At 48.1% G+C, this 71,509-nt stretch overlaps 2 protein-coding genes and 1 pseudogene across 2 annotated transcripts in view; 2 read left to right on the forward strand and 1 right to left on the reverse strand.

The window, feature by feature from the left end:
- The first annotated feature begins 10,072 nt into the window (after positions 1–10,072).
- On the forward strand, positions 10,073–20,898 carry LOC137145573 (verrucotoxin subunit beta-like; annotated as a pseudogene).
- Positions 20,899–20,944: 46 nt separating this feature from the next.
- Positions 20,945–38,068, forward strand: LOC137145574 (uncharacterized). Its single transcript, XM_067536419.1, has 6 exons — positions 20,945–20,983; positions 21,099–21,986; positions 22,161–22,562; positions 36,908–37,057; positions 37,573–37,655; positions 37,990–38,068. The coding sequence occupies exons 1-6, from the start codon at positions 20,945–20,947 to the stop codon at positions 38,066–38,068; spliced, it is 1,641 nt and encodes a 546-aa protein (XP_067392520.1).
- A 24,050-nt stretch (positions 38,069–62,118) lies between these two features.
- Positions 62,119–71,509, reverse strand: part of LOC137145575 (uncharacterized) — a 10,761-nt gene continuing 1,370 nt past the window's right edge. The window contains exon 2 of the mRNA XM_067536420.1: positions 62,119–65,855. Within this exon, the coding sequence (XP_067392521.1) occupies positions 62,119–65,855 (3,737 nt within the window). The remainder of the gene's footprint in view (positions 65,856–71,509) is intronic.

Below are 71,509 nucleotides of genomic sequence, written 5' to 3' on the forward strand. Positions count from 1 at the left end.
CCTGTTTTGTTCAACATCTTCATCAATAATCTGGAGGATGGGGTAGATTGCACCCTCAGCAAGTTTGCAGATGACACTAAGCTAGGGGGAGTGGAAGATACCCTGGAGGGCAGAAGATACCCTGGAGGGCAGGGGTAGGATACAGAGTGACCTAGACAAATTGGAGGATTGGGCCAAAAGAAATCTGATGAGGTTCAACAAGGACAAGTGCTGAGTCCTGCACATAGGAAGAATCCCATGCACAGCTACAGACTGGGGACCGACGAGTTAGGCAGCAGTTCTGCAGAAGAGGACCTGGGGGTTACAGTGGACAAGAAGCTGGATATGAGTCAGCAGTGTGCCCTGTTTGCCAAGAAGGCTAAAGGCATATTGGGCTGTATTAGTAGGGGCATTGCCAGCAGATTGAGAAAAGTGATTATTCCCCTCTATTCGGCACTGGTGAGGCCACATTTGGAGTACTGTGTCCAGTTTTGGGCCTCCCACTACAAAAAGGATGTGGAGAAGTTGGAGAGAGTCCAGCGGAGGGCAACAAAAATGATTAGGGGCTGGAGCACAAGACTTATGAGGAGAGGCTGAGGGAATTAGGCTTGTTTAGTCTGCAGAAGAGAAGAATGAGGGGTGATTTGATAGCAGCCTTTAACTACCCGAAAGAGGGTTCCAGGGAGGATGGAGCTAGGCTGTTCTCAATGGTAGTAGATGACAGAACAAGGAGCAATGGTCTCAAGTTGCAGTGGGGGAGGTCTAGGTTGGATATTAGGAAAAAGTTTTTCACTAGGAGGGTGGTGAAGCACTGGAATGGGTTACCTAGAGAGGTGGTGGAATCTCCATCTTCAGAGGCTGCGACTTGACAAAGCCCTGCCTGGGATGATATAGCTGAGGTTAGTCCTGCTCTGAGCAGGGGGTTGGACTAGATACCTCCTGAGGTCCCTTCCAACTCTATGATTCTATGATTCTAATAACTTTCTAACTTTCTAACCAAAGGGCCTGGTACACATGTCACAGATGGTCTAAGCTTACTTGGTCCTTCCTCAATGCGGGGGTGGTGGACTAGATGACCTCTCGAGATACCTTCCAACTTGACATTTCTATGTGTCTATGAGAGGACATATCAATGGTAATACAATGACTGGAAATACGATACTGCCACTCACCCACCGATCCACCGACACTGCACAAGGGACTATGTTTGCTGACTGCCTCCACCCACGGCTGGGCCTCTTGTTTTTTCTTGTGCCCAGTATCCACCTCAGCCCACGTTTTCCCTCTTTGTGCCTGGGCTCAGTGGTTTATGTGCTGGTGCCTCGGTGTCCAGGTTTGTAGAGGTACTTTGGCATTGCACCACTCAGCATTGTGAGGCCTGAGTGACTTAGATGGCTAAGTCCCATTTTCAGAAATGACCTAGGCACTTTTGACCAGAATTTCAAAGGTGTTTAGGTGACTCCAGATGCAGACAGGCACCTAGATGGCCTTTCATAAGTGTCTTTGCACCTAACCTCTTAACACTCCAAAACGACTCTAAGGAAGCTACAGGGAAGCAGCGGACACTATGGCAACTCAGTCTCACTGCCCCAGGTGGTAAGAGGGAAGGGTGTATGCACAACCCAATGGACATGCCTAGTCAAAAGTTTCTGGGCTCGTCCACATGAGTCACACACCCCTACAGTGGGTCTGTGTGGACAAACACTAAAAGAAGAATTCTCCTTGAGCCTCCCATAGATAAGTTTATGGCCCTGTGTGCTCCCACAGAAGCATCCAGGAGTGGTAGTAGAAGGGAGAATCCCTTCACTTGTTTGTAAAGGAAATATGAATTTTAACTGGGTTTGTCATGTTTGGTACCATTGTGTTAGCGGGAGAAACGACTTTCAGATGAAACCCAGCTCGACCCATTTCCGACAACAAAGTATTCTCCAAACTTCCACCAACTGGCAGACGTGAAGCTGAGGGGGCAGCGAGACTCCACTGCCACACGTCCAAGGGTGACACCACTGAAATCATGATTCTGTAGATTTTTTATGAGTCAAATCACATTTACCTTACCTTTCTATCACCAACTTTCCCATGGAATTACACATGCTCTCAGACTAAAAACAGCTAATGAGAGTCTGGGATGCATAAACAGGGGAAACTCAAGTAGGAGTAGAGAAACTAGGTTACTTACCAGTAACTGATGTTCTTCGAGATGTGTTGCTCATGTCCATTCCACTATAGGTGAGTGCACACCACCGTGCATGGTTCCCAGAACTTTTTTCCCCTTAGCAGATCCCGTAGGGCCGGCTCTGGTGCCTCCTGGAGTCCCGTGCGCATGCCAGGGTATATGAGACACTGCCGGCCCTACGCCCCCTCAGTCCCTTCTTTCCGCCCATGACGGTTGCCATTCCCCGTTGTTTGAACTCTTTGTTATTCGGAGTATTTTAGATAGTTTTATGTAGTTAAGTTAAGTGTAGTTAGATAATAAGTCCCTGAGGGACTTAGGGTGGCCGGGCCATGCCCCGGTCACCTAGATTTAAGCTGTGTGCCTCCTGTGGGAAGGCTTTCCCACTCAGCGACCCTCACGATCGGTGCCTTAAGTGCCTGAGGGAAGAGCACAGGAAAGATAAAGGACAGATCTGCAGGGCTTTTAAACCGCAGACTCAGAAGGACGGAGAGATCCAGTTAAAAGCCCTGCTCACAGTATCACTCACGTCGCTGCCCTCGCTGAGCCCTGCTTTGCTCACTGCAGCGTATCGGAACTGGTACTCGGTGTCTGGATTGCTCCTTGTTTGTTAAAATCTTCACCAGGTCCCCTTCCTCTGCTCCGCCATCCCGGATAGCGGGCAAGGCTCTTGCTAGCTCTTTTTGGAAGGTCTGTCTGTGTTGTTTGCACAGATCTCTGAATTGCTGGATTTTTCTCTTGATCTCAGGGAAGGCCGTAACAGCTCTGTCCCTCACCATGTCGTTGCACCGGACGTCGCACTCCGTCAGGTGCTCCATGGCACTTTGAGCATCGTTAATCAGCACCGAGCTGATCTCGCGCACTAGCTGAGTGGCTCTGGAATCCAGCAGGCTCAGTGGGTACAGCCAGACTCGCACCGGTACGGCATTTTCATCAGAGACTCCAAGTTGCTTAGGGAGAGTGGAGTAAACTTCCATGGCATCTTGATAAGTAACCGGGTTGTTCTCAAGAACAAAATCGCCATAAAATTTGCAACTAAAATTTTCAGTTTTTATCTCTTTCTTGTTCCTCTTCTCCCCAGACCCCTCTGCTCCTCCAAAAACCTTTGGTATCCTTTCTAGCATCAGTTTCATGTTTCCCTCTCTCTCTCCCACACTCTCTGATGAAGGGACCTCCCAATCAAACATAAAGAAAGCCTGAGCCCCGTACAGCACAGCTGTGACAACATGTGAGGCCCGTGCCATGGTCAAACACAGCAGGATTACAGATGTTCTCAGGCCACAACTGGCTCATGGTCAGCTGCTCAAACCTATGTGTCACTGAATAATGGAGAACCACTCGAGCATGATGTTTTGATTTCTTGGTATCATTTAAAAATGCTGCAGATTCACCTACTTCCACCATCCCCCCCAGGACACTGGCCTTCAGGTACGCAGACAGACTGAGGGCAGAGGCCTTGTCTTCAATGGTGTCAGAGGCAATGATCTGGATTTCAGCATTGTGCTTTGGCATTGTCTCCACGTCTCTCTTAAGGGCCTCGAAGCCCCACAAAGTGATACCTGGACAATTCCACAGGAGCACAGAGTCAATGATCACTGAAGGGGATAAGAAATTGTTCCAATGTAATGTAATAAGTTGTGCCATATTAAAGACACACCATGAGCAAAAGCATATCAGCACTGAGGGCTCAAATCGCTGTGCGCTGTCATCTGACCCTCTGTTAGAATCTCTGTCTGTCCATCTCATAGATTCGTAGACTGTAATGCCAGAAGGGACCAGGTGCTGCTCCCCACGAAGGACGGGTCGATCAGATTCTGTACAGACAATCAGAAGCTAAATACGATCACCATGTCTGATGCCTACCCCACGCCTACGACAGACGAGATTCAAGACAAGTTGGGGGGAGGGTCGTTACCTCGCTACTATGGATCTCACCAAAGGCTACTGGCAGGTGCCTTTAAACCCAGACAGAAATCTGCCTTCATCACCCCAGTAGGGCTCTTTGAGTTCTTGGTCTTACTTTTCGGCCTTCAGGGGGCAGCTGCCACCTTCCAGTGCCTGGTGGATCAGTGACTGAGGGGAGGGAGGACTTTGCCCTGGCGAGCAATTCGGACAGAAGGGATTTTTTTTTTTTGGCTGGTTTTTGTTCGCACCTATTTAGCTCAAATGACTGAATAAACAGTCAGGAGTAGGGTTAAAGCTTTAACTCCCAATCTCCTTCAGTTCAGGGGTAAGAGAGCTCCCAATCCACATCTCCAAATCCTTCAGAAAAAGACCACTAGCATCAGACTTGACATTCCAGATATTCCTCAGATAAAAACAAAAAATAAAGCAGAAAGGTCCCCCCGCACACACATTTTTGAAGAGGAAATACAACTACAAGTCACCAGACCTTGTTCTCCATCACAAGGAAGCAAAAAGAAAGGGGGAGGGGAGGCACCAGTCCAAATATTTTTTCATACTACATATAATCTTTAAAAATGGGGGTGCTTAGCTTCATCACCTCAACCGATCACACCGCTCAGGATAGAACTCAACCGAGGAGCAGCCCTGGGGTAACCAGGACCCAAACTAAACCAGAGATTTGATTGGTCAAAATCAGCTCTGTGAACTGCACCCAGAAATGAAGTGGACACTGGGGCAGATGACAGAGCAGTGGTGTCACATGACATGTGTGAGGACACCCCCCTCCCCAGGTTAGCAGCTGCATTCTGCACCAAGTGACATTTCTTAGAGTGCTGGAGGAGTATCACATGCAGAGCACACTGTAACAATTTAGTCTGGAGATTACTAGAATCCTTAATCAGAGACACCCCCTCCTTTCCAACACCCCCAAGATGGAACAGGTCAGTCTATGTTTTCTCATACGTTGCAGCTTTTTGTTGCTCGGAAAAAAAATAATACCTGTAAAACTCACTCCGAATAGCTTTCATGTAGGATTTTGCCAACCAAATACTTTTACTCCCTCCAACCCAAACCCTGACACATACAGAAACTGAAATCTGTTTCCATCCGGTAGAAGCACTAATCAGAGGTAGAAGAAGCCAGAAAACCCAGAGCTAGTCTGAGAAATCCCCAGCAGCCCAGGAGACAGCACAGAAGTCAGAGCGACCTGCAGGCTCGGAGGGAAGAACAGAGAGACATTCTGCAAGCTGAGCTGGCAGCACCAGGTACTGTGTGGTCTGTGTGTGTCTGAAGTCTGGCTACAGAGTTTGACCAGAGAATTCATGGTGTTGACAATTGTCACTGGAAGTTTTAAGTTACTGTACAGAGTAAATGCAGTTAACAGGCTAATTTCTCCTTAGCAGTGTCTGTAGGGATAAAATGCCCACTGACCTTGCTTCCAGCCAGGAACCAGAGAGTACTTGATGGTTAAAAGCTTAACTAGAGAGTGTCTCTTTATTTTTAAATACAACAACATGGATTTGTTAGATTCTCACTGAGTTTAGTTCCCTTAGTCACACATTCTACAGAATGAACCCTGGCTGAGTGCAGCTACTGTCAATGCAAAGACAAGGAGAAAAGGTAAAGGAAGGTCTGGAAACGCTGTATCCCGGCATGTCCTTTGGGAGTGCTGCCCAGTCTTTTCCTAATACTCTCAGCTCAGCATATATAACCTAAAACAGACCTCAGACTTTGGTGGGAAGGGCTACATCTCTGTGATCTAAGGAAGCTGTGAACTGGAGGTGGAGCTGGGTTGTGTGTAGCGGCTGTGTAAGCTGAGGGTGGGGACTCTGTCAAGGCTTCTACCAGGCAGGAGACAGAAGGGGGATCCAGAGCTCCCCGTCACCTTGGTCAGTAGGGGCGTCGGCCGCCCTGGCATCTCCCCAGGCAGTGGATGCAGCACTGCCTCCCTCTGCTGGGTAAAGTGCTGGGGTCCAGGATTTTATGCAGGAAAGTTACCGAATCTAGGCCTGGCCTCAGAGGTTAAACAGCACTGGGCTGTGAAATGTAGCAGTAAGAATAGTCACAACTCAGGGGAATGTTAAACAGCAACTACTGCAGTTAGACATGTTAAAAATCAGCAGCTCTGGATAATGTGCATCAAGGAGTCTTAAGACAGCTGGCTGAGGAACTCACTGGGCTCTTAATACTGAACTCCGGTAACTCTAGGAATACTGGGCGAGCTCCAGGAGACTGAAAGAAAGCTAATGGTGTGTCAATATATAAAAAGGGCAAATGGGACAACCCAGATATCTATAGCCTAATCCAGGACATGATTAATAAAGAATTAAACAAAGATAATATCATTAAAGCCAATCAACAGTGGTTTACAGAAAACAGATCCTCTCAAACTAAATGGATATATTTTTTGTAGAGGTTACAAGTTTGGCTGCTACAGGTAACAGTGATGATGTAATAGACTTAGACTTCTGTACGGCATTGGATTTGGTACCACATGACATTTTGATTAAAAACGCAGGAATACAAGATGAACACAGAATATGCTAAATGGATTAACAACTGGCTAACTAATAGGTCTCCAAATGAAACTGTAAATGGGAAATCATCTTCAAGAAGGTGCACTTCTAGTGGGATACCACCAGGATAGGTTCTTGGCCTTCAGATATATACAAATTGTATCAATGACTGTACTATTTGTGGACTGGGAAGTGGGCGAGTGCAAGCCCGCCCACTGCTAAAGGCCCCTCCCCCTTAATGGGAGGAGTCACTGGACCCAGGACACAACTAAGTTCGTGGGGCAACTAATGAAAAAAGGAGCGGGCGTGGGGGTCACAGGTGTAAACTCAAGGCGCTGTGGCCTTCCTCAGACCTGGGCCCGAGGAAGGGCTGCGACGCCACTGCTGAACCGATCAGGGCACTGCTGGCCACAGACCCTGGGATCGGAGGGGCAGGGCAAAAATCTTGCAGGAAAGCTGTTTGGAGTGAATGTCTGTGATTCTGTGTAGTCCTGTGGTCCTGGGCTGAGGAGCCAGCTGAAGTTTCTCTATCGTTGGTTCATGAATGGCTGAAAAGTGTTCATTGAACTGAGCTGGGTGTGGCCCCTGCCTGTGAATGGCTGTGTAAGAGCAATACCTGTCAGAGGTTTGTGACTTTTTTCAGCATCGCACTGTGGAAGGGAGCCCAAGCTGGTCAGACAGAGGGCTCAATGGTATCCCAGCTGCCAGGCGGTACCCCAGGGGTTCTGCAACACTATCACAATAATATACATGGTCAATTTTCAGAACGGAGAGAGGCAAATAGTGGTGTCCCCCTGGGGTCTGTACTGGGACCAGTTCTGTTCAACATACTCATAAATGATCTGGGAAAAGGGATAAACAGTGAGGTGGCAAAACTGGCAGATGATACAAAACTACTCAAGATAGTTAAGTCCAAAGCAGACGGCGAAGAGATACAAAGAGATCTCACAAAACTGGGTGACTGGGCAAAAAATTGGCAGATGACATTCAATGTTGATAAACGCAAAGTAACGCACATTGGAAAACAGAATCCCAGATATACATATAAAATACTGGGGTCTAAATTAGCCATTACCACTCAAGCAACAGATCTTGGAGTCATTGTGGACAGTTCTCTGAAAACAACCACTCAATGTGCAGCGGAAGTCAAAAAACCTAACAAGATGTTGGGAATCATTAAGAGAGGAATATATAATGAGACAGAAAATATCGTATTGCCTCTTTATAAATCCATGGTATGACCACATCTTGAATACTGCATGCACGTGGGTTGTCCCCACTCAAAAAAGATATATTGAAATTGGAAAAAGTACAGAAGAGGGCAACAAAAATGATGAGGTGCATGGAACAGCTTCTGTATAAGGAGAGATTAATAAAACTGGGACTTTTTAGCTTGGAAAAAAGACAACTGGGGCGATATGATAGAGGTCTATAAAATCATGACTGGTGTGGAGAAAGTATATAAGGAAGTGCTATTTACTCCTTCTCATAACATAAAAAATAGGGGTCACCAAATAAAATTAATATGCAGTGGGTTTAAAAGGAACAAAAGGAAATATTTCTTCACACAACGCACAGTCAACCTGTGGAACTCCTTTTCAGAAAATGTTGTGAAGGCCAAGACTATAATAGGGTTCAAAAAAGAACTAGATAAGTTCATGGAGGATAGGTCTATCAATGACAATTAGTCAGAATGGGCAGGGATTCAAAACCATGCTCTGAAGTGTCCCTAGCCTCTGTCTACCAGAAGCAGAGAGTGGGCGACAGGGGATGGATCACTGGATGATTGCCTGTTCTTTTCATTCCATCTGAAGCACCTGGCATTGGCCACTGTTGGCAGACAGGACACTGGGCTCGATGGACCATTGGTCTGACCCAGCATGGGCATTCTTGTGTTCTTATGCTATATTCTTTCTCAGTGGAAACCCTGACTGAATGAAGGCAGGAAGACGTACCACCTCCTGCCTACCCTAGGGTTAATCCCTCTGGGCATAGCTGGCCAGGGTGGGGCAGGGAGATGGTTCCAGTCTTCATGCCTTCTTGGGCAACCTTGTTTTAGAGAGTTTCGGAGATCACAGATTCATGTGACTCCAGCCATATGGCTCCGGGGAAGCAGTTTAGAGAAGGAGAAATGGTTGTTCTTCTTATGTTTCATCTACTCAATTTAGATGATTATTATTCAGCGTGTAATACGTATATTGTGATAGTGCCTAGAGGCCAACCAGGTCAGGGCCCCATTGTGCTAGGTGCTGTACAAACTTATATGATTCTTGCATCTACATTCTGCACTAACAGAAACGTTAATGGCCATGCGAGGATCCCAGCTCCAGCATTAGTAGGGCCCTACATTAGAACAGCCATACTGGATCGTGAAAAACACGTCACTGACTAGGAAAACTTGTCTCCCTCATGAAATCTGGTCTTTTGTGTACTTTCACCCTGTACTAATCAGCGTTACACAAACTGGGGGTCCTGACCCAAAAAGGGGGTCACAAGACTATTGGGGAGGGGGGTATTTCTGTGCTGACTTCTGAGCTGCGCGGCCAGACAGTGGGGGCTGCCAGCTGGTCGCTCAGCTCTGAAGGCAACGCCACCACCAGCAGCAGCACACAGGTAAGGGCGGCATGGTATGGAGGGAGTCAGCACTTTTGCAGGGGGGGCATCATGGGCTTTACATGGTTATATTTTGCTGTTTTTCAATATATATTCATGCTTTGTTACAACATCATGACATTTAAGATTTAAATACTGGAAACTGTGAAATTCAAGGTTTTTAAATGCTAGGACCAGGACATTTACTAAAATGAAGCGTGACTGTGGCAGGGCCATGAACATTAGGCATCCATCTTGGATGGTCGTATTCTAACTCACCTTGGGAAGCAAGAGGGACAAAGCTGGTGCTGCTGGAGAACTAAGGAACGGCAGCCGAGATCTACAATGGAATGTGAGTCGTAGCAGACGATGAGGCCTTCAGAAAACATGACGACAGTGAAGCAGCTGGTGTGCCGAGACCACTGCCCATCTTGCTGACCAGTGTTGTCTCAGGGTTTCCTTGTGCTCCCCAGTGTGTCTGTCTCTGTCTGATGTCTCTTGTCCTATACTTAGATTGTCAGCTTCATGGGGCAGGTTAGTTTTGTGTTTGTACAATACTTAGCCCAGTGGGGTCCCGGTCCATTAATGGGGCCCCTGTGCCCTGCAACAACACAAATAGTAATAAGAAAAAGATGGGATTAAATAGAGAAAATGCAGCATGTCCATAGAACCCTTTTCCGTGCTCCTTTGAGCTCCATTATGATGCACTTGAGTGTGTCCCTGAAATGATGCAATGTCATCCTCACAAATCTGTGTGTTACTGTGATGCACCAGAGCACCTGGTCAGGAAAGGTTTGACATCGGCAACCAAAGAGCCGTGTTTGAATCTGGTCCCGGATGGGCTTCAGTTTAACTCCTATTATTTCCTGCAGGTGAGATACAGAGGAAAGCATTTGCACATTCAACCATGGCTGCGTCAGATGGTACAGTTGTGATGCCTGCTCTGGGCCGCCCTTTCCAGCTGGGGATGCTGTATGACTGCCGCAATGAAACCCTCATTCCAGGTAATGCTGGTAGCCCCTGAACTGGGGAGGGAAAGAAGGAAAGGGACACTCCCTGAACCACTTTATAGCAGAGAGTGAGCTGAGTACAACTGGCCCAGAAATGCTTATGGAAACAGCCCAGCACATAACACAGGGGTCACGGTGTGGGGTTTTTGGATGGGGCAAGATGTATGTGCATTGGGATCGTGGCCCTTCTGACATGCAAGAAAAGAGCTGTGTACAAATGAAATGTTTGATTTCCCAGTTTAATAGAACTCCCACCAGTCCAGCACTGGAGTACAGCCCTATCTCACAGCATCACATACATGTTGGGCTGGAAGGGACATCATGAGATCATCCAACCCAACCCCTGTGCTGAGGCAGGACCAAGTAAACCTAGCCCATCCCTGACAAGTGTTTGTCCAACCTGTTCTTAAACACCTGCAATGACAGGGATTCCACAACCTCCTTGGAAGCCTGTTCCAGATCTTAACTACCCTTGTAGGAAGAAAGTTTTCCCTAATATTTAACTCCCTGACCCTTCCTGGCTGCAGATTAAGTTCATTACTTCTTGTCCTGCCTTCAGTGGACATGGAGAACACGTGATCACTGTCCTTTTTATAGCAGTCCTGAACATATTGGAAGATGGTTCTCAGGTCTCCACCTCAGTCTTCTTTTCTCAAAACTAAACATGCCCAGTTTTTTTAACTTTTCCTCCTAAGTCAGGTTTCTCAATTTTTATCATTTTTGTTGCTCTCCTCTGGACTTTTTCCACCTTGTCCATGTCTTTCTTAAAGTGTGGTGCCCAAAACTGGACACAGTTCTCCAGCCGAGGCCTCACCAGTGCAGAGTAGAACAGGCAATTGCCTCCTGCGTCTTACAGACAAGACTCCTGTAAATACATCCAAGAATGATAGGGACCTTTTTTGCAGCTGCATCGCACAGCTGGCTCATATTCAATGTGTGATTCACACTAACCCCCAGACCCTTTGCAGCAGCTCCACCACCTCGCCAGTTATTCCCCATTGTGTAGTTGTGCATCTGATTTTTCTTTCCTAACTGCAGTTCTCTGTATGTGTCTCTATTGAATTTCATCTTTTTGATTTCAGACCAAATCACCAATTTGTCGAGGTCACTTTGAATTCTAATACTATTCTCCAAAGTGCTTGCAGCTCCGCCCAGATTTTCACATTCTGGGGTCCAATCAAGACTGGTGCAGCGTTGAGTCCCCTCTTACCCTCTTCAGTGCCTTACAGCTTTGCTATTGTAGCTCCGTGCCCAGGACACTCACCGTCAGTCACAAGCAGGCGCTCTGTCTGTGCATTGAGCAGCACTGGGCCAATGCTTTGGGTCCAAGAGCCTGCCTAAAATATCACAGATTTCCACTGGTCTCTCCCAGCACTGGGTAACAAGTGGCCAGGTGACTCTACTCCACTCTCTTCCCAGCCCCAAATGAGAGGAAAGGCTGAATCTGAAGATGTTGTGTAGGAAGATGTAGGAAGACACAGGCTGGATGTGAGAGACCAGGAAAAGGACTGAGCCAAAGGTGACACCAAGCCTGTGGGTCCAAACAACCAGAAGGATGGAAGTGCTGCTCACAGCAAATGTAAAAAGCATAAGGCAGTGCTTCCCAAACTGTGGGTTGCAACCTTGAGAGGAATCACAAAAGGCTCCCAACTGGTCTTACAGTATCTCCCCCACCTGGAGAGCTTTCTTCAACGTTTTCACTGCTGACTCAGGGTCCTGTAGGTTCCTTCTTCCTTGCAGTATCTACAGATACAGGCTGGTGCAACCACTAGGCAAATTAGGTGGTCGCCTAGAGCTGCAAAATTTGGGGGGTGGCAAAAACGGGAATGAACTGTTACTATGAACTGAGAATTAAAGCCCAGGGAGCAGAGCGATGTGCTAAGGGTGCTCGCACAGTGAAGTGCCTGGGCTCCAGTGGCCACGGGCCCTGCTGTGTTCAGTGCTCAGCACCCGCTGTGGAGAAAGCCAGGCTCCTCCCCCTGCATCACCGCCCCAGGGATAAATGCATCATGAGGCAAACAACTGGACCTCTCCCCACCTGCATCCCAGCACTGGACCCCCCACGTCCCCGCCCTGGCTCCCCCCAAATGCCAGCCCCGTGTACCCTCTAGCTCCATCTACCCCTCTGCATCCCCTGCAGCACCCCCATCCTGCTTGACTGTCCTGTGGCACCTCTGGCCCCCGCAAAGGCCTGTTCCCCCCCCAGCAAAGGGCATGTGGATCAGCTGAATCTCAATCGTGCAGCAGGGGTGGCAATACTTTTTTGCCTCCGTCTTCACACACAAGGTCAGCTCCCAGACTACTGCACTGGGCAGCACAGAACGGGGAGGAGGTGAGCAGCCCTCAGTGCTGAAAGAACAGGTTCAGGACTAGTTAGAAAGGCTGGACATGCACAAGTCCATGGGGCTGGATGCAATGTATCCGAGGGTGCTGGGGGAGTTGGCTGATATGATTGCAAAGCCATTGACTGTTATCTTTGAAAACTCGTGGTGATTGGGGGAGGTCTCGGATGATTGGAAAAAGGCAAATATAGTGCCCATCTTCAAAAAAGGGAAGAAGAAGGAACCAGGGAACTGCAGACCAGCCAGCCTGACCTCAATCCATGGAAAAATAATGGAGCAGGTCCTCAAATAATCCATTTTGAGGCACTTGGAAGAGAGGAAGATGATCAGGAACAGTCAGCATGGATTCACCAAGGGCAAGTCATGCCTGACCAACCTGATTGCTTTCTATGAAGAGGTGACTGGCTCTGTGGATGTAGGGAAGGCGGTGGATGTGATATACCTTGACTTTAGCAAAGCTTTTGATACTGTCTCGCACAGTATTCTTATCAGCAAGTTAAAGAAGTATGGGTTGGATGAATGGACTATAAAATGGATAGAGAACTGGCTAGATTATCGGGCTGAACAGGTAGTGATCAATGGCTTCATGTCTAGCTGGCAGCCGGTCACAAGCGGAGTTCCCCAGGGGTCAGTCCTAGGGCGTGTTTTGTTCAACATCTTTATTAATGATCTGGAAGATGGGGTAGATTGCACCCTCAGCAAGTTTGCGGACGACACTAAGCTGGGGGGAGTGGTAGATACCCTGGAGGGTAGGGATAGGATACAGAGTGACCTAAACAAACTGGAGGATTGGGCCAAAAGAAATCTAATGAGGTTCAACAAGGTCAAGTGCAGAGTCATGCACTTAGGACGGAAGAATCCCATGCACAGCCACAGACTGGGGACCTACTGGCTAGGCAGCAGCTCTGCAGAAAACGACTGGAAGGTTACAGTGGACAAGAAGCTGGAGATGAGTCAACAGTGTGTACTTTTTGACAAAAAGGCTAATGGCATATTGTCTGCATTAGTAGGAGTATTGCCAACAGATCGAGGGAAGTAATTATTCCCCTCTATTCAGCATTGGTGAGGCCACATCTGGAGTATTGTGTCCATTTTTGGGCCTCCCAGTACAGGAAGGATGTGGAAAAATTGGAGAGAGTCCAGCAATGGGCAACAAAAATGATTAGGGGTCTGGGGCACAAGACTTATGAGGCGAGGCTGAAGGAACTAGGCTTGATTAGTCTGCAGGACAGAAGAGTGGGGGGATTTGATAGCAGCCTTTAACTACCTGAAGAGGAATTCCAGGGAGGATGGAGCTAGGCTTTTCTCAATGGTAGTAGATGCCAGAACAAGGGGCAATGTCTCAAGTTGCAGTGGGGAAGGTCTAGCTGGGATATTAGGAAAAACGTTTTTCACTAGGAGGGTGGTGAAGCACTGGAATGGGTTACCTAGGGAGGTGGTGGAATCTCCATCTTTAGAGGTTTTTAAGATTCGGCTTGACAAAGCTCTGGCTGGGATGATTAATTGGGATTAGTCCTGCTGTGAGCAGGGGGTTGGACTAGATGAGCCAATGGGGTCCCTTCCAACGCTAATCTCCTATGTCTCTATGATTCATTTATTGCGCATTGTCTGTATGACAGACAGCAATCCCATGCACTACTGAGCACCATATTGTATCATGTATCACTGGGGGCCCAGGGACATGGTTAGCACAACTCCTCCAGCCATCACAATCACTGGGGAAGGTGATTAGCTTACACTGTTCATAACCCTTAGAGAAAGCAAAGCACAGGCACTGGCCTTTAGGCAGACTGGCTTCCTGGGCATAGCCCACTGTAGCTATGCAGACTTAAAACCCCAGTCGGGAGGGAGATGCAGGTGTCCCCCAAACGGAGGCAATGACTGAACGCCAAAATCCGTAATTGGGGTCCCTGCAGGGATCACAGTAGGGGAATACAGGTGCAATTCACTGAAACTGACAGTCTGCACTAAGGAAATATTTGGAAAAGTTCTCACATTTCTCACGGTGAGAAGTGTAGAACAATGAGACTGTACAATCAGTATCATAGTATTCTGCTTTGTCACATAAAATCAATCCAATCTGTAATTGTAAATGCAGAATTTTTATTCACACTAATGCACAATGTTAATTTTCAAAAGTTAATGGGGGCGGAGGGAGCGCAAGGCTGAAGGTTCTCCTAGGGTGACGAATACTTTTGCACCAGCCCTGTGCAGCCATAGCATAGTCTTTCCTGGGCTTCCCCCTTCACTTCAACTTACTGCTCTTTTTATCCTGGGCCCACCTGATTCACCCAAGGCGTGGCTTTTCCTGTAATTAGGGCTGACTTAGCCCCAGACTCTCCAGGCCATGGGGCAAGCCACCTTGTGACAGGAGCCCTGTGCAAGTTTGGTGAATGCACAATGATTAATCCGGACCTGGTTATCCACCCAGCGTTTTCACAGTAGATTGTTAAAAGGGAGTGTTCATGTGTGCAAAGCCAACCTGAATGCTAAGTATCTGGGGCGGGGAGGTTGTGTTAACACAAGGTTAGCCCAAGGGGATCATGGCATGAAAAATTTTGGAAAACACTAGTGTAAGGGATATGGTGACAGGGAAGATTAAGAGCTCATTTCTGCCATGATGACCTTAAGATGACACCTGGACACACATGAGGAGATGTCAAAGATAGGATAAAATTTTAGCCAGGACAGAAGGAGATAAGTCCAGAGTAAACAGGCAGATTTTTTGTAGTAAAAACTGTTTTTGAGTAACATCACCGATTTTTAGGGTGTAAGGGGAGAAAAGGAGGGGCCCCAAAGAAGGAATATTGCAGCACCTCCACCAAAATCTGGAGCGGGGAGGACACACTGAATGAAAGGCTAAAGGAAATGATGAACAAAGTAGGAAGAGAAACCAGAAGAGAAAGCAGTAAAACAATAAGATAACAGGATTTCAAGAAGAGCACGGTCAGCAGTGTTGGTAGAAGATAACAAGTCAAAGAGGATGAGGATGAAGCAGAGGCTGAGCTTTGGCAGGAAGAAGTCATTAAAGACTATCGTGAGAGCGGTTTCAGTGGGGTGCAGGGACAGAAACTTGACTGGAGAGGTTCTAGGTTGCAGCTGGAGAAAAGGAATTCCAGACAGTGGTTGTAGACATCACATTAAATGAAGCTGAAGATCAAAGAAAGATTGGGTGATAGTTGAAGAGGCAGGTGGGGTCAAGGATGGGTTTTATTATAGGAGTGTAGGCTGGCGACTCGGCCCAGCAGGGGTGTTGCTGCCCTTCCTCGGGCCCAAGCTCTGAGAAAGGTCCCAGCACCGGGCTCCAAGGGGAAAGTTAGCAGGTTCGCATGAGTCTTCAGCACCCGGCCCCCAAGCGGGACAGAGCTGGCAAGGAGTCTGCAAGCACAATGCTTGGTATCCTCTGCGGCAGCACGCCCAGAGGAGACAAGCAGTCCCAGGGTGGCTAGGGAAGGAGGGACGGGGATGCAGGCCCACCCGACTCCACTGCGTCCCAGCCCAGGGCCCTACCAGTGGCAAAGGGATTCTGTCACTGTCTCAGAGGGGCTCCCACCTCAACCGGCTGACACTGGTGCAATCACAAGCTCAGCCAAAATGTATTCGGCCGCCCCGGGCTACTTCCTCCCACCCTGAACCTGGGTACCTGGAGCCAGGGGTCTTCCTCCGTGTCGCTGGGGTAGACAGCCAGCGGGAGTCCCACTAGTCCCTCGCCGTTGGCCGGCGACAGGTCTGGGAACTCCTCAGGGCACTCAGCAGATGGCAGCTCCTCCAGCTCACAGGGTTCCGGCAGCTCCGGCAGGTGCCAGACGACAGGCACCTCCTCTAGGTCGTGCCTGGCCTCGGGAGGTCCCTCCCAGTCAGCAGCCTCCGGTAGCTCTTCCCAGTCCTGGCAGGCCCTTGAGGCTCCAGTTGGTGGGGTGTTTGCTCTGCCAGATACACTTGGCTGGATGAGAGCAGGAGCAGGGACAGTGGGGCGTGGGGCCGCATTGCACTAGGCACAATACAAACACACAGCAGCAGATGGTCTGTGTCTCAAAGACAGGACAGACACCGGATGAGGTAAGGGGTATAACACAGCAGCAGAGTGAGCAATGTGATGGCATCAGACATCAGATTAGCTCCACAGTTATTCACCCCCCCATGTTGGGAGAGTAGATCTTGAGATAGGAGAGAGGGTCAAATGGACCAAGTGTGGAAGAGAGTGTGGAGTAGAGAATATCAATGGCAAAGACAATGGAGGAGAGGGAAGACTGGGCAGGGAGGAGGGGACTTGGAGCAGAGAAGTTGTGGATGTTGATGGATTTGGAAGTCATGGAGAGACTGGGCAGTGGGGGGGAGGAAACGAGATAAATTTTGCAATTCTGAAGGAGACAAGGAAGTTGTCAGGCAGGAAATTCAATGATGGAGACAAAATACGAGCCCTGATCTAGGGATGTAGGTTAAATAAGGAAGTGAATGTGCTTAACAAATACAGGTCTATGCAAAATTCCGAAATATACAATCCTGTTACATTTTCCTTTCTCTGTCTCTGACTGGAGCATTTCTCTGCATGTCTGCATATTTACAATTAGGAGCATCTGATTAACCCCCCCCGCACACACACACACTTGTTGCTACATGTTTTTAGGGCCTCTAGGTTCTAGCATCAGAGAACATCAAAATAAATACTTCCTCTCAGTTGCCCTATCAGAGCAACTCCCCTTTCAGGGCGTGTTTGCGGAAAAAGAGGCATAGCTGAAGTTTTGCCGAACTCTGGCTATCACTGGCTGCTCTAATTTACACTGGGGGTTGAGGTGCCCCTGGTAGTTCCCAAAATAGAGGAGCCACAAATATGGTATAAGAATCTTCGTCCCTTTCTCCCCTCTTCCCTCTTGGGTGAGCCTAGTTCAACTGGACCCAGGAATCTGAAATGGACTAATTATTTAAAGGTCAATGGCTTAAAGGATTTTGATTTTCAAGTTTTCCAACCAAAAAAATAAATTCATTCAACTTGCTTGGTCTCAATCCAAAGTAAAGTTCAGCAATGGAGATAAAAGGGGTTATAACTAAGTGAGGTTTTAACCTTAGCTGGGGCATTTGCTAACAAGAATTCTGTAGCTCTAAACAGAGATGACCTGAGTGAAGGAACTCTTCCCAAGAGCAGCAAAACCTGAATCTTCCAAGAACAGAAATCAAAGCCCAAGGCAATGGAAACTGTAAGAAGGCTGTTGAGGGTATAGTTTCAGCGTTAGAGTACCTACCAAAGGGATCTCACTAAACTGGGTGGTTGGGCAACAAAATGGCCGATGAAATGCAATATTGATAAAGGCAAAGTAATGCACTTTGGAAAACATAATCCCAACTGTATATACAAAATGATAGGGTCTAAATTGGCCATTATCATGCAAGAAAAATCTTGGTGTTGTGGATAGTTCTCTGTAAACATCCACTCAATGTGCAGTGGCAGTCAAAAAAGTTAATATTATGTTAGGAATCATTAGGAAAAGGATAGGTAAAACAGAAATGATAATACCACTATATAAATCCATGGTATGCCCACAGCTTGAATACTGCATGCAGCACGAATTGCCCCATCTCTAAAAAGATATATTAGAATTGAAAAAGTACACAGAGGGCAACAAAAATACTTAGGGATATGGAACATCTTCCATATGAGGAGAGATTAAAAGAACGGGAATTGTTCAATTTAGAAAAGAGACGACTAAAGGGGAATATGACAGAGATCTGTAACATCATGACTGGTGTGGAAAAAGTAAATAAAGAAGTGTTATTTACTCCTTCACATAACACAAGACTTAGTGGCACCCAATGAAATTAATAGGCAGCAGGTTTAACACAAACAAAAGGAAGTATTTCTTCACACAACGCACTGTCAAACAGTGGAATTCACTGCCGTGGAATTCATATGCCATAGCATAACTGGGTTCAAAACAAGAATTAGGTAAGTTCCAGTAGGATAGGCTCATCAATGGCTATTAGCCAAGATGGTCATAGAAGCAACCTCATGCTTTGGGTGCACCAAAATTTCCAACTTCCAGAAGCTGGGAATGGACAACAGGAGACGGGTTACTTATTATTTGCACTGTTCTCTTCATTCCCTCTGAAGCATCTGGCACCAGCCACTGTCAGAGACAGGATACTGGGCGAGATGGACCATTGGTGTGACCCAGTGTGGCTGATCTTATGTTCTTAATTCTACTTTCTGTATTTATTATCTGCATTTGAATTCCAGATAAAGTCCTTGAGAACAAATATGTCACCATATCAGATTCTTCTCTCTTCTGTCACTAACCATATGTCTACCTGTGATTTTCCAGGGTTCACTTTATGGGACCTGGAGACACTTCAAAACAATGTGGATACAAAACCACAACCAAAGACTGAATTTGAGATCATTGCATCTGACACCATTGAAGACAAGACCTCTGCTCTCAATGTCACAGCATCGCTGAAGGCCAGTTTTCTGGGGGGATTGGTTAAAGTAGATGGATCTGCCAAAAACTTAAATGACACCAAGAACTCTCAACATCAGGCCCGAGTTACTCTGCAGTATTCAACAACAACAAAGTTTGAGCAGCTGACCATGAAACATTTAGGGCAGCAGAATGTCTCTTACCCTGAAGTATTTGACCAAGGCACGGCCACCCATGTGGTCACGGCTGTGCTGTACGGGGCTCAGGCTTTCTTTGTGTTTGATAGGGAACTTTCTTCTTCTGAGAACGTCCAAGAGATACAGGGAAATCTCCAGGTTATGATTAAAAAGATACCCCTGGTCTCCATCGAAGGGGAAGGAGCTCTCAAAATGGATGAAAAGGAAAAAGCACAAACTGAAAAATTTAGTTGTAAGTTTTATGGTGATTTTGCTCTTCAGAATAATCCAACTACTTACCAAGATGCCATAAAAATATATTCCACCCTCCCAAAGCTGCTGGGTGACAAGGGGGAGAAGGCCGTACCAGTGAGAGTCTGGCTGTACCCGCTGACCAAACTGGATTCCAAAGCTGCTCAGCTGGTGCGTGAGATCAGCACAGCACTGATCTTTGATGTTCAAACCGCCCTGGAGCAACTGACAGCACTAGACATGCGATGCAACGACATGGTGAAGAATCCAATTGCCTCAACCTTCCCCGAAATCAAGAGGAAAATCCAGCAATTCAAAGATCTGTGTAAGCAACACAGACAGACTTTCCAGAAACAGCTCGCAGAAACTTTACCATCTATTCGTGGAGGTGGAGAAAATAACATAGACCTGATGAATATTTTAATCAAGAAAGATAAATCGCCATTCAGTAACCAGTGTCTCATGGAATTTCTGGATAAAAAGGAAGAAGAGATTAATTCAGTGGATGTTTATCTTACCACATTTCATAAAGTGGACACTATATCTTCCAAAAAAAAAAAAGCTAGAAGATATTTTACTAGACACCAAAATTCAGTTCATTGTCTCATTTACATTCACCTCATTACAGGAAGAAGACGAATATATATCAGAGTTAGAACACTGGTTTCAAATCCAAACAGGGAGGAAAACGTGTGATCCAGAAAGAATTAGACATGTGCCTGAACAGCCAAAATGCACACCAGGGGTCAGTGATATGCAGAAGTCCGAAAAAGCACTAGAATCTGCAAAATCCTTCTTAGATTTTGCCAGCATTAATCAGTCCAGTGTGAAGACTCGGTTCATTGTGACCTCTGTTTTAAATAAGAACATTCCAGGAGCTTCTATTTACCTGTATGAAGGTGGAAAGCAAATAAGCATCTCATTTGAGCCTCCCTCAAAACCTCTTCCTCCTGTGATTGATGGAATCGGACATGACCGTGTGCAGCTCACGTTTAAACCAGCAGCTTATGGCAGGGCTGCGATATCCGGCTATCGGGCAGAGTACAGAATTGCAGGGCAGGAGAACTGGACGGCTGTGAATGTAAATAACAAACAAGAGACATTCACAGTAACCGGGCTACATGCAAACACTGAGTACCAGTTCCGATACGCTGCAGTGAGCAAACCAGGGCTCAGTGCGAGCAGCGATTTGAGTGATACTGTGAAGATTCTTCCTACCAGCCCTCCTGGGAAGCCTGAAAAAGCTAAAGTAGCACCATCTGCCATAACCCTCACCTGGGAGAGTCCAACCATTACTGGAGATGGAGTTGTTATAAAGGAGTATAAGGTGGAATATAAAGAGAAGGCTGACGGTGCAAGGCATAGAGAGAAAGAGAAATGGCTGGAACGAAGGACAGAAAAGAGAACAAAGTTCTGTAACGTTGATGGACTGATGCCTAAGAAGTCCTACAGATTCCCAGTGTCGGCTGTGTGTGCAGATGGGTCTGTGAGTGACCCAAGTGAGGAGACTCTGATTTCAACACCAAAGAGGAAAGCATGAAAGAAGCAGCCACATGATTCTCTTAAGCAGGGCACTGTGACAAGAGATGAGCAACCTCCAACATCTCCAGCAAAATCACAGACAAGTGCACAAGATTTTGTGAAACAAGGGTCTCTGATAACTGAAGGGTCGCCATCAATTTATACCCTTCCATTAGAGAAGACAATATTAAGTCCTAATGTATCTTACATAAAGAACAGGCTGGGAAACAGAACCTGCTGGTCCCTAACAAAGTCATTATGGTGATGGGAGCAATTGGGTCAGGAAAGACTACACTCATCAATGGGATGATCAACTATGTCCTGGGTGTGCAATGGGAAGATGAATTCAGGTTCAAACTAATCCATGAAATTACAAACAGAAGCCAAGCCCAGAGCCAGACGTCTGCAGTGACTGCCTACGAGGTCAACTACAAAGAGGGCTTCCAAGTCCCCTACTCCCTGACTATAATAGACACCCCAGGGTTTGGTGACACCAGAGGGATAGACCATGACAAAGAGATAACCAGGCAGATCCGAGAGTTTTTCTCCACCACAGGGGCCATTGATCACATAGACGCCATCTGCATTGTAGTTCAGTCCTCACTCGCTCGTTTGACACATGCCCAGAAGTACGTGTTTGACTCAGTGCTCTCCATTTTTGGGAAGGATATAAAAGACAATATACAAATCCTGATCACCTTTGCAGATGGACAGACACCCCCTGTTCTGGAGGCCATTAAAGAGTCTGATGTGCCATGTTCTAAAGATGTCCAGGGCATGCCCGTTCATTTCAAATTTAATAACTCTGCACTGTTTGCCAGCAATGCTGGAACTGCTGCGGGCAGTTTTACTTTTGATGAAATGTTCTGGAAAATGGGAGCAATGAGCATGAAGACATTTTTTGACTCTCTAGGTAATTTAGAAACAAAAAGCTTAACACTGACGAAGGAAGTTCTCAGAGAACGGAAGGCACTGGAGACGGCTGTGGAAGCCCTGCAGCCACAAATCAAAGCTGGCCTGATGAAGCTAGAAGAACTGAGAAAGACCCAGGAAGCTCTGGAACAGCACAGGGATGATATGGAAGCCAATAAAGACTTTGAGTATGAGGTAGAGAAAACAGTGCCAATAAAGATAGAGGTTACTGAACATTATATAACAAACTGACAGCGGTGTCATTACACGTGCCACTACCCCTGTCCTATTCCAGATGATAGAGACAAGCAGAAGTGTTCTGTTATGGACAAGTCTGGACATTGCACTGTTTGTCCAGGTAAATGTCAGTGGGACGTTCACTTCAATCAAAAGTACAGGTGGGATTATGAAGTAGTAAAAGAGAAACAAACCTATGCACAACTGAAGGAAAAGTATGAGAAGGCGTCTGGAGAGGTGATGACGACTGAGAAGATATTTGAGCAGATTTTTCAGGAATATGCTAAGGTGGAGGAGATAGTGCGAGAGCTTATTGAAAGATCATCTCACAGCCTCCAACGCCTGCAAGAAATTGCCTTAAAACCAAAGCCACTGTCTACTCCAGAACATATTGACCTGCTGATCATGTCAGAAGAACAGGAAGCAAAGCCTGGATACCAGGAACGCATAAAATCACTGTGTAAAGTGAGAGAAACAGCTGTGATAATAACCCAGATTGCCAATAAGGAGGAATTGCTGCCGGTAGAGTTGGAAGTAGGTAAGAATAGGGAGTGTGAACAGAAGTCATGTAAATTTCAACAACTTCATGAGGTAGTACAAAAATGGTTTAACTAATAATAATGATGAAAAATATTTAGAGCTTATTACACTTTTCAGGCCTGATTCTCCATTGCATCGCACCCTATGTTGTCACTTACAGATCTGCAAAGTGGGTTCAAATTCTATGTCAGTTGCAACCAGGTCGCAATGATATCCACTCTGCACTCATTTTGCACAAGTGTAAACACCACAAGGCGCAGGGTAAGGGGGAAATCAATCATTTCAGCTTCAAATTGATTCACAAACTGGAACTTAAAAAAACCCAGTCCGCACTTTCAATCTGAAATTCATGTCTAAACCAGAAAGTGGATGCATTTTTTTGGCCAAGGCCACCAGGCCAAGTTCATCCTTAGTGAATCTGCGCTGAAGTCAGAACAAGATCCATTTTCAGTTCTGCACTCATTCCCAGGATGAATTGCAGTGGATCTATGTCTCTTATAAATGTTTGAAAAGTGCAGCACTTTCAACAGCTCCTGTAGAAGTCAATGGGTAGAGAAATGGGCATTTATTTTCAAAATTTGAATGATGAGAGAAAGGTTTCTAAGCAGAGGAAAATATTTGTGAACTGTCTTTGATTTAGCAAACCTGAAATATAATTTAAGAGTTTTTCATAATCCCAGAATATCCGAAGGTCCTTCTGGTCCAAGTATCTGCCCCTCCAGGGCCCTGCTGTTTTCTCCCAACAGGTAGCACTTTTTTTTTCTAAACCACACATCTGCTCTAGTTCCATCTTCTCTTTGGGATTTACCTGCCCTGCTGCTCCAAACCTTTCCTTATTTCCTGCTGGATTTTATTCTCTCTGCATCCTGTGTCTTCCTGCATTTTACAGTATGTTCCTTTGTTTCCTTTCTTCTTTTTCTCACTTGCTTACAGCTCCTCATGTCTTTCTATCTCCCTCCAATTTAGGCCTGGCCTAAAAAGATTTTTAAATGCCCCAGTTTTTTCCTTCTGCTTCTAGTTCTTCCTTTCCTGTCCTTTCCAGCTCCCCCTGCAAAATATCTTCTACTGCATTTGCCTCACCAGTCTAAATTTCTCCTCCCACCCACTCCGTACAGTTTACGTCTCTTCCCCCATGCCTTTGCTCCCCTACACAGGTGATGAGGGGTGAGTTGCTGCTGCCACCGGGTGGCATGACGCGGGTGCTGCTATATTTACAGGGTGGCAGCTGAGTTCAGACCATCTGTGGAAACCATGGAGGAAAACCCAGTGTGCTTCAACATGACCAAAACACCAGGCCTGCTCCTTCAAACCCAGAAGTGCCTGGTAGGCCAGGACACCTCGGTGCGTCCGTCCTGCCCATGCCTATGTGAACAGTGATTAATGATTTCAGATTGCTTTGAAAATGAAACGCAATTGACATGACACTGAACGTAGTCATAGATTCACAGATTCTAAAGCCAACACTCCTGCTAACACATCTGTGACAGACACTGCCTGGGGCTCCCCCAAAAGCAGGGGGGTGTTGGTACAACCACCATCCTGTGCAGGTCCCAAAGTGTTGTGCGTTGCCTCTGGCTCCCTATCATGCCACTGTACGAGAGTTTCCCTGGTGCAGTGGGCCCAGCAACCACAGGGGCTGAGTGGGAGGCAGTCCTGAACCCTCTGGGCACGGCAGGGCTCAACACACAGCAGTCTTGCTGATCAGGAAAGCAGTCTGGCGGCCCTTTGGGCATGGCAGGGCTGCGTCCCTTCTGGCGGGCTCTGGGAGTGAGTCTCTCTCCTCTATTGTCCCACCCCCCTCCCACACCGGGGCTCTGCTGGGCTTTTAACACCAATCTCCTGCCAGGGTGTGTGCAGCGTGTGTGATGGGGAGGGGTCTTTCTGGACAATGAGGAAGCTGAGGGCTCCCCGTCTGGCGGGAGGGGCAGGTACACCCCGTCACAACGTCCCCGAAGGAGGTTTGCTTTTTTTGCAAGTGTTACACTGTTGACTCATATTTAGCTTGTGACCCACTAGGCCCCCAGATCCCTTTCCGCAGCACTGCTTCCTAGCCTGCCATTTCCCACCTTGTGTGTGTGCAACTGACTGTCCCTTCCTTAGAGTTCTTTGCATTTCTCCTTGTTGAATTTCATCCTATTTAATTCAGGCCATTTCTCCAGTTTGTCCAGATCATTTTGAATTTTAATCCAATCCTCCAAAGCACTCGCAGCCCCTCCCATCTTGGTGTCATCTGCACACGTTGTAAGTGTCCTCTCTGTGCCATTATCTAAATCAGTGATGAAAATATAGAACAGAACCAGACCCAGAACTGCTCCCTGCAGGACCCCACTCGCTCTGCCCTTCCAGCTGGACTGTGAACCACTGATAACTGCTCTCTGAGAATGGTTTCCCAACCAGTTATGCATCCACCTTATAGTAGTTCCGTCTAGGCTGTGTTTCCCTAGATACACAACCTAGCATCTGGAAGGTTGTATTTCTACAGCCGTGTGTCTGGAAGCAGCTGGCTGATATTCCCATGAATAGCAGGGGCTCATGGCAGATTAAAGTGAGCACTGGCTGGCAGCTGGGATCGCGCTTAGTGCTGAGGATGTTTCACTCGTACTCGCTTATTGCCTGTGCTCATGACTTGCATTGCTGGGTGACAAGGCCAGTCCGTTGCTGGGTTGCTTTGCCTGGTTCTGATTATAACTGCGCTGCGGGCCAGGGGAGCCAAAGACTGACTGGTTTGTCTCATCGCTAAGCCTGGTTTGCCTCATTGCCAATTGCTAATCCCTGTATCCGTTAATCAGAGTGCCAACCTGTAACTGTGTCCAGCGACCAGTATAGCCATTTTGGTTCCTGTAAAATTCGAGAAGCAGCCTGGCGAGGGTCAGAAGGTATATAAGGCGGAGCCCTGGGAAACCATTTTGTCTTCAGTTGGGTTTAGCTTCAGCTACCAACCTACCTCTGGGTCAGCTCATCTAACTGAACTGAAGCTGTGAAACAAAGGACTGAGGCCCATCCAAGTACTGGGTGCACACCAAAGGAACTATACAAGCCTGCAACTCCACAATTCTACTAGAAACCTGATGTATGTGGACTTTCAAATCATTTGTATGTACCTGATTTGCTTTAATCCTTTAACATTCTCTTATGGTTTGTTTCTTTTACAATAAACCTTTAGTTTTAGTTACTAAAGAATTGGCTGGCAGCGTGGCATTTTGGGTAAGATCCAAACTTATCTTGATCTGGTGCTGTGGCTGACCCTTTGGGGTCAGGAGACACCTCTTTAGTAAAGTGCATAGAGTTTAAAGAACTGGTCTCTTTACTGGACCTAGTGGCTGATTGGGAGCCAGAGACTGAAATGCAGTAAAGGGGGCTGTGTGTATTTGTATTTTGGGCTTCTTGATAACCAGTGTGGGAACTCAGAGGTGCAGTTTGAGGCTGTTTGGGAAGTCTGGCTTCAGTGTCACCCACCAGCGCAGGGAGAATCTGCTCTCTCTTTGCAGCCTGCCTTGACCTTGGCATTATCAGGTGGCTGCCCTGGGCATGGAAGGGTCACAGTGGCATTGTCTTGTCAGGATCCACAGAACCAGAACATTTGGGTTTTGGATCAGAACCTCACGTTATTCAAAATTTTGATATTTAATATTGAGAGTGTTAAAAGTTAAAGTTAGTTAAGATGAGTGATTCACCATCAGATAAAGCAATCAATCTACAAGTCTTGAGAGAGAGATGGCGTCTGCAGCATGAGAGAGAAATGGCTGAGATAAAAAGAAAAGAGGAGGACAGAGCTCAGGAACTCAGAAGGCTGAAACTAGAAGCTGAGGCAAGACTTTCCAAACATAAACCTGAAATCCAAGCAGCAGAAGAAATAGCTGAGAGAGCTCATCAAAGACAGATGGAGCTGATGGCTGCGAAAGAGAAAGCAGCTGAAAAAGCTCATCAAAGACAGATGGAGGCTCATCACAAGCAGATGGACTCTAACTCCAGATCCTGGAAAAGCAGAAACTGTATCTTTCTGGAAGCCCAGCTTCTCTTGAAAGTGATTGGGAGAAAATCTTTCCAGTTTATAGCAGTTTTGATGTGTTTCATACTGATGTGGTAAGTATATGTAACCAGGTTAATGTCACCCAGTCCCAGAGGGAGTATAAATGTAAGTCTCCTGTGTTACCAGTAATCAATGGGGAAATTTGTGATGGGGGTGCATGACCATGAGCAGTTGTCTGTATTTATCCAGGTATGCTGTGACAAGGAAGAGAATGTCTCTAGCCGTGGATTTGGGTAAAATAGCAGCTTGTATGTTCAGAAAAGCAGTTCATCTGCTGAGAGAGAAACCGTCTCCAAATGCTTGTCCGTTGGGAATGGCACGTTGCCTGTTAAGGAAACCTTCCCACCCTCCCAAAGTTCAAAGTATTTGTCTGGTAAGAATAGCAGTTTATCTGCTGGGGGGAGAATGGGTCTCCGGTGTTCTGTCTGTAGAACAGGCAGAGGGGGCCTCGCAGCTTATGCTGGTGGAGGATTTGTCAGTTGAATCCAGAATCCCCTCTGGCACAACTAAGACCCAGGAAGGAAGTGATCCTAAACCTGTGTCTGTTGGGGGTAATGGCTTGCCCATGGGGGAAGCTGCCCCAGTCTCCAAAAGTTTGTCTGGGAACAGCCATGTGGGCTGGGAGAAAGGGGGAGAAAATTTCAGATTGTTTGAATGTTAAGAATAGCAGTTTATCTGCTGGCAGGGAGGAGTTGGTGTCCAGAATACTGTCTGTGAAGCAGGCAGAAAATACCTCTCAGCTAATGCGGGTGGAGCATTTGTCAGCTGGTATACCAGAAGTGGTTCTGGATTTAACTACAACCCAGAAAGGAAAAGTTCCTAAGCCAGTGTCTGTTGGGGGTAATGACTTGCCTGTGGAGGAAGATACCCCAATTTCCAAAAGTTTGCCTAAAAACAGCCATGTAGGCTGGGACAAAGGAAGGGAAATTTCTATGCAAAATGGATTGTTGCCCAGAACTACTCCTGAAGAGAGAGAACCTCCTGATGGCTTTTGCACACAGTTTTCTGCAACTGAAGGGTGTGAAAGTGAATTGATTGAGTTGGCTCAGGGTGAATCACTGCCTGTAGCGAGCAACAGTTTATATGTTAAGAGACTTGGTTCATTTTCTGACTGCCAAAGCTTTTCAAATGTGGATGGATTCACTGACTTTGTTGTAGAAATGTCCACTTTGGGTACTTTGGAGAAGGCTCCAGATGGAGTGGAAATCATTAGGAAGCTTAAACAGCCTGTAACCAAGTGGCTGTACTTGATCATTACAGGCGGGAAACAATAATGTTGGAACCTGAATGTCTCCAGGCTGTCAGCTCTGTAAGTGAACGGACAGTGCCGCAGTTTCAGAGGGAAAATTGGGCAGTTGAAGTTACACAGCAGGACAGATGTGAAGTTGATCTCTTGGAAAAAGAGGGGGGCAGGCAAACTCTCACCTCTGGATGCTTTGAATGTATCTTGCGATCTCTTAATGGATTCAGGTACATCTGATGCTATGTGGAGTCAGAGAGTGGCAGTGAAAAAACATCAGAGCCCTGTTTATGAGAGGCTACTGAGAATGGTGGATGTCTCTTTAAAACCTAGTCCAGACTTGAAATGGATAACAGTTAAGAATTTGGAAACTAGTGAACTAGCTAATGGGTGTGGTGGTCGTGCAAATTACCCACCTGACGGGGGAGAAAGATCCACCCACAGCTGTTAGCAAAGAGAACTCCTCTGGGGTGTGGCCAGCTGAAAGTGGGTTGGATGTGCCTGGGGTAGCTCTGAATTTGAGTGACATTCAGAAGGAATTTGTTAGAAATGTGATATAGCGAGGGCAGAAAGCAGTGGGAGAGTGATTTATTTATTTATTTAAAACTAAATCCTACTTTATTATGTCAAAGGACAAACAAAGCCAGACTCCTTTCCCCTCCCCACCCCTTCCCCAGCCCAGCCAGCACATTTCAGTCCCAGGCCCAGCACATCGCTGCTCCCAACTCCCACAAGCACCAGCAAGACAGCAACATTTATCAATGGGGAGTAAAGTGCAGAGACGCCACGAGAGATTCTGGGACCCCGTCACAAAAACAAACGCTCCAAGAGCAGGGAATCCAGAGAGCTGAGGTGGGGTGAGTGGGGCAGAGACAATCTCTACCGTCCCCACACAGGACAGTGCGGTAACTTGGGAGGGGGTGACTAGCTAGGTTATTAAGCTCCACATTTCCCTCTGGCCTCCGTGATGGGGATCAGCCTGGCTTCAAGGCTGGCCCACCTATTTGCAAACTAGGAGGTGGGGGGCATCAGCCCGCCCACTGCTCAAGGCCCCTCCCCCAGCCTAAGGGGAGGAGCCACTGGACATAGAAAGCAACTAATCGCTTGGGACAACAAATGAAAAAACAGGAGGGGGCGTGAGGGTCAGAGGTATAAACGAAGGGAACCGGAAGGGGACACCGAGCAGAGCCCCGGACAGCGCCCACCGCTCCCGGAAGGTGTCCATGGAGCCGGTGGATGCCGCCCAGAAGAACTCTGCCCGGAGATGTGAACGGAGAAGGGAACGGAAATAGGCCTCACAGTCACAGGACGCTTCCCCAGCCAACCTTCCCTCCCTGGTATTGAAGATGGCGACTTGGGCCAGGGGCAGGAGGAGGTTGATGAGGAGGTCCCGTGACTTTGTGAGGCCATGGACGGGGTGTGCATAAATAAACAAGTGTGGGGAAAAGTGCAGCCAGAACCTTAGCAGGAGGTTCTGGAGGAGCCGGAAAAGGGGCTGCAGCCTGGCGCACTCCAGATACGCGTGCGCCAGGGTCTCCCTCGTGCCGCAGAAGGGGCAGGTGTCGGGGGGTGAACCGCACCAAGAACACGCCCGTGCTTACGGCTCCGTGAAGGAGCCGCCAACTGATGTCCCCGGTGGGCCGTGGGGTCAAGGTGGAATACAGACTGGCCCACCGGGGGTCCTCGCCCTCCATAGGTGGGAGAAGGTCCCGCCATTTGGTGTCGGGGCGGGATGCGAGGGCGGGGAAGTGAAGAGTGTGGAGCACGAGTGTGTAAAGGTGGTCTCTCGGTGCGGTTCGGAAAGGGACCGGCTGCAGATCGTGCAGCCGGCTCGGTGCATAGGGTGGGGGGGGGTGAGTGGGCTCGCGGGGCTGGGGCCCGATAGAGAGTCCCGGAGGGCCAGGGCTAAGGGGCGGGCAGGGAGAACCCTCTCCCAGGACCCGCTTGAGGTAGGCGTGAGCAGCGGGGGACAAGGCTGTCCTCACCTCCTGGAGTACGCGCCGGGGGGTTCAAAGTCGTAGTCCAGTCGTAGTCCAGGAGGTCTCTGATCTTGGTGACTCCCGCCAGGACCAGCTTCCGTCGCACCGAGGGGGTCTCCGCCACCTGCACACCGAGTTGTGGGTTGTGTAGCAGGGGCTCCGCGAGGAGATCCTCCCCCTCGGGGACCAAAGGGGGCCTGGAGGCAGAGACCAGCCTCCAGGTCCGGAGGAGATCCTGGTAGAAGACCGGCAGCTCAGAGAGGTCTCGCGGAAGACCCCTCGGATGGAGGTAAAAGAGCTGCCGGTCGTATCGGAGCCCTCGGAGGCGGCGGAGGAAGGCGTGCGCCAAGTGGCTCCACGCTGCACTACCTGCACCATAAAGGAGTCTCTGCAGGGCCTGGAGGCGGAAGGTGTGGACCTGGCTGCGGATGCAGCACAGGCCCTGCCCCCCTTCCTCCAGGGGGAGACTCAGGATCCCTGCAGAGACCCAGTGCAGTCCTGGCCAAAAGAACTCCAGAACCGTCTTCTGGAGGTAGGCCAGGAAACTCGGGATTGGGACCAGGGTGTTGAGGCGGTGCCAGAGCATGGACAGGACCAGCTGGTTGAGGACCAGCGCTCGCCCCTCAAGGCTGGCCCACCTATTTGTAACCCGGGGAAGTGGGGGGGCGCAAGCCCGCCCACTGCTAAAGGCCCCTCCCCCAGCCTAAGGGGAGGAGTCACTGGACCCGGGAGACAACTGACATCGGGGGGCAACTAATGAAAAACAGGGAGGGACGTGGGGGTCACAGGGTCAAAAAGAGGGAACCGGAGGGGGTCACCGAGCAGAGAACCCCGGACAGCGCCCACTGCTCCCGGAAGGCGTCCAGGGAGCCAGCGGACGCTGCCCAGAGGAACTCCGCCCGGATCCGTGAGCGGACGAGGGAACGGAAGTAGGCCCCACAGTCGCTGAGCACCCCCCCGGCCAACCTCCCCTCCCTGGTCTTATAGATGGCCAGTTTGGCCAGGGCGAGGAGGAGGTTGACCAGGAGGTCCCGCGACCTTGTGGGGCCACGGATAGGGAGTGCATAAAGGAACAGGTGCGGGGAAAAGTGCAGCCAGAACCTTAGGAGGAGGTTCTGGAGGAGCCGGAACAGGGGCTGCAGCCTGGCGCACTCGAGGTAGACGTGCGCCAGGGTCTCCCTCACGCCGCAACAGGGACAGGCGTCGGGAACAGGGGTAAACCGCGCCAGGTACACGCCCGTGCTCACGGCCCCGTGAAGGAGCCGCCAACTGATGTCCCCGGTGGGCCGCGGAGTCAAGGTGGAATACAGACTGGCCCACCGGGGGTCCTCGCCCTCCGCAGAAGGTAGTAGGTCCCGCCATTTAGTATGGGGGCGGGACACGAGGGCGAGGAAGTGAATGGTGTGGAGCACGAGCGTGTACAGATGGTCCCGTGGCGCGGTTTGAAAAAGAACCGGCTGCAAGTCGTGCAGCCGGCTCGGGGCATGGGGGGAGGAAGGCCGGGGGGGCTCACGGGGCCGGGGCCCGATGGTAAGCACCGGAGGGCTAGGAGTGAGGGGAGGGCGGGGACCACCCTCTCGCAGGATCCGCTCGAGGGAGACCCGAGCAGCAGGGGGCAGGGCCGCCTTCACCTCCTGGAGTACGCGCCGGGGGTACGAAGGGTGGAGAGCCCCATGCGCCGAGCCAGCGCCTGGGGATCCACCCAGTCCCCCCGGTCGTAGTCCAGGAGGTCTCCGACTTTGGTGACTCCTGCCAGGACCAACCTCCGTCGCACCGGGGGGGTCTCCGCCACCTGCACACCGAGCTGTGGGTTGTGTAGCAGGGGCTCCGCGAGGAGATCCTCCCCTCGGGGACCAAAGGGGGCCTGGAGGCAGAGACCAGCCTCCAGGTCCGGAGGAGGTCCTGGTAGAAGACCGGCAGCTCGGAGAGGTCTCGCGGAAGACCTCTCGGGTGGAGAAAAAAGAGCTGCCGGTCATATCGGAGCCCTCGGAGGCGGCGGAGGAAGGCGTGCGCCAAGTGGCTCCACGCCGGACTACCTGCACCGTAAAGGAGTCTCTGCAAGGCCTGGAGGCGGAAGGTGTGGACCCGGCTGCGGATGCAGCACAGGCCCTGCCCCCCTTCCTCCAGGGGGAGACTCAGGATCCCTGCAGAGACCCAGTGCAGTCCTGGCCAAAAGAACTCCAGAACCGTCTTCTGGAGGTAGGCCAGGAAACTCGGGATTGGGACCAGGGTGTTGAGGCGGTGCCAGAGCATGGACAGGACCAGCTGGTTGAGCACCAGCGCTCGCCCCTCAAGGCTGGCCCAGGATGGGAGGTATGCAAGCCTCAGAATGCTCAGGGCTCTGTTCCCTGCAGATTAGCTGAGAGTCATTAGGGGGCAATTAGGAGCAGCTGAGGCCAATTAAGGACCAGCCAGGTGATTCATAAAAGCCCTCTGCCCCAAACAGACAGGGCATGAGCTGGGAGAAGTAGGAGTGCCATGTTGTGTGTAGGAGTGCTGAGTTGTGTGGAGGAGCAGACCATAGTGCAGAGGTCTGTGGAGGAGCAGACTGGAGGAAGGTACCAGGCTCAGGAAGCCAGAAGGACAGAAGGAGGGGGATAATTAGCCCAGGGGAAGAGAATTGCAGTTGGGAACATGGTGCCAGCTGCACATAGCTGCTTCTCATAGGGCCCCTGGGCTGGGACCCGGAGGAGTGGGCAGGCCTGGGTCCCTACCCCCTCCTCAGGGAAGACGGGGTGACTGGAGACACCCTGGCCCACTACAAGCAACAGGAGCGTGAGACCCACTAGGGTGTGAAGGAAAATAATTGTTAGCTTGACCACAGTTACTCCATTTTAGTTGTTTTTAGTGTTCTGCTTTCTGTTGAAATCACCCACCCCCTCCTCTTTTCTTTGTTTATGGTGCTTATCTCTTTCAAGGTCAGAGAGAGAGATTAACAGGAGAAATGAGGAGTCAGCCTTAAGTAGCTTTTGCTTTCTCTTCAGTCTTGGGAAATAGACTAGACAATTTTGATAGGTAAGTTGAAATCTTCTGCCCTTATCTGTTATGTTATGCATAATCATTATAATTAGAAGATGTAGAAAGTGTAAAGCCAATAGTAATATAATAATAATTTGAGTGTACCAATAAGCATTAAGAATTTATGCATATGTAATTTCTTTGTCTATGTTTGTATAAATATGCAAGAGAGTATGCCTTCAGGGTCTCACACTGACCACTTGCTGGGAAGTGTCCGATGTCTGCAGAAATAAAACTTGGAGACTGCCCAACTACCTGCGTGGATCTCTTTTCTATCTGGTGCAGGGCAAACGAACCTCATTTGGAATCTTTTTCCAACATTCTGGCGACCACGAAGGGACTTGCCTTGCTTGCCAACCCCGAGTTCCTGTGCCAGCCAACGCCCCAGCCGGCAATAGGGTGAGTTCACCCAGAGGGCTTTTGGACTGGGTTTAGAACTCGAGGGAAGGCTGTAAAGCATTTGAGACCCTTTGCAGTCTCACAGTCTCCAAGGGATTCAGGTACCTGTATGTTTTGTGTGGGGTCTGTCAGGTTTTCTTAGGAGATTCCAAAACGGGCACCCTAGCACTGTCCTTGACAGTGGCCATGTGCTGGGCCTAAGGGCTATTTAGCGCGAAAGTCCTGGGTGGCACAAGGTTTTTCGTGCACGGAATCTCCTCAGTTTTTTATTTGGTTTGTCTAGGACCAATTATTGGGTCCCTCTCTGGTCTCTCTGGATACTGGGCACACAGGCTGACCTATCTGCAGGCAGTCCAGCTGGTCTGAGGCAAGTCCTCTAAGGCCAGAAATGCTGTGTGACGGACTTTCTTTTCCCGCAAAGAGATCATAGCTTATTTTATTCTGTCACTTTGTTTTTGATTTTGCAAACTCCTCCGGAGGTGTGTTCTTTTTTAAAGAGATAAGCGCATCCCCAATTGTTTAGTGCACAGATCGTCCACGAGGTATGAACGGGAGAAATAAGTGCTAGTTTAAGTACTAGGATAAGGGCTCGGATCAGGTTCACTGACCTGTCCTTAAGAGGACAAAAGCCGAGGCTGTGTTGACACAGAGAGTGTGTAGTGTGTAGTGTGTAGTGTGTAGTGTGTAGTGTGTAGTGTGTAGTGTGTGTGTGTGTGTGTGTGTGTGTGTGTGTGTGTGTGTGTGGAGTGATAGTGTTGTGGACGGGAAATGGGGCTCGGAGGAAGTAAAATCCCCGAGGACAGTCCCTTAGGGACGGTGTTAGCAGCATGGGCTGTGGGAAACCTACCGGTACTAAAAGGAATGAAGAAAACTCGAGTCCTAGAACTAAATATAGAATGGCAGAAATACTACTACAAGGATACCCAAATTTGGCCCACCTATGGTACCTTTGATTATTGCAAGCTACAACAACTAAGACTTAAGCTAGAAGAAAAAGCCCCGAGGCAGATGGATTATTGGTATTGCTGGGCGCATCTCTCTGCTGGAGCTTGCCCTGTAACGACAATGCCTGCAATTAAGGGGGAAACTCCACCCCCTTATATTCCAAGCTCTTTGCTATTGAAAAGCTGACAAGAGGAACCACCTGAGCCTTTGTATCCCCTTTCACCGCCTATTGCCTCCCTACCAGCTATTGTTCAACCAACCCCTGCCTCACAAGTTAGCAGACCTGCCCTATAAATTGGGAAAAATTTCATGAAATTGTTCAAGCCCCTGATGAAAACCCAGAAAGCCTTTTATGTGCGGCTTTGTGAAGGTGCAACTCGATATGCCCAGCTTAAACCTGATGATGCAAGGGATTGTAAGGCTATTGCTGCAGCATTTGTAAATCAGTCAGCTAGTGATATACGAAATTATTTTCACAAATCTTGTCCAGGATGGAACGGAAAAAGCATATCAGAAATCAGGGGATTGCCACATATGTGTTCAAAGGACGGAAGGTAAAGGAACAATTGAAAGAAGGGAAAAGAAAACAGGATGAGCTCAAGCTGTTAGCTGTGACCATGCAAAATGCAATGTTGACCCAGAGAGGGAGAGGAGGATATTTCCTTAGAGGCAGAGGCAGAGCAAGAGGAAGAGTGGGGGGGGCAAGCTGCAAATACAAGAGAAACGCCAGTATGTTTTTGGTGCAAGCTGCCAGGACATTTTAAGCGAGATTGCCCAACTCGCCCAGCTTCGAAAGCTAATGCCTACACTGCCATGCCAGCTCCATACAGCTCATCACACCAGCAAGGGGTACCCCACCTCCTCCTCCACCTCCCTCTGGAGGGCAGCCAACTGTGCCTGACCAGGGATACTCTTATTCACAATGACGTTTAAAGGAGAGCCTCGAGCTCCAGGATGCTGAAAGTGCATGTGATGATAATTTGTGTTGTTTAAATATACCTGTGTGTTATAAAAAGGGGGGAGAACCATATGTAACCATAACTGTGGGGAATGTAAATTATGAATGTTTAATTGATACAGGGGCAACAAAGTCAGTTCTGGCGGTAGATGCCAATGTAGCAGGGTACAAACTTGATGGGAATGAAGCTATAGTGGGGGTGGGGGGAACAGTTATGCAAGTTCCTAAGACTGCGCCAGCATTAGTTACTGTGGGACCTTTAACTGTGGAACATCAGTTTTTGTTGACCGATTCCTCTCCAGTTAATTTGTTGGGGAGGGATTTGCTGTGTAAACTGAAGGCCACTTTGCACTGTGATTCCTCTGGTGCTGTGAAATTAGATATGCCCCTAGATGAGTTGGAGAACTTTGTGACAGTATGTAGTGCTGGAAACAGGAAACTAACTTTGCCTAAAGAATTGCAGAGCCTGCCTGATTCCCTGTGGGGATGGAATACTACTGACGTTGGACTCCTTCGATCAGCACTGCCAGTAACTATACAGGTAAAACCTGAACCCCCACCTGTGGTGGCTCAGTACCCAATTTCCAGAGAGGCAGAGAAGGGCTTGGAGCCCTTAATTAATGCTTACCTGGAACAAGGAATTTTAAAGCCTTGTATTTCACCTTGTAACTCTCCGGTTCTTCCAGTTAAAAAACCTAAGCTAGATGACCAAGGAAATCCTGTGTACAGATTTGTTCAGGACTTAAGAGCAATAAATGCCTATGTCATTCCACGACATGTAGTCGTGCCCAATCCTGCCACCATCGTGACTGCTGTCCCTGTCGAGTCATGTTGTTATTCTGCAGACCCTGGATTCCTGCTTTTGGGGAACTTGTGAAACCTTTAGTTGAGTTAACTAAAGCCTCTGTCCCAGAGCCTCTTGAAGAGACTGCTGAGCTGAAACTAACTATTCATAAGCTAAAGCATGTGTTAAGTGAAGCTCCAGCTTTGGGACTCCCTGATTATAGAAAGCCATTCCAGTTGTTTGTGCACGAACGAGGGGGGGTGGCCTCTGGAATCCTAACCCAGAGTTTCAGCTCCAGGAGACGACCGGTAGCTTATTACTCTGCCCAGCTAGATCCAGTAGCCAAAGGAGTTGTGGGTTGTTTAAGAGCTGTTGCAGCCACAGCTGCGATGATTACCAAGAGTAAAGATCTTGTGTTGGGCTATCCTTTGACTGTATTTGTGCCTCATGAGGTGGAAGCCCTTATGACACGAGAGAAGACCCAAGCTTTCTCCCACCAACGAATTGCCCAGTATGAAGTGATTTTACTGGCAGCAGAAAACATCACCCTTCAAAGGTGCTCCATATTAAATCCAGCGACACTATTACCAGAACCTGACCTGATAGAAGAGCCCCATGATTGCTGCAGGGTAGTAGATGTGGTTGAGCAGCCACGATCAGATTTAACAGATGTACCTCTTTCTAATCCAGACCGGATTTTATTTACAGATGGCTCTTCATTCATGCGGGAAGGTCACCAATATACAGGAGCAGCAGTGACCTCCCTATTCGTAGTGCTGTGGGCGGAACCACTACCGACGTCACTCAGCGCCCAGGCAGCAGAGCTAGTAGCACTAACTAAGGCGTGTGAGTTAAGCAAGGATTTAGCTGTCAATATTTATACTGACTCTAAATATGCCTTTGGAATTTGCCATGCTGTAGGAGCCTTATGGAAGCAGCGAGAATTTCTCACTTCTACGGGGAGTAAAATTGCTAATGCCAAACAGGTGGAAGACGTGCTGGATGCCATCATGTTACCCAGAGAAATTGCAGTCATGCACTGTGCAGCTCACACCAATGCTACGGATGACATCAGCCAAGGGAATAGACAAGCTGACTATGCAGCCAAGGAAGCAGCTCTGCAGCCACTGCCCCAAGTGTGTGTGCTCCAGTGTTCGTGCCAGGATTGCAAGAGAATGAAATATCAAATGCCATAACTGCAGAAGAGAAAGCCCGGTGGGTTAGACTTTATGAGGCAGTGGAAAAGGAGGGATTATGGTGGACTCCCCAAGGTAAGCCCATTCTACTTTTTCTTTTGTTAAGACCCATGTGCCAGCAGATTCATAGCCAGGGACACTATGGGGTGGCGGCCATCGCAGATACCATCCTGCGTACATGGTTCGCTCCTGGAGTCCATCAGGTAGCAAAAAGGGTAACCCAATCCTGCCCCACTTGCCAAGCCTTTAATGCAGTATCCCGAAAAGATTTGAAAGAGGGTGCCCAACCATGGACAGTTTTACCGTTTGAAAACTTGCAATTGGATTTTATTTCCTTGCCAGCCTGCCAAGGTTACAAATATGTGCTGGTGATTGTTGATCAGTTAACCCACTGGGTGGAAGCTACCCCTGCCAGAACAGCAACTGCAACTGTTGTAAGACATTTTTTGTTGAAGGAGATCATCCCTAGGTTCGGGCTCCCTCTGGTGGTGAATTCAGACCAAGGCAGCCATTTCACTGAAGAAACCCTGAACGAGGTGTATGCAGCTTTTGGAATTACCAGGAAACTACACACCCCATACCATCCACAAAGTTCGGGCCAGGTGGAAAGGGTAAACCAGGAAATAAAAACCCTATTGGGAAAACTTTGCCGTGAATCACAATTAAAGTGGCCCCAGGTCCTACCTATTGTTTTGTTTCAATTAAGAAATAGGCCAAGGAAATATATTGGTCTTAGCCCATATGAACTGTTGTTTGGACGTCCCCCTGCTATGGCAAAGCAATTTCAGTTTCTTACTAGAACTCTTATGGGAGGGGATCACCAATTATATGAGTATGTGAAATCCTTGCGTAAGCGTTTTTTACTCTTACAGAAAGCAGGAGCTCTACTCCAGCCAGTTCCCCTGGATTGTGAGGTGCACCCTTACCAACCCGGTGACCGTGTGTGGATAAAGATTCCCAGACGTTCTAGTCCCCTAACGCCAGTGTGGGAAGGACCATTCCAGGTGCTGCTAACTACCCATACAGCAGTAAAGGTTGCAGAGAAGTGCGCCTGGATCCACCATTCCCAAGTGAAGCCAGCAGTATATGATGACAGCACCCCGGCTGTGGTACCACCTTTGAAGTTAATTCGACAGCCAGACTCTAATGAATGGACTATTGCTCTATTTACTGAACCAACCTAGAATATGTTAAATATACTACTGAGATTTTTTTGTTTTTGTGTGTTTGTGTGATCAGTGGGATTATTATTCATATTTCATTTTTGTGCTGGAGAATAGAGAAAATGGTGAAAGTTCAGGCTCTCAAGTCCTTTGCCTTTCCTCTGGTTTTCACCCTTTGTTATTTCTGGCTGATTACAGGGCATGGGAGCTCCACCCCAGACTCCACCCCAGATACTCCTTATCAAAGCCAGATCCATCCATCCCATAACAATTGGTGGGTAGAAATGGCTCGTACTGCTTTAAATTCCACTGCTTTCTGTATGACGGGGGAGATAATGTGGGGTCGTCTTTGACCACTTGCTTTATTGGAGTAGCCTGTAATTTTTCCAATATCCATGCTTATATCCAATTAGCAGGCTACAACAAGTCCACCTGGGTAGTGGGGGACCTGCCCTGGTGGGGATCTACTCCTAAGCCAGGGATTGTGGGTTCGGGTCCCATCTGGGGTTCCAGAATTGTTGGAAAAAGAATTCCAAATGAGGTTCGTTTACCCTGCACCAGATAAAAAAAGAGATCCAAGCAGGTAGTTGGGCAGTCTCCAAGTTTTATTTCTGCAGAGGTCGGACACTTCCCAGCAAGTGGTTAGTGTGAAACCTCGAAGGCATGCTCTTTTGCATATTTATACAAACATAGACAAAGAATTACATATGCATAAATTCTTAATGCTTATTGGTACACTCAAATTATTATTATATTACTATTGGCTTACTCTTTCTACATCTTCTAATTATAAAGGTTATGCATAACATAAAAGATAAGGACAGAAGATTTCAATTTATCTATTAAAGTTGTCTGGTCTATTTCCCAAGGCTAAAAAGAAAGCAGGAACTACTTGAGGCTGTCTCCTCATTTCTCCTGTTAATCTCTCTCTCTGACCTTGGCAGAGATAAGCACCATAAACAAAAAGAAGAGGAGGGGGTGGGTGATTTCAACAGAGAACAGAACACTAAAAAAGACTAAAATGGAGTAACTGTGGTCAAGCAAACAATTATTTTCCTTCAGTAGACATCAGAGACTGGAACTTACAAAGTTTCTTATTATCCCTCTGTTCATCTAAAAGGGATCCTTCCGCTCTGTCAAAGTGCGGTCTGCTGCTGTCTGCCTTTACTCGCTCTTTCAGTTGTTACCTTCTGCTTTCTTCTTCTGCTGCCTTCTTTCCGTCTTCTTTTTCCCTTCTGTTGTCACCTGTTTTGCTACCTTCTCCCTTCACACTCTTGTCACACTCTGCTCTCGACGCACCCTTAGCCTGCTGGCTACTGGTTTTATATACAGTTTGGTCACCCAAGCTCAGCCAATCAGCTTAAAGGTTACCTCGAAGGGAGGGGTCACATACAGAGGAAAAGGGAGGGGGAGAGAGTTATGCCCAGGGAAGGGAGGGGCTATGCCCTGACGAAAAGGGACGGGGAGGGAGTTATGCACAGGGAGGGGTTGCATTCAGGAAGGAGGGGGTCATGTACAGAGGAAAAGGGAGGGGGATACGCACAGGGAGGGGTTGAGGGAGGTGTTGCATGTAGGGAGGGGTTATGTGTAGGGAGGGGTTATGCTCAGGAAGGGGAGGCCCCATACGAGTCAATGGAATCAGCATATTCATATGGGGCTTAGCCTTCCAACTGCCATTCCCAACTGCCACTGCTGGACCCTCCACTACCAATCCTTGCCCAGGAACGTCTATTCTAAAAGTAATTACAATACTGATACCGCTCTTTAATTATTCAGATAACCAAACTATTGTTTTCCCAGTTAGAAACCCCTTCTGAGGCTTTTCTGCAAGCCTTACTTCAGCAGGCTTTTGGCAGTTTAGACAACTGAGACAAAATCTCTGGCTACAAGTCCCCCCCTTGTGGGGTTGTAAACCTGTTTACAAACCCAACGCCTCTATATTGTGAGTTCAATGAATGGAAGATTCTTGTCCAGTTCGGACTCAGGGCTCTTCTTGGATCGAAACTGAATCAGCGTATCTTCATACTGCCACAACTCCTCGTCTCTAGTTCTCACATTGGTCACACTTCGCTGTGTGCCATACCTAGATCTTTCTGAATGGGGATTTTGCATAGGCTTTAGTTGTCTAAAATTCTTTTAAATCCGAAATACCAAAATGATGAGCATCACAGCCATCATGACCTGTAATATTAAAAGTAGTACAATAGGATACAGAATTATGTTTAAATATTTGGTTGCTGTGGGAGATAATCCCAAAACATTCCCCACCAGCTATGCCTAGTAATTCCCTTAACACGTTCAATTACTTGTTCAATTTTTTCCGTAGAGTGGTGGACAGTAACCAAAACCTTCTATGCATTTTCCCTAGCCTTTAGTAATTATTTTTGCAATTCAGGATGTTCTTTAAATCTTTTAACTAAATTTATGTTTAATCCTAAAGGTATTGGGTCTATCTGTTCAGATAATTGATACCAGTCCCTAATTTCTTCATTTACTGTTTCTGATAAGGTGACAACCTGTTATAGAGGTGACATTACACAGACACTTGTTTTCATAAGGATTATGAGCTATATCATAGACATGTTTACTTTGAACATTGTACACCAACTTCTAATACAAACACATTTCCTTCCAACATACTTCATCTTTGAATCATTGGATAGAAAAGGATCTAACCGATAATGACTCTTTCCTTTTTCCTTATTTAAACAGATATCACAAGGTTGAATAGCGCCATTATTACAACATATCCAATTCCTCATTCTTCCATTCAAGACTCAAGTTCCACTGTTTTCCAAGTCTGATTTTGTTTTATTGCCCAAAGTCTGTGTTCAATTGGTAGCATTACACTTGTGTTGACATTCAACCCAAGTGCTACAAGAGGAGATATCCATTCTATTTGAGCATCAGACATCATGAGTATGAATGTAATTATTTGGTTATCTTGAGGATTATATGTAAAGTTTACCATTTTCCACCAAGAGTACAACCTTTTCTCAGCTTCAGAGACATATTTCCACATTACACTTCTTATTTCAAGAGGTAAAATTCCACTCATTTAATCCTTTATAATGTATTTTATCACATCATTTGTCCATGTTTGTGCTTGTATACATGCCAATGCCATAGATACATTACTTTGCAACACTCCTACTGCATCTAAGATGGTCAAATGGTCTGCCTGTAATTTCCCAAATTCTACTTCCACGCCTTCTGGTTATATTTACTCATCCCTCACACCAGTAATGGAACAAGATTTAACCTGAATACCCTTTGTCACATTCATCCCTTTTTTATAACATGCATGTACCACGGTACGTGTAACTTCAGTTGACTTTTATACACAATTTCAACCCATAATCTACACTGCACATCCATTTCACTGACACCTCCTCGTGGGTCTCTGACTTGAAATTTACTTGTTGTTAAATTAATATTCTTATGATACCATTAGACAGGTATTGTCCTTGAGTTCTTCTGACTCCATGTGGGGACATACCATGCTATAATAGCACATACAGACCCTTTATTTGGATAAATGGTCAGGTTATATGATTGTGCCACTACATTAGGTCCCTCTAGATTACACATTGCCATTGTCCTGCTGTTATTACTTTGCCATACATTTTTCCTCTGTTCTCTGTCGCATTCCAACCACATTTTGATGGTTTTGGTGTGAGGTGATACTCAGGATGAGTCAATAAATGCCCTCGCCTTTGGGAGTAATGGAACATTTGTGAACTTGATAAAATGTCATGTCCCTTTTATTTCCTTTTTACTTTATAGCTTCCCCAGTTCCCATCATGACTGTTATAAATCTAGCACTATCTCTTCTCTGAATTGCAAACTCACACCCTTGTATAGTATTAACTGTAGTTGTTGTACTAGGTTTAATCCACTGCACTGCTGTTTCTATATCTGATCTTCCCATGATTGCCATTGCCTTAGGGATGGTTTCTACGTTTGTCTCTATTATAGGTTCCTCACTTACTATCTAAGTAGATGACCTGAACTTTGGGGATGTCCAGCTATGCTTAATACCAAAAGCTTGACATAAGCCTTTTGTAATTTCTCCTGTAAAGTGTGGCCCCTGGTCTGAATTTATTTCCTTAGGGATGCCCCATCTCGATATTACGTAATCTACTAACACTTTAGCAGTAGTCAGAGCAGTATTATTTCTAGTAGATATTGCTTCTACCCATTTGGTAAAAGGATCTATCATTACCAAACAATATTGATTCCCTTTTGCAGTCTTTGCAAGTGGCTCTATATAATCAATTTGCAGTCTGGACCAGGACCTTCAATTCTTTGATGTCCTAATGGTCCCTTTACCAATCTAGTGTCTGCATTATTAGTTGCACAAGGCAAACAGTTATTTACATACTGCTCTACATCTGCTCTTATACTTGGCCACCATCCTGCCATCTGAAGCCTATCAAGAGTTTTATCCACTCCTAAATGCCCATTTTCATGGACTAAGGCTATCATTTCAGATCTTATTTCTGCTGGAACTACCCATACAGACATATTATCCTCTGATTTGGTAGCTGACACCAGTCGTGTTTCATTCTGCCAAATTTTCCAACCTTGATATTTCTCTTTTGATACTACTTAAGCCTGTTGTCAGCTCTCTGCTTTATAAACAAATTTTGACCTATTTTGAGTGGCTGTTCTTTCAATCCTAGCTATTATCATATCCCTCTACAAATCAGCTTTAAGCCTTTCTGACTGGTCCATTTTTATGGACCAGTCACAGCCACTAAACTCATCTGTCAATCAAACTGGACCTGTTTGAGAACCTGCACTTATGTTTAACTGACCCCTCCCTTTCAGGTTAGGAATGACCTTTATTTCACTCCAGCCTGCCTGCTTGTTAATGACCGATTTGTTCCAAGGCTTTCATTTTGTTTTTTCTAGCTATGATTTCTTGTGACTGCCATTTTGGATTTCTGGCCGTAACTACTCAAAACTATCTTTATTATTAATCATTAAAAGCCCTTAAAACTACAAACAATTACATATTTATACACATCTCAACATTATGGTTCACTGTCACCACTAAGTTAGCTTAAGTTAAATTTTCCCTGCGTCAGCTAGTGGGGAGAGGGCGCTCTCCTTGGTGTTGCATTCTTTACACAGAGTAGGGCAGCTCAAAAACCTCTTGTATCAATGTGCCTGTGTCAAGTGGTTGGAGGTTGCCCACCCTGTTCTGTCCACTTTCAGAACAGCTGCTGCCACTGCTCATTCCATAACAGCGGCTTTGGGTGCAACGTGTCCCCCAGAGGGATTTGAAGGGTGGTCCCATGCAGGCGGAGTACTGTGGTTTCCCTGGAAGCTTCTGGACCCACACCTGTGCTCCTCAGTGATGTCACCGACAACCATCAACGGTTTCAGGTAGTCCCTCCACATGTTTAAGTCGTTCATGGTCACCAGTGGACAAAGTGGCACACAAAGGCAGGCAGGCATCCTGATGCCCATCAGAGAAGCCCCTTCCCCTGCAATCAACTCCTCAAACCCTGCTTCTTTAATAGGCTTGGCCTGCATCATGCCGCATGTGCACATCCAGTGCAAGGAGGTGGAGTCTGGATCCTAAAAGGCCAGATGGAATCAAAACAGAAAAGAACCCCCACAGGAGTTTAATGAGTTAAATGTCAAGCTGTAGCAAATCTCGCAGGCAGCAGAGGGTGAAGCAGAGCTGCTGTACAGTGGGTGAGGAGAAGGGGCCATCCCTGAGAGGCGGTGGCTCTCAGAATAGGGTGGAGGAGACTGGAAGGTTCGCGGCCATTCCCACTCAGAGCTTCTGTGCCCCATGATGCTATTGTTGAAGTAAACTGTTTAGGCCTTAAACTTTGGTTAAGAGAAGTATGTCTTATGGATAAACGAGTGGTAGAACAAAGAGTGACAATGTTCTGGGATGTGTAACTGTCAGAAGCGCTAAGTGCTTGAATTGCAGTTTCCTTTGTTTCTGTAACCTTGACTGATAAGAAAGTGAATGTTTTGTAACCTAACACTGCTATACATATATGTTGAGATCTGCCTAGAGACAGAGATCTTTACTAACAAGAGGAAACTCTGTTGGTTTGTTCTCTCCTTGCAATTGCTTGTACTTAATAAAAGTGTATCTCTGACAAGCCTCAACTAAACGCAGAGTGAAGCTTTGTTTGTTCCACGTTATTCATGCCTAAACATCAAGCTACTGACACGACTTTTGTTTTTCTAATCAGAGCAGATAAAATCTTCGATGTTTTTATCCCTCTCTGCTTGCTTTCTCAGCTGTATGGCTAAATTCTGTCTCCCGTGCTGATCTCATGTGGGCTAGAGCAGCTTGAAAAGTCTTTTGTATCATACGGTCCAAGCTCATGTAGCCTCACAACTGCTGAGATCTGAAGATGGTAGCATCCTTCTTAAAGACAATGATTCCATCACAGAGCACTGGAATGAACTCGACCAAAAGCTTCTAAATCGAGAATCAACTGTGACTGGTGACACTATCAACTCCATCCCCCAGCATCCAGTCTGGGAAACTCCTGCCAACACACCAACACTTGAGGAGGTCTGTAAAACCATTATGTAAATGACGAACAATAAAGCCTCAGGCCCTGATGGCATATCAGCTGAGGTACTGAACGTGAAGTAGAAACACTGACAAACAAGCTCCATTTGCTGTTCCCCAAAATCTGGTGCACTGTAGAAATCCTTGCTGACATCGTTGCTATTTTCTAGAAGTGAGATCAAGGGATCGCTGATGATGACAGTAACACAAATCCATGAATGCATGGTACAGAATAGCCAAGAACATAACACAGTACCCGACGGGTACTGATCTAGATTGGCGGCATTCCATATGTGGTAATCAATCACACGTGGAATGGAGGCAGCAGGTCCTTTACTTAAAGCATTAAAATTGTACTCATGCAGGCATAGGCATCCAGCTTTATTATCTCACTTGTACTAATTCATTCCTTACATTAAGATACAATCATGCTTACTTCTTTAGATCTTTCTATTCCCTCCGATCTGTCTAGCATCCTTCTGATCTGTCTCTTCATGATTTCAGCTCTTTTATAAGTTGTCCACTTCTTCTGTTCTATCGCATTCTCCTGCTCCTGCTCTGCCTGCTTGTTCCGCTCCCTCCACCCGCTCAGTTGCATTCACTCTCTGCTCCAACGCACTGACTGAAGCCTGTGAGCTTCCCGCCTTATATACAGATTTTGACCCTTTCTGATTGGCTGCTCTTTCAATCCTTGTATCCATTCTGCCAATCGTTTTAAAGCTGTTTTGCATACTCATGCTGGACCTGGTTGAGAACTCACCCTTTTTATCTGACTGACCCCTCCCTTCAGGTATTTTGGAGTGACCTCTGTTTCCAGATCATTCTAAGGCCACCATTTTGATTTTCTCAGATAAAACACTTGCTGCCACCATCTTGGATTTTAGCCATCACTGGTTTAAACTATCATTGTTTATTACTTATTAAAACCTATAAAATTGTAACTAATTACATTTTTATGTACACCTTAACACTATGATTCACTGTGACCACCTTAATTATGTTAATTAGAACATGCCAAAATTACAATCTTTCCCCCGCCTCAGCTGTGTGAAAAGGATGCTGAATCCTCACACAGACTATAGCAGCTGAAAAATTGTTTGTATCACAGGGAGGAGGAGGTTTCTTACCTAACCCTAACCATTTCACCTTGTAGCCAGTCAAGTTGCACCCGCTTATGCAGCAGAGCAATTTGTTCTCTTGACTGAGTGGGCAATACTTCAGTGTGTGGGCTCCATCGCCCATGGCGCCACACAACAGGCAGACATTGCCGAGCAGGCTAGTGTTACCCCCAAATCCTGGGCTCAGGAACCCCACAATGACTTATTTGTATCAGCCCTTTAATTCTCAACTTATCTGGTTTCGGTAGGTAACAGGAGGCGGCCCAACCTTGAGGAATTGCCAAGCTTTTACCAGGGGTTTCCATCTGAACTTTGGAAAACTCGCCAGAACAGATTAACTCTGTTGACCGTTGGGATGACAGGGATACAGCCTTCTCCTCGAAAGATTGACACAAGACGTAATCTTCAATAACAAAATATTCTTTATTTAAATATACCAATTCCAATACCATAGATTCCAAAATCACATATTAAGGTAAAACACCACAACACAAATCCCCCGCAGCACAAATACACACATTAAAGTAATCAGTATTGTAATACAATACAATAGGAATAACAGCTTTAAGTGGTTACATTCTATATGCGATGTCCAGTCACATGCAGGATGCTGACAATGAGTTTCTTAAGCATTAAAACCTATACACATAACATACATACACAAACATCCAACTTTATTATCCCAGGCATACACATTCATACATTACAATTATCTTATATTAGAATCATCATGCTTACTTTTTTACAGTGTTCCTTCCCTCTGACTCGTCAATGAATCCTTCTGATCTGTCTCTGCTGTTGCCACTGCTTTCCCACTCTTCTGATCCGCTTTTTCAGGATTGTAGCTCTTTAGTGATTTTTCCCGCTCTTATCGTCTGGTTTCTGACGTTTCTAATGCTCCTGCACACTCCGGCACCTTTCACGCACACAAGCCTCTCAGCTCTCTGCCTTATATATCTTTTCTGATTGGTTGCTTTTTCAATCCTGTACCTATTCACCAACTACCTTTAAGATTTTCCTGATTGGTCCATAAGAACAGACCAATCACAGCTGCTAACCTCCATCTGTCAATCAAGCTGGACCTGTTTGAGAACCTGTGCTTGTGCCTGACTGACCTCTCTGTCAGGCTGTCTAAATGAGGGGGTCCCTTGAGGTGTATTCAGGAGCTCTGATTACTCCTTTCTACACCAGTCTCGCACTGGGGGTGTCATGCTGGGTAGATGTGGGGGAGAGCATTTGTTATATTGTTTGACATCAGTATGTCAAAGTCAATAATCCTTGTGGGATAGGCCATGTCAGGTACTGTTAGGAAGGTTATGATGTGCTAAGTAAGATAATAATACTTGTGTTCATGTGTGATATGTGAAATGGAAGTTATAGATGTATTTGAGATGTCTGTGTTTCAAATGCTGCTGTCTGAGTAACGACTCAGACAGGATGGCTGCAGGACAATATCCTGCTTAATGGCCCATTGAGACATTCCCAGGTGCAAGGAGCCCAGGGTGAGAAGCCAGAGATATGCCTGACTTTGCCATGTGACCCTGAACTCCATTTTGGTTCCTGTAAAACTCCACGAGTAGCATGCCTGATGAGGCACCAGGATTGGCCCATGTGACTCTGGACTCCATTTTAATTCTTGTAACATTACACAAGACAGCATGGCCAGGGACAGAGGGTTTATAAGATCACACCAGATAAACCATTTTGCCTTTGTTCCTGTTCAGTTACTGATATATACCTGCCTCTGGATCAATTCACTTGCAACTGAACCGAAGGACTTAGACCCATCCAGGTGTTGGATGTGAACCAGAGGAACTGTACAAGCCTGCAACTCCACATTTCTTCTAGAAACCTGATGTATATGGACTTTCAATCATTTGTATGTATCTGATTTGCTTTGACCCTTTAACATTTCTCTTATAGTTTATTTCTTTCCTTTTAAAAAAAACCTTTAGTGTTAGTTACTAAAGGATTGGCTGGCAGCATGGTATTTTAGGTAAGATCCAAACTCATATTGATCTGGTGCTGGGGCTGACCCCTTGGGGTCAGAGGGAACCTTTTTAGTAAAGAGGAGAGAGTTAAAACAACTGGTCTCTTTACTGGACCTAGTGGCTGACTAGGAGCAAGAGGAACTGAAATGCAGTAAAGGGGGCTGTGTGCATTTGTATACTGGCTTCTGTGGGGATTCAGAAGTGCAGTTTGTAGCTGGTTGGGAAGTCTGACTTCAGTGCCACCCACCAGTGCAGGGAGAATCTGCTCTCTTTTTACAGCCTGCCCTGACCTTGGCATTATTGGTTGGCTACCTGGGCACGGATGGGTCACAGCCTCCCTTCAGGTTCTGGAGTGACTTCTATTTCACCCCAGCCTGCTTGCTCGCTGCTATTGGCTGAATTGTTTTAAGGCCGCCATTTTGTTTTTTCGGTCTGTGACTGCTTGTGACCGCCATCTTGTTTTTCCTAGCCTTAACTGCTTAAAACTATCTTCATTGACTGCTATTAAAACCTTAAAAACTATAAATAGCTACACACGTATGCGTGTCTGAACATTATGATTCACTTCAATGTTATTACTTTAAATGAGTTAATTTTCTATCTTTTTCCTGCTTCAGCTAGTGGTGCAGGGCAAGTGCTCTCAGTATTGTATTCCTCACACAGAATGGAGCAGCTGAAACATCTCTTGTATCAATAAGACGCACCAACATGCCATTGGTTTGATTCAGTAGGTGTGAGGAGTAGACTTCTTCGATTCACCGTTGTGCTTGCAGAAGTTTCACATGATTTGTGAGCAGCTGGAGGGTGCCCTCCCTGTTCTGCCTGCCTTCAGACCAGCTGCTGTTACCCCCCCAAACTATACTTTGGCGGAGTGGCAGTAGGTGACAGCCCCCACCCGGGCCAGAGGAGCTCCGTGCTCCTGGCAGGCATCAGAGGGTGAGGCAGAGCCGCTGGGCAGTGGGTGAGAAGGGGCCATCCCTGAGAGGCAGCAGCTCTCAGGGTGGCTGGAGGAAGCTGGAAGGTTCACAGACGTTCCGGCTCAGCGTCACCTTGCTTTACAATCTGTGGCTGTTGGTCCCATGGAGTATTGGCCTCACTGCCCCTCCCGCAGGGACCTGGGCTTGGTGGTGCAGCTCTGTTTCCTCCTGGACAACACCGTGGTCGGGAGACACCATCACAGGTAATGGCCGGGCCTGGCCCAAGTGCCTGCCTCTGTCTGGCATTGGTGGCCCATGAGCCCATCCTGCATTACCAGGCAGGAGGTTTCTGCGAGGCGAGCCGGGGGCTGAGTGGGCGACTGGGGCAGGGCTGCCAGGTTATGAGTTCAAGACACTCAGCAGACTACTGAGATGGAAGGTGTTGGCGGGGGCTGGCAGTGGCACTTTATTTGCATAGACGCGCTTACTGTCTAGATGTGCAGCCTGATGGGGCTGCTTTGCAGAGCCCAAGCATCATTTTTTCCGGCCTAGTACAAACTTGTAACACGGGCCCCCTCCCACGCACACACACACCACAATCCCTCATCCCATACAGACAATCCCATGAGCCAGGAAAAATTTCTTCCTCCTGGTAATGGGGGTTGCAGCCTGGGCCGGGCCCTCCAGGGTCTCTGGGCCCCGGTAAAGTGTACCCTTTCCCCTCCCCCCATGTGGGGGCCCTGCTGCTTTGCCCAAATTATCACTTGTGGCTGGTGTTAGATCACGAGTCACTTGTTGCTGGGGGCAGGGGTAATAAAGGGTCGTTATCCTTGCTGTGGGCAATCAGAGCTCTGACTGAGGGACTTCCCCTCCACTAAACTGCACTCCCTAGCCAGGGGACGGAGTTCTGTTGCAAAATGTGGGGGTTTGTTGCTGGCTGTAAACGATCCCTGGCGTGGGTGGGAGGGTGGTGGCCCTCCCTCACTGTCAGAATCCGAGGGAAGCCACATCTCCCGGCCGCTACGTCCTGTGGGGAGGGTTCAGCTATAGGAGGGAAAGTGGCCGTTTCTGGGCCTCTTCAGCCTAGCTGGGCAATCCCCAAAGCCCTGGGCCCCAACCCTCAGGCGGGGCGAGCAAGCAGTCTGTGGCCCGGACCCTCCGGCGGGGGGGCAGACAAAGTAACCCGGCTATGGCCTCTCGAGGCTTTGCAGGCCGAGGGGTGATGAGGGGGGAGGGGGACGCAGGCCCCCCCGACTTCACTGCGTCCCGGCGCAGGGCCCTACCCCTGGCGAGGCGTCCTGCCACAGGGTCAGAGGGGCTCCAGCTGCAACGTGCTGACTGGTGCTCCGGCTTTAACGCAGCCAGACGCCAGTCAGCTACCGCCGGGCTTCTTCCCTCCACCCCTGGGCCCCTGTGCCCGTGGTCCAGGTCGCAGGCCGGCTCCTCGGGGTAGAACGCGAGGGGCAGCCCCAGCAGGCCCTCGGCCCTGCTGGTGTCAGGCAGCTCCTCCGGGTCACAGGGGCCCACGAGCTCCTCCGGCTCTCAGGGCCCAGGTAGCTCTGGCAGGTCTTTGGAGCTCCAGCCAACAGGCAGCCCTGGCAGCTTCTCCTCGGGGCAGTGGTCAGGCCTGGGTCCCAGCACCAAGGGATAGACGTCCTCCTCCCTCGGCTGCTCTCCCTTAACTGAGCTGGAAGGCCCGCCCTTTATACTTCCCCTTCCTGTCCCGCCTCTCTGCTTCCGGTCAGGCGGGTGTGGACTTCCAGGTTCTGCCACCGCCCCACAGGACGGTTGGTCCTACCTCACCATCAATCTCCGAGGGAGGCCACACCTCCTGGCTACACTGGCACACACCAGATAGCCGACAGATGAAAGGCATTGCCTTTCAGGGTAGTGGAAAAACTGGGAGATCTGCCGGTCTACAAGATGAAACCTGAAATGGGGCGAGGGCAAGTAAAGACAGTACCTAGAAACCTTTTACTACCTGTGGGGGAATTGGTAGGTGCCCCTTATGAAATGGACCATGACATGGGACCTGGGCAACGAAAGGAGCTGGACTGAAGCCACTGCCCAATGTGGAGAGTGGGTCCCCTGCGGCTAACCCACTCCTTTTCCACACGTCTGAGAGTGCTGGGACCTCAAGACATCTCAGAGGGTGCAGAACAGGGAGCAGCTGGCAGAAGGCAGAGCAGCTGGTCAAGCAGCTGATGCCAGAGCGAGTGCCCAGCCAATGGAGCAAGCAAGGTGCCTTCTCCCTGCCCCGGCCACTGTGGAAGGTGACCTCACGCAGCTGCATCTCTGAACTCTGGGTCTTCACTGACCAAGGACAACAACTGTGAGTGGGGTGCAGTGGAGGAGAAGGGAGGGGCGTGTTAAAGCAACTCTGGGTTGTTGGACTTAAAAATCTGAGGCAAAAGACACTGCCCAACATACTCTGAGGTGGGGTTTTGTTCATGGTTTTATGCTTATGAATCCTTGTAGCACGGGGCCTGATCTGGCCCCGCGGTTGTGGCCCTTCCTCAGGCCTCGCCTTGGAGGAAGGCCGCTACACTCTCCTATACGGGGAACGTTAACGTTGGCTATGAGTCTGGTGCCCTGGCCCTGAGGCAAGGCGGGCAGGCAAACAGTCTATCGCCCCGGCCCTCAGGCAGGGCAGGCGAGTAAGTAGTTAAGTGCTCCAACCCTCAGGCAGGCCAAGCAAGCAGTGGTTTCGCTCTCTGGAGCAGTAGGGAGGAGGAGGCTCTCCTGGGGTGGCTCAGGAAAGGGGACGCAGGCCCGCCTGTCTCCACTGCGTCCCAGCCCAGGGCCCTAGAAGCAGCAAAGGCGTTGCCACTCAGTCAGCGGGGCTCCCGCTGCAACACGCCGACGGGGCTTGCCCCTATCCCAGCCACTGACTATGGTTGTCCCTGGGCTAATTCCTCCCCGTATCCCCAGGTACCTGAGTCGGCCAGGTCCTCGGGGTCGCTGGGGTACACAGCCCGAGGCAGGCCCGCCAGTCTCTCCTCGTCCAGCAGTGGCAGTGTGGGTAGCTCCTCTGCGAGGGGCAGCTCCTCCAGGTCGCAGGGCTCGGGGAACGGCTCGGCCTCAGGCAACTGTTCCAGGTCCTGTCCCATCTCTGGGGATTCAGTGTCCGGCAGCTCCTCTAGGTCGGGGCCGGCCTCAGGGGGAATCTCCCAGCCCCCAGTCTCAGGTGGCTCAGCCCAGTCACTGGGGCTAGAGGCCTGGCCCAGTCCTTGGGGCCTGTGGGCCTAAGCCAGTCTAACGCTTGTTCCATGCTTGTTCCCAGTTGTAACGATCTTGAGGGTTCAGTAAAGACCACACTAGTGAATGAGTGAGGAATAGAACTTTAATAACACAGACAGGGCGGGGCTTTGAGGGGTAAGTGCAGGGGTGGGGCAACTGCTCCAGCCTTATAAAAGGCAGCCAGCTGCGAACCAGCTGAGCAGCGAACAGAGGGGCGGCTAACAGAAGGAGAAGGAGGGAGTTTGCCTGGGAGTTGGCCTGTGGAGAGAGCCCACTGCTGGTTTTTGCCTTTCAGGCATTGCTGAGCAGGAAATTGAGCATTTGAGGAGGCTCTCAGAGGAGAGATATGGAGATGGAGCGATCCGTTGTTGTCACCTGCACTGGGTGTGCTATGTTTGTCTTCCTCCCACAGGATAGAGATGACTTCATCTGTACCAAGTGCAGGCTGGTTTCCTTATTGGAAGAGAAGGTTAAAGGACTAGAGACCCAAATGTCAACCCTGCGGTACATTACAGAAAACAATGTCTTTGTCCATCAGGCACAGGCACAGTGTAAGGAAGATTCAGAGAAGGCCAGGCAGGTGAAACTGAAGAACGGGGAAGAAAATTGGCAGCATATGACCTCCCGAAGAAAGAGAACCCATGTGCCCACCATGCAGATAGAAGTAAGGAATCGTTTTCATCCTCTCTGCACAAGTACTACGGCGGAGAATGATTTGGAGGACCCTTCGGAGGGAATGGATCAACAGGAGACCCGTTTGATCAGAAGGCAAGAGATGCATTCTCCTAGGGATGGGGGTTCCACGACCACCATTCCCAAGAGGAAGAGAAGGGTGATGGTGGTCGGGGACTCCCTCCTAAGGGGGACGGAGTCATCCATCTGCCGTCCGGACCGGGAAACTAGAGAAGTGTGCTGCTTGCCTGGAGCTAGGATTAGGGATGTGACGGAGAGACTGCCAAAACTTATCAAGTCCTCAGACCGCTACCCCTTCCTGCTCCTCCATGTGGGTACCAATGACACTGCCAAGAATGATCTTGAGCAGATCACTGCGGACTATGTGGCTCTGGGAAAAGAGATTAAGGAGTTTGAAGCGCAAGTGGTGTTCTCGTCCATCCTCCCTGTTCAGGGAAAAGGCCCAGGTAGGGACAGTCGCATTGCGGAAGTAAATGCGTGGTTACGCAGGTGGTGTCGAAGAGAGGGCTTTGGATTCTTCGATCATGGAATGCTGTTCCAGGAAGAAGAATTACTAGGAAGGGACGGGATTCATCTAACGAAGACAGGGAAGAGTATCTTCGCAGACAGGCTGGCTAACCTAGTGAGGAGGGCTTTAAACTAGTTTCGACGGAGGACGGGGACCTAAGCCCGAAGGTAAGTGGGGAAGAGGGACACCGCAAGGAAGCAGAAGGAGGAGGGTGCAGCAGGGGAGGCCTCCCGATTCATACTGTGAAAGTAGGCCAGTCGGCTACTTATCTCAAGTGCCTGTACACAAATGCAAGAAGCCTGGGAAACAAGCAGGAAGAACTGGAAGCCCTGGCACAGTCAAGAAACTACGACATGATTGGAATAAATGAGACTTGGTGGAATAACTCTCACGATTGGAGCGCTGTCATGGATGGGTATAAACTGTTCAGGAAGGACAGGCAGGGGCGAAAGGGGGAGGAGTTGCACTGTATGTAAGAGAGCACTATGACTGCTCTGAGCTCCAGTATGAAACTGGAGATAAGCCAGTTGAGAGTCTCTGGGTTAAGCTTAGAAGCAAGAACAATAAGGGTGATGTCGTGGTGGGTGTCCGTTATAGACCACCAGACCAGGAGGATGAGGTAGATGAGGCTTTCTTTACTCAACTAGGGAAAGTTTCCAGTTCACAGGACCTGATTCTCATGGGAGACTTCAATCACCCTGATATCTGCTGGAAGAACAATACAGCAGAGCACAAACAATCCAGGAAGTTTTTGGAGAGTGTCGCTGACAATTTCCTGGTGCAAGTGCTGGAGCAACCAACTAGGGGCCGAGCTTCTCTTGATCTCCTGCTCACAAACAGGGAAGATTTGGTAGGGGAAGTAGAAGTGGGTGGCAACCTAGGCAGCAGTGACCATGAGATGGTCGAGTTCAGGATCCTGACAAAAGGAAGAAAGGAGAACAGCAGGATACGGACCATGGACTTCAGAAAAGCGGACTTTGACTCCCTCAGGGAACTGATGGGCAGGATTGCCTGGGAGGCTAATATGAGGGGGAAAGGAACCCAAGAGAGCTGGCTGTATTTTAAAGAGACCTTATTGAGGGCACAAGAGCAAACCATCCTGATGTGCAGAAAGAATAGCAAATATGGTAGGCGTCCAGCTTGGCTTAACAAAGATGTCCTTGGCGAACTTAAACGCAAAAAAGAAGCTTACAAGAAGTGGAAGCTTGGTCAGATGACTAGGGAGGAGTATATAAACACTGCTCGAACGTGCAGGAATGAAATCAGGAAGGCCAAAGCGCAAGTGGAGTTGCAGCTAGCAAGGGAAGTGAAGGGGAACAAGAAGGGTTTCTACAGGCATGTTGCCAACAAGAGGAAGGTTCGGGAAAGTGTAGGCCCCTTAGAGAATGAGGGAGGCAACCTAGTGACGGAGGATGTGGAGAAAGCTGAGGTACTCAATGCCTTTTTTGCCTCTGTCTTCACAGACAAGATCAGCTCCCAGACAGCCGTACTGGGTGGCACAGAATGGGAAGAGGCGAACATCCCGCAGTGCTGAAGGAGCGGGTTCAAGACTATTTAGAAAGATTGGACATTCACAAGTCCATGGGGCCGGATGCAATGCACCGAGGGTGCTGAGGGAGTTGGCTGAGGTGATTTCAGAGCCATTGGCTATTATCTTTGAAAGCTCGTGGCAATTGGGGGAGGTCCCTGAGGACTGGAAAAAAGCAAATATAGTGCCCATCTTCAAAAAAGGGAGGAAAGAGGATCCGGGGAACTACAGACCGGTCAGCCTCACCTCAATCCCTGGAAAAATCATGGAGCAGATCCTTAAGGAATCCATTTTAAGGCACTTGGAAGAGAGGAAGGTGATCAGGAACAGTCAACACGGATTCACCAAGGGAAAGTCATGCCTGACCAACCTGATTGCTTTCTATGATGAGGTGACTGGCTCTGTGGATGTAGGGAAGGCGGTGGACGTGATATACCTTGACTTTAGCAAAGCTTTTGATACAGTCTCTCACGGTATTCTTATCAGCAAGTTAAAGAAGTATGGGTTGGATGAATGGACTATAAAATGGATAGAGAACTGGCTAGAGCATAGGGCTCAACGAGTAGTGATCAATGGCTCCATGTCTAGCTGGCAACCGGTCACAAGCGGAGTTCCCCAGGGGTCGGTCCTGGGGCCGGTTTTGTTCAACATCTTTATTAATGATCTGGAGGATGGGGTGGATTGCACCCTCAGCAAGTTTGCGGACGACACTAAGCTGGGGGGAGTGGTAGATACCCTGGAAGGTAGGGATAGGATACAGAAGGACCTAAACAAACTGGAGGATTGGGCCAAAAGAAATCTAATGAGGTTCAACAAAGATAAGTGCAGAGTCCTCCACTTAGGAAGGAAGAATCCCATGCACAGCTATAGACTGGGGACCGACGAGCTGGGCAGCAGCTCTGCAGAAAGGGACCTGGAGGTAATGGTGGATATAAAGCTGGATATGAATCAGCAGTGTGCCCTGGTTGTCAAGAAGGCTAATGGCATATTGGGCTGCATTAGGAGGGGCATTGCCAGCAGGTCACGGGACGTGATTATTCCCCTCTATTCGGCATTGGTGAGGCCGCATTTAGAATATTGTGTCCAGTTTTGGGCCCCCCACTACAAAAAGGATGTGGACAAGTTGGAGAGAGTGCAGCGGAGGGCAACAAAAATGATTAGGGGGCTGGAGCACAGGACTTATGAGGAGAGGCTAAGGGAACTGGGCTTGTTTAGTCTGCAAAAGAGAAGATTGAGGGGGGATTTGATAGCGGCCTTTAACTACCTGAAAGGGGGTTCCAGGGAGGATGGAGCTAGGCTGTTCTCGGTGGTGGCAGATGACAGAACAAGGAGCAACGGTCTCAAGTTGCAGGGGGGAGGTCTAGGTTGGACATTAGGAAAAAGTTTTTTACTAGGAGGGTGGTGAAGCACTGGAATGGGTTACCTAGGGAGGTGGTGGAATCTCCATCCTTAGAGGCTTTTAAGCTGAGGCTTGACAAAGCCCTGGTTGGGATGATATAGCTGAGGTTAGTCCTGCTTTGAGCAGGGGGTTGGACTAGATACCTCCTGAGGTAAAGTCAAGGTATATCACATCCACCGCCTTCCCTACATCCACAGAGCCAGTCATCTCATCATAGAAAGCAATCAGGTTGGTCAGGCATGACTTTCCCATCTAATGCAGCCCAATATGCCATTAGCCTTCTTGGCAACCAGGACACACTGCTGACTCATATCCAGCTTTTTATCCACTGTTACCCCCAGGTCCTTTTCTGCAGAACTGATGCCCAGCTCGTCGGTCCCCAGTCTGTAGCTGACTCTCAACTGGCTTTTCTCCAGTTTCATACTGGAGCTCAGAGCAATCATAGTGCTCTCTTACATACAGTGCAACTCCGCCCCCCTTTCGCCCCTGCCTGTCCTTCCTGAACAGTTTATACCCATCCATGACAGCGCTCCAGTCATGAGAGTTATTCCACCAAGTCTCAGTTATTCCAATCATGTCGTAGTTTCTTGACTGTGCCAGGGCTTCCAGTTCTTCCTGCTTGTTTCCCAGGCTTCTTGCATTTGTGTACAGGCACTTGAGATAAGTAGCCGACTGGCCTACTTTCACAGTATGAATCAGGAGGCCTCCCCTGCTGCACCCTCCTCCTTCTGCTTCCTTGCGGTGTCCCTCTTCCCCACTTACCTTCGGGCTTAGGTCCCCGTCCCCCGTCGAAACTAGTTTAAAGCCCTCCTCACTAGGTTAGCCAGCCTGTCTGCGAAGATACTCTTCCCTGTCTTCGTTAGATGAATCCCGTCCCTTCCTAGTAATTCTTCTTCCTGGAACAGCATTCCATGATCGAAGAATCCAAAGCCCTCTCTTCGACACCACCTGCGTAACCACGCATTTACTTCCGCAATGCGACTGTCCCTACCTGGGCCTTTTCCCTGAACAGGGAGGATGGACGAGAACACCACTTGCGCTTCAAACTCCTTAATCTCTTTTCCCAGAGCCACATAGTCCGCAGTGATCCGCTCAAGATCATTCTTGGCAGTGTCATTGGTGCCCACGTGGAGGAGCAGGAAGGGGTAGCGGTCTGAGGACTTGATAAGTTTTGGCAGTCTCTCCGTCACATCCCTAATCCTAGCTCCAGGCAAGCAGCACACTTCTCTAGTTTCCCGGTCCGGACGGCAGATGGATGACTCCGTCCCCCTTAGGAGGGAGTCCCCGACCACCATCACCCTTCTCTTCCTCTTGGGAATGGTGGTCGTGGAACCCCCATCCCTAGGAGAATGCATCTCTTGCCTTCTGATCAAACGGGTCTCCTTCTGATCCATTCCCTCCGAAGGGTCCTCCAAATCATTCTCCGCCGTAGTACTTGTGCAGAGAGGATGAAAACGATTCCTTACTTCTATCTGCATGGTGGGCACATGGGTTCTCTTTCTTCGGGAGGTCCCACTAATACGATGGGGCAACCTGTTCCTTTGGGAGCCGCCGGCCTGGTAATTCTGTGAGCATTCAGTAGGTCTGGGCTGAACAATGTTGGGGACGCTCGGAGGGGTCAGGAGTTGGTGGGTGCCTCTCACCACATATGCAGAGCGAGCAAGGCCTGTGGGTGCCCGGGGGGCAGGGCTTGTGCTGGCAGAGACTGGTGGGTCCAGGGTGCTGACAACACTTCCTCACGCTACGGGCAGGTGGTGGCGAGCTGCCTCCCAACCCTGGGTACCTCTGGGGAGCGTCGCAGTGTCCAACATGAAACCGTTTCAAACAAGGAGCTGGGTTTGCCATATAGAGACCTCAGCCTGCTCAGTACAGGGGCAAACACACCACTGAAAATTCTTTTAACCTTTTCTTAAAGATACAGAAAAGGAAAAACAGTTAAAGCCTTTGAAATGTGACGGGTTAAGTCAGGCTTTCGTTTTAACAACATCCCTTTTCCCCTTTCCCTTTAGCTGGAGAGAGGCTTTAGAAAGACGCCACCCCCCTTGCCTGCCAATCTCTTAGATGGTATTAAGGAAGGTAAGAACATAAATATGGCCAGACTGGGTCAGACCAATGGTTGATCTAGCCCAGGATCCTGTCTTCCCACAGTGGCCAGTGCCAGGTGCTTCAGAGGGAATGAACAGAACAGGGCAATTATTGAGTGACCCATCCAGTCCCAGCTTCTGGCAGTTGGAGGTTTAGGGTCACCCAGACAATGGCTAATTGCCATTGATGGACTTCTCCTCAATGAACTCATCTAATTCTTTTTGAACCCAGTTATACTTTTGGCCTCACAACATCCCCTGGCAACCGGTTCCACTGGTTGACTTTTGTTGGGTGAAGAAGTACTTCTTGGTTTGTTTTAAATCTGCTGCCTCTTAATTTTATTGGGGACTCCTGGTCCTTGTGTAATGTGAAGAGCTAAATAACACTTTTTCTCCATGCCATTCATGATTTTAAAGACCTCTATCATATCCCTCCCCCCTTAATCATCCCTTTTCTAAACTGAACAGACCCAGTCATTTTAATCTCTCCTCATGTGGAATCTTTTCCATTTCGTTAGCTTTTTTGACTGTCACTGCACATTGAGTGGATGTTTTCAGGCCACTACCCACAATGACTCCAAGATCTCTTTCTCGAGTGGTAACAGCTAATTTAGACCCCATCATTTTTGTATGTATAGTTGGGTTCCTGTTTTCCAACATGCATTACTTTGCATTTATCAACACTGAATTTCAACTGCCATTTTGTTGCCCGGTCACCCAATTTTGTGAGATCTCTTTGCAGTTTGCTTTGAACTTAACTATCTTGAGTAATTCTGCATCATCTGCAAACTTTGCCACCTCACTGTTTAACCCTTTTTCCAAATCATTTATGAATATGTTGAACAGCACTGGTCCCAGTACAGACCCCTGTGGGACACCATCATTTAACTCTCTCCATTCTGAAACTGACCATTTATTCCTACTCTTTGTTTCCCATCTTTTAACCAGTTACTGAACCATGAGAGGACCTTCCCTCTTATTCCATGACCGCTTACTTTGCTTCAGAGACTTTGGTGAAGAGCATTGTCAAAGGCTTTCTGAAAGTGCAAGTACATTATGTCAGCTGGATCACCCTTGTCCACATGCTTGCCAACACCCTCAAAAAACTTCCAATAGATTGGTGAGGCATGATTTCCTTTTATAAAAGCCATGTTGATTTTTTCAAAACATATTGTGTTTATCTACGTGTCCGACAATTCTGTTCTTTTCTATAGTTTCAACTAATTTGCCTGATATTGGAGTTAGGCTCACCGACCTGTAATTGCCAGGATTGCCTCTGGTAGCTTGCTAGCTTTTGTGTAAACTGACGTTACCTTCAATTATATTGCCCTGTCCGATGTGTCTAATTTCCTCCTGATTCATTTTTAGTTTAAAAGTTTTGAGATCAACTTGAATGATAGTTCCTGTAATCTAGTTACTTCACTGAGTTTATACTTGGTTATCTGATACTATGTCTAAATTTAGCTGTTGAATGATGTTAATGCTTAGCTATTAAGCAGTTTTAATTAGAGTAAACAACCTGCTGAAGCTGTTAAGTAATTAAATGAATATCAGTGTCATTAATAGTCTTAGCTTTTTAACTTTATAATTAGTTTTATAACACTAGTCCATTCAAGAGAGTTAAACAACCATGGTTTCAATGTACTTTATATTTTAGAATTACTCTCCACTCCAGTATCCAAGTCATTAATGAAAGTATTGACTAGTGCCAGACCCAGGAGCGACCCCTATAAGACCCCACCAGATACGTTCTCCCCGTGTGATAGCGAACCATTGACAGCTGCTCTTTGAGTATGGTTTTGCCAACAAGTTGTGCACCCACCTTATAGTAATTCCATCCAGACCATATTTCTCTAATTTGCTTATTAAAAACGTCATGTTGGACTGTATCAAAAGCCTCACTAAAATGAAGATCTATCATATCTACTGCTTTCCCCCAGCCACGAGGTCAATAGCCCTGTGAAAACAGTGTTACTGTATGGCTGTTAATCACTGCTGGGCCTGACCCGAGAGGTGGCTTGTCTTAGTGATGGGTGAAATGATTCCTCTATATTCTGTGTGAGTGAGGAAGTTGCAAAGTGTAGTTTGTGAAAGGCAGTGGGGGCCTTTGAGGTAGAAGATGATCTATAACTTATGTGATCTATAACTTAGGAAGGTCAGAGGTGCCAGCTACACTTTCTGTTCTTAAGGCTTCTCATGATCTTTGGCATCAATCTTGAAAACTTTTCCCATCACTCAGAATCTCTGTATCCCATGGAGCTAGAGCTGCCAAGATGGTCACAGTTTCTTTACAGCATGTGCAAGTGCGGCTGTCCCGAAGGAGGGTGGCCACTCTCTCCTACTGTTTCCAGTGGGACCAAAGCCAGGCTGCCCTTAAGGAAGATGGCTGCCTCTGTGCTCCACATCTGGCAAGTGGGCAGGAAATGGGGGGAAAGTGGGGGCAGAGGGAGATGGAGGAGTGCGGGGGGAATATGGGGAGAGGGATGTAAATATGGTGGCAGGGGGCAGGTGGGACCAGGAGACAGCGGGGGAGATGGAGAGGAACAGAAAGGCAGTTACGTAAGCTCAGGGGTTAGGTGAATGAGGAAGGGAGCCCCCCGCCCAGCGGTCAGCAGGGAGAGATGGTGGGGCTGTTCCGTTTTGTAGTAAGGGCCTGAAATGCTCATGAATAGGGTGGGTGGCTTCCCTCAGAAGGCCCCTGTGATAAACCTGCTGGCTCCTTACTGGGTACTGGTAACCACCACTCCAACATCCAGCCCGCACGGGGCTCCGTAACCCCCAGCACAGGGAAGGAGAGGTCTTAGGGTGACCACCTTTTCAAAGGCGAAAGTGGAACACGTGCAGGAGCCCCATCCCGCCGAGGCCCCACGCTCTGGCCAGGCCAGAATCTGGAAATGGGCTGTGGTAAGAGCCACCAGGGAGCCTGGGCCGCTAGGGGGAGCCCCAGACCCTCCATCTGCCCTTGGCGGGTGGGTGGGGTGCCCAAGAGCAGCTCCTGGCCCGTGTCCATGCCCCCCAGGACTGCCCCTGGGGGCTGGATTAAGAGGTAATAACATCTTCAGAAGGTTGTCCACTAAAAGACATTACCTCACCCACCTTGTGTCTCTAAAGCCCAGAGATGTGACACTGATGTTTAGGTGGTGACCTGAGGGAGAGAGGCAGCAGTAGCCAGCTGGGACAGATGCTTGGCATAATGTGGGATTCATTCCTTTATCAGGCCTGATGGTTCTGTAACATCAGAGGAAATTATTTCTGATGTTAAAAAATCATGGTAATAAACAATCCAAACACTCCAGATCTGAACTGGGGATGGGTTTATTGACGTCTGGGGTCATCCCCCACGGTGGCTTGATGTTAGACTGAGGTCTGGAAAGGACAGACACAAATGCCTGATCCAGATCAAATCTGTTTTTATTAAACTATAAAACTACTGCTACATGATTTAATGAAAACTCAGAGTAAATGAACACACAGGGAATGGACTAGAACACACTGTGTGTGGATGCAGCCATCATCAAATAAAGCTTGTCTCGTTACATACAGTGGTTATTAAACGCAGATTGTTGTAAATAGAGCCACAAGTTATTGATTACAGGCTATAATGGCATAGCAAGCTAATAGAAGATAGGGTGTAAACTGAAGTCAGTTCAATAAAAGTGGTGTAAGTCAGAGGAGAATCAGGCTTATTGAATCTTAAAAGAAAGTGTTATACAAACAAGAAGAGACACCAATCCTGAATCACGGCTAAGATGCATGCTTTGGTTAAACAGGCTACTTCATTTTCATGGTAAGCTGCAATCAGTTTTTTTATTTTAACCAGCTATTAAAAATATCCATTGCTCCTTTCACTAATTTCTTCGCGACAGACCGGTTTTCTTTATGCTGCTTGTACATATCCTTCTCTCCTGGCAGCAGAGCCTCCTTATTAGTAATCTTTCTTATTATCTCAGCTATTTCCCTCACTTCCTTCAGGGATTTTATTCTTTCTTGGTACCCAGGCTTTAGTTCCTGTTCTTCCGACATGATCAGCAGGTCAATGTATTCCGGAGTGGACAGCGGGTTGGGTTTCAAAGCAATCGCTTGCAGACGTTGGAGGCTGCGAGATGATTGATCAATAAGCTCCATTAATATCTCTTCCACCTCAGCGTATTCCTGAGACAGCTTCTCAACCACATTCTTTGTCGATAACACCTCACCAGATGCCTTCTCATACTTTTCTTTCAGTTTTGCATAAGTCTGTTTCTCTTTTACTACTTTATATTCAAACTTGTACTTTTGATTGAAATGAACGTTCCAGAAACATTTACCAGGGCAAGCAGTGCAATATCCTGTACTCTGATCTATAGCTGCACACCCCCGCTTACCATCATCATTAGGGATTACACAGGGATAGTGACATGTAAAGTGACACCGCTGGCAATTTGTTATATAGTTACCTGTGCCAGAGATGTCCTTCTGCACTGGCACTGTTTTCTCTTCCTCATACTCAAAGTCTTTATTGGCTTCCATATCATCCTTGTGCTGTTCCAGAGCTTCCTGTGTCTTTCTCAGTTGCTCTAGCTTCATCAGGCCAGCTTTGATTTGTGGCTGCAGGCCTTCCACGGCCGTCTCCAGCGTCTTCCGTTCTCTGAGAACTTCATATGTTAATGTTAAACTCCTAGTTTCTAATTTACATAAAGACTCGAAAAATGTCTTCATGCTCATCGCTCCCATTTTCCAGAACATTTCATCAAAAGTAAAACTGCCCGCAGCAGTTCCAGCATTGCTAGCAAACAGTGCAGAGTTATTGAATTTGAAATGAATGGGCATGCCCTGACCATCTTTAGCACAAGGGACATCAGACTCTTTAATGGCCTCCAGAACAGGGGGTGTCTGTCCATCTGCAAAGGTGATCAGGATTTGTATATTGTCTTTTATATCCTTCCCAAAAATGGAGAGCACTGAGTCAAACACGTACTTCTGGGCATGTGTCAAACGAGCGAGTGAGGCCTGAACTATAACGCAGATGGCGTCTATATGATCAATGGCCCCTGGGGTGGAGAAAAATGCCCGAATTTGCCTTGTTATCTTTTTGTCTTGCTCTATCCCTCTGGTGTCACCAAATCCTGGGGTGTCTATTATAGTCAGGGAGTAGGGGCCTTGGAAGCCCTTTTTACAATTAACTTCATAGGCAGTCACTTCAGACGTCTGGCTCTCGGCTTGGCTTCTATTCGTAATTTCATGGATTAGTTTGAACCTGAATTCATCTTTCCATTGAACACCCAGGACATAGTTGATCATCCCATTGATGAGTGTAGTCTTTCCTGACCCAGTTGCACCCATCACCATAATGACTTTGTTAGGGATCTGTAGATTTACTGTTCCCAGGCTATACTTCAGGTAATTTGCCGTAGAATCGAACATTGCCTTCTCTATTGGAAGTGCATAAACTGAGGGCTGCCCTTTTTCTATCAGAGTGCTCTTCTTGAAGAAATACTGTGCTAGTGTCTTTAATTCTTCTCCTGATGTTGAAATTGATCCCTCCTCACCTGGGTGACTCACAGCTCCATCCGCACACACAGCCGACACCCGGAATCTGTAGGGTGTCTGAGGCCTCAGTCCATCAATAATACAGAACTCTGTTTTCTTTCCTGTCCTTCGTTCCAGCCATTTGTCTTTCCCCTCCTGACTCATATCTCCTGCCTCCTCCTTATATTCCACCTTGTACTCCCTTATATTGACTCCATCTCCAATGACACTGGGACTCTGCCAGGTGAGGGTGATGGCTGATGAATCTACAGTAGTTTTCTCTGGCTTCCCAGGAGGGCTGGTAGGAAGCATCTTCACAGTATCACTCACATCGCTGCTCTCGCTGAGTCCTACTTTGCTCACTGCAGCGTATCGGAACTGGTACTTGGTGTTTGGACGTAGCCCAGTTACTGTGAATGTCTCTTGTTTGTCATCTGTATCCATAGCCGTCCATTTCTGCTCTACAATTCTGTACTCTACCCGATAGCAGGATATCTCCTTCCTTCCAAAGGCTGCTGGTTTAAATGTGAACTGCACATGGTCATGTCTGACTCCATCAATAAGTAAAGAAAGAGGCTTCGACGGAGGTTCATAGTTAGTGCTGAGCAGCTCTCCATTTTCATAAAGGTAAATTGAAGCCCCTGGATTGTCCTTATCTGGGACTGAGGCCACAATGAATCGAGTCGTCTCATTAGATTTATTGGCACGGACAAAGTCTGAAATGGACTTTGCAGATTTTCGGGCACTTTGGTTTCTCTCTTTGTACTCAAACCACAGTTTGGAGTTTGGTTTCTCGCCGACAGAACTGCCTGATGTAGGATCTTGAGTATTCTGCATAAATTGGGTCTTAAGGCAGAGTTTTAAATCTGATAAATATGGTTCCTCTTCATGTAATGAGGTGAACATAAAGGAGACAACAAAGTCATTCATAGGATCAAGTACTATTTCATCCAGTTTATTCTGGGAGGACACTACTTCCATTTCCTTTAGGACAGAGAGATAAGAATTGACGAAATTCATTTCTTTTTCCTTTTTATCCAGAAATTCATTGAGTTGCTTGGTATTGAACGGTGATTGGTTTTTGCAGGTTAAAATGTCCACCAGGGCCCCTTCCTCTTTTCCACCTCCACGGATGGAGGGTAAGAGTCCTGCGAGCTCTTTCTGGAAAGTCTGTCTGTGTTGCTTACACAGACCTTTGAATTGCTGGATTTTCCTCTTGATTTCGGGGAAGGTTGAGGCAATTGGATTCTTCACCATGTCGTTGCATCGCATGTCTAGCTCTGTCAGTTGCTCCAGGGCAGTTTGAACACCAAAGATCAGTGCTATGCTGATCTCACGCACCAGCTGAGTAGCTTTGGAATCCAGCTTGGTCAGCGGGTACAGCCAGACTCTCACTGGTACGGCCTTCTCCCCCTTGTCACCCAGCAGCTTTGGGAGGGTGGAATATGTTTTCATGGCGTCTTGGTAAGTAGCAGGATTGTTCTCAAGAGCAAAATCACCATAAAACTTACAACTAAATTTTTCAGTTTTTGCTTTTTCCTTGTCATCCATTTTGAGAGCTCCTTCCCCTTCGATGGAGATCTTTGGTATCTTTTTAATCATAACCTGGAGATTTCCCTGTATCTCTTGTATGTTCTCAGATGAATCAACATCCTGATCAAAGACAAAGAAAGCCTGAGCTCCATACAGCACAGCCGTGACCACATGGGTGGCCGTGCCTTGGTCAAATACATCAGGGTAAGAGACATTCTGGCGACCTATATAGCTCATAGTCAGCTGCTTAAACTGCGTTGTAGTTGAGTACTGGAGAGAAACACGGGCTTGATGTTTTGATGTCTTGGTATCACTTAAATATTCTGCGGATCCATTCACTTCCACCAGGCCAGACAGGAAACTGGCCTTCAGCGGTGCTGTGACATTGAGGGCAGAGGCCTTGTCTTCAATGGTGTCAGATGCAATAATCTGAAATTCAGTCCTGGACTGTGGTTTTGAATCTACGTGATTTCGAAGTGTCTCCAGGTCCCATAAAGTGATGCCTAGAATAGTACAGACAAACACATGGTAAACGGCAGAGAGGGTAAGAAATCTTACTGTTCTGTAACTGCACGACATGTTGTAGTATTAAAATAGGAGCTTGTAGGCGGGAGGTGTGGTCTCCCACAGGGAGTGACACCGAGGGAGAGCCAAACCCCCTGGGTTGGAACCTGGGAAGGCAGCACCTGACCAGAAGCGGGTAGGCAGGGCTAGGCCTATAAAACCCAGGCCTGCCCGCTCAGTCAGGGGCCAGCGGCTGAGGGAGAAGGACGCCTCTCCCTTGGTGTTTGAGTGTATGCCTGGCCTCGACCCCTACGCCCCGGAGGAGAAGCTGCCGGATCTACTCACTGCGTGGGGTCCTGAGGATCTGGAGGAGCCGCCTGAGCTGCCAACCTCTGGTGAGCCAGAAGGGACCCATGGACCCTGGGACCTAGAGGAGCTGACCTCCACAGAGGACCCTGAACAGTTCCCGGACCTGCCGTCAAGCGACGAGGAACCGGGGTACGGCTCAGGAGACCAGGTACTCCAGGGAAAGGGTGGGAGGAAGAAGCCCAGGGAAGCTGACTACGGTCCAGCTGAGCCTACACTCGCTGTGAGTCAGCGCGTTTCGGCTGTAGCCCCGCTGACCCAGTATCGGGACACCCCGTCACTGACAGGGCCTGGGCTGGGACGCAGTGGAGACGGGTGGGCCTGCGTCCCCCTCCCCTCTTCCTACCCTGACCTGGGGTGAATGCCCATCGAGGGCCAGAGCCTGTCCCCTGCTGCCCTTTTGCCTAGAGATGGCTGCCCCTCTGCCCTGCCCTGCCCTGCGTAAGGACCAGGGCCAGGGACTATTTCCTCACCCCTTCGGGCTATAGACACTTCCTCACCCTGCCAAGGGCTTGAGGCTGTGTGACTGCCGGCCCTACAGAAGGGCCAGGCCTGAGACTGCTTACTCGCCCCTGTGTAAGGGCCAGGGCCTTGGCCCATTTCCTCGCCCTCTCGGGCTACTAGACTGCGTGCTCGCCTGGCCAAGGGCTCGAGACTGTGTTCCCTATTCTCTGCCTGCCCTATGGAAAGACCAGGCCCTAGACTGTTGCCTCGCCCCGCCGAGGGCTGAAGGCTGATTCCCACTGCTGGCCATCGCTGAGTGAGGGCCGGGTCATAGACTGTTTGCCTGCCCTGTGAGAGCCAGGGACAATTACTAAGGGCCAGAGGCGGCCCCTTTCATTGGGACTCCCCACAGGGCGAAGGCACCGGGAGGTGTTGCCTCCCTCGGAGATTGACACCTAGGGAGGGCCACTGGTGCCCCACCCACAGGGGATCGCTGACAGAGCTGAATGTCCTTGAACAACTGTTTGATATGGTAACACAGCAACTTGTCATGTTGGTGTGTGAGATTAAAAACAGATGAACATTTGTTTAAAAGTCTAATATAAACACACAAACCATGACTCTGCAGAGTTAAGATTAAAATGACATTTTTACTGTAGCCTCCTGCACCCAGGAGAGTTTCAGCAGCTGAGAATGTGAGTGTTACGCAAACATGCACTTATCATCCAACTGGATCCCAAAGCCTCTAACAGATTGTACTAGCTCCTTCTCCAGTACAAAATCTAGAAATTTAAATTTAAAAAATCCTTTTACATTAGGAAAGTGAAGGTTGCAAAACCAAGCATCAAATGTGTGGACACAGGCCTTATTCACTGTGCACCATTCAATCCTGCACTGAACAGGGAATTGTTCATTTCCTCCTGGTGCCCATCACTGTAACATCTGAGAGCTTCAGCAACATTCAGACACTTCTCTTCACAACCACGCTGTGGGATAGAGAGGTGTGAATATCCTTATCTTACTGGTGAGGAGCTGGGGCACAGACAGTAAGGACAAAAGTCCACTAACCTGGGTGCCCAACTTGAGAAGCCCTGGCCGGAGGTTTTTTCCAGAGCTGTTCGCCGTGTTCTAGCACTTTATATGTACAAAGCGCAGCTCCCACTGACTTCAGTTGCAGCTGTGAGTGCTCAGCACTTCTGCAAATCTGAGCAGCCACAAAAGGGGAGAGACACGTCTTCCAGGGGTTCTGCAGCTATTTGCTGTCAGCAAAGGAATGTAAGGCCAGATTTTTAAAGGTTATTTTGGTGCCTAAATTGGCATAAAGGTGCTTAGAGGTGGAGGTGAGCCGTGAGGGCATGCATGGTCAGTGTCCCTCCAGATTTGTTGCTTGGCTTGTACTGAGCATGCTCAGTAACTCTGCTGAAGCCAGCTGCCCTCACTCTTCTCCACTGCCCCCACTACCGGCAGGCACGGGTTGCCTCAGCCTAGCAGGCGTTTCAGAAGCCCAGTGCATCTTTCTAACAATCCGGCCCCTCGAGACTGTGTCCAGTGTTCAAGCATAACAAGGGAGAGAGTCAAGATAGGCAACATTCAGGCTCTGTTCCTTCCTCCACATTTACTGGGATTTCTCCACAAGCACTTCCCGAACGTGGAGTTCTGTAAGTTCCTGTACATCATCATGCTGGAGGCTCCCTGTTGGAAAGCTGTCTGCAATAACACGCAGGAGTAAGGACACTAGAGACTCAGGGCCCTTCCGCCTCTGACCCCCACCAAGGTTGACCCCCCTGCCCTGGTCCCTGTCTTGTGCCCTGTCTCCAGTCTGTCCACATTAGTGTCGTCCCCCTCCAGAGTTCCTGGTTCCTTTCCTTTCCCCTTCTGGATCATGTCTCAGTCTCTTCCTACTTCTCCTGGCTCAATCTGTCACCACCTGCCCTACCCCACCCAGCTTCTGGCTCATTCTGTCACCTCCCCCTCCATTCTCAGTACTCTTCTGACCCTGGTTTTCGGTGGGACCTTGAACAAATCACTGAAGCTCTATCAGTTGCTTGGCTCAGCTGTAACATTGGGGTGTTATTTTTAATTTCACAGGCTGTTTAGAGACATATTTTAATAATGTTTCTGTAGCGCTAAGTACTGTTAAATGAAATAGCAGGGGTAAGAACGGGATGTGGGGTCCTGGTTCTAAGGACCACGCTTAGTTCACCCAGGCCAGCTTACCACAGAAGGATGTCATGGACTTGCTGAGGGATATATCTGGGCTCTATGCACCTTATGGCCTCTGCTGAGTTTCTAATGACTTCATCAACCACATAAAAGCCCAAATCCAAGGCCTGAAAGCGAGAAGGACGCTGCCCAGGGAGCGCAGACCACAGAGACGAGTTTCAGAGGAAGGTGGCCAATGGTTTCTTTAGCTGAACTGTTGGCAGTGTATTTAGATGCGGGCGAGGGGGTAAAAAAGCAGGCGTGTAATGGAAAGTCAGCTTCACCCGAACTATGCCACTGGGCCATATTCTGCTCTTGCTTACCCAGTGCATACTGGAGTCAGTAGAATCATTCCTGATTGGAGCCAACGTAATGGAAAGCAGAGTTTGGCACCACTGTCCCTCCATAGCACTTCACTTGCCCTTAGCCAGAAATGAAACAATGAGCAGGAACTAATTCCTGGTAAAGGGGAAACCTTTTGCATGGACTTTTCAAAACTACTCTAGAAATGCAAAGACCTTGCAAGTACAGCAACACGTTTGTTACACACTAAGAGAAGAATTTGCTGATCTCTGGCTGTGCTGGCTCTGTGCACTGGCTGAAACTCAGTAGTTAGAGAACGGTCCTACGTCTCAAGTTCAACTCTTGGGTCAGGGTGGAGTGGGAGCCTCACAGAGACGGTGGCTCTAGGTCCAAGATGGACGTTTGTTCAGCTGCACTAGTGACTCCTGTAGTGCCAGACGGAGCTCTGCTAAACTAGAGAGGAGACTGGTACATGGCCGTGCATAGGGCAGAGCCAGCACCGCTGCCGGAGGTTCCCATGGTGTGCCGGCAGGTGGGAGAGCACCTCGGAGGGGGTAGAGGGATTGGAGAAGAGTGAGGGAGAAAGCAGCAGCCTGGCATCAGAGTCAAACACAAGTGACTGGGCTCAGTACAGGGGTAACAAAGTGAAATGTACTGGCCTGTGGCATACAGGGGCTCAGATTAGTGGATCCAATGGTCCTTCTGGCCTTAATACCGCTCAATCTGTGAAAAGAGTCAGACTCTTGGTCCCTCCGGCTGCACCACCAAGATATTTGTGAAATTTTTGTGAAAGGGGATTCCAGGGAGGATGGAACTAGGCTGTTCTCGGTGGTGGCAGATGACAGAACAAGGAGCAACGGTCTCAAGTTGCGGGGGGGAGGTCTAGGTTGGACATTAGGAAAAAGTTTTTCCCTAGGCGGGTGGTGAAGCACTGGAATGGGTTACCTAGGGAGGTGGTGGAATCTCCATCTTTAGAGGTTTTTAATCTGAGGCTTGACAAAGCCCTGGCTGGGATGATATAGCTGAGGTTAGTCCTGCTTTGAGCAGGGGGTTGGACTAGATGACTTCCTGAGGTCCCTTCCAACTCTAATATTCTATGATTCTATGATTTGTGATGTCCCAAAATGAGCCGCCTCCTCCGCAGAGCAGCTGTTGGGTGGCTGGGGCTGGGGTAGCCTCAGGATAGACAGTTAAGGTTCCATCCCATGACAGGTTATAACTGTGTTCAAAAGAGAATTTAAAATGTTCCTGGAGGAGAAGTCCATCTATGGCTATTAGCCAGGATGGTCAGGGACGCAACCCCATGTCCTGGGTGTCCCTAAACCTCTGACTGCTGGAAGCTGGGACTGGATGACAGGGGATGGATCACTCAATAATTCCCCCTGTTCTGTTCATTCCCTTTGAAGCACCTGACAGGAAGACAGGATACGGGGCTAGGTGAACCATTGGTCTGACCCAGTATGGCCGTTCTTATCTTCTTCAGTTGCTAAATGCCAGGGAGGGAGGGTTCAGACTCTACTGGCTGGTGGGTGGGGATGTGAGGGGGCAGCCACCCTGAGAAGAGATCAGTAGAGAATAAACCTTCCCCGCTGGGCAGCTGGGAGTTTCATTTTATCAGGAACACGAGTTGTTTTAGTTCTACATGACCTAACAGAGGCCCTCAATTCTGGGGACAGCCTGACACGCTTTATGGAAAAAAGCCCTTACTGGGCACATGTTAACCACAGCAATGAATAATGAGCAAAGCTGATTCCTCCCGACAGATCAGGAGCTCAGAAAGCACTGTGCATTGTACTCAAGATGGTGCCGTGCATTTTGGCGGATTTCTGTTAAGCTCGCATAGCTTTATACGAAGTCGTTGCCACCTGTACGTAAATCCCTTTGTCACGACGTGGTGTGCACATTTAATTGTAAGCATCGACCACAATCGCAGTTTTGCTTTTGCTCTTATTGCAACGGATCGTTGGCTCTGTTTGAATCAATGCCTCACTGTTTTTCAAATTCACTGAGAGTGTGTGACACTGAGCCAGTGAGGGTTAAGCAACCAGCCGGCTAAATGACCCAAAAATCAACCCTTAAGGACATATTAGAAAAGTGCTGCGATGGTAAACAGGGCCATTCCTTCTAGATAGTTATCAAAGCCGTGTTAAGTGGACTAAATTCTTTGGTATGTATGCCTGTATTGTTAGAGAATCAAAGAACAGATCCTACATGTATTTGTCTGTGTTTGCCTATCTTTTGTTAGAAGTTTAACAATGTAACCAGACTAGTTCATAGATGCTAATTCCCTTTCATGTCTTAAATGCCATAATTAAGTATGCGTCTGTATGAAGTTAAC

The sequence above is a fragment of the Emydura macquarii genome, unplaced genomic scaffold (genome assembly GCF_026122565.2).
Source record: "Emydura macquarii macquarii isolate MOO-44397 ecotype Brisbane River unplaced genomic scaffold, CSIRO-AGI_Emac_v2 contig_3592, whole genome shotgun sequence".
Classification (NCBI taxonomy): Eukaryota; Metazoa; Chordata; order Testudines; family Chelidae; genus Emydura; species Emydura macquarii.

Coding starts and splice junctions, on each gene's coding strand:
- LOC137145574 (XM_067536419.1), top strand. CDS start 20,945: ATGAGCAACCTCCAACATCTCCAGCAAAATCACAGACAA. Junction 21,987..22,160: donor ATAAAGACTTTGAGTATGAG/GTAGAGAAAACA, acceptor GGTAAATGTCAG/TGGGACGTTCACTTCAATCA. Junction 37,058..37,572: donor CTCTGCAGCCACTGCCCCAA/GTGTGTGTGCTC, acceptor TTTTTGTTGAAG/GAGATCATCCCTAGGTTCGG.